This window comes from Paramormyrops kingsleyae, chromosome 2 (assembly GCF_048594095.1).
Source record: "Paramormyrops kingsleyae isolate MSU_618 chromosome 2, PKINGS_0.4, whole genome shotgun sequence".
Taxonomy (NCBI): domain Eukaryota; kingdom Metazoa; phylum Chordata; class Actinopteri; order Osteoglossiformes; family Mormyridae; genus Paramormyrops; species Paramormyrops kingsleyae.
This window is the reverse complement of record NC_132798.1, coordinates 20288363-20345718: the sequence shown is the minus strand read 5'-3', so window position 1 is coordinate 20345718 and position 57356 is coordinate 20288363. Positions and strand designations below refer to the sequence as shown.

Here is a 57356-nt window from a genome sequence, read left to right as displayed (position 1 = left end):
AGACAAACAGCGACGTCAATGACCGGACTGGGGAAACATACTTAAATACACAGAGCTAATGAAACACAACCAGAAACAGCTGATGACACAGGGATTCCACCCGAGGTAGCGAGGGGGCGGTGGCACACGGGAGGATCGGCACGAGCAGGGCATGACATCAGTAACGTGCAGATTCACAACAAAACATCAGGAACACGCTCTAAATCCATTATATCCGTTTTATCTGCATAATGACAGAAGAGCGTTAAAAAGCAAAACACTAAAATATAACTATTTGTTCATGTTCATTTTTGACCACGGCTATTTCTGATGGCCCTGGTTGTCACATCACTTAGCTATTACCGTGGTAAATGTCTATAGACCGAGCTGGAGATCCCGGCATTGTTGCACCTCAGCATGAGCCCCACAGCAGGCTGAGGCATCATAAAGGCACTGAGCGGCTGGGTTTCCCTGGCAAAGGAGAACCAGGACCTGTGGAGGTAGGAGATGAAGATGCTGAAGGAGCTGAAGCTCCACCGTGACCAGCTCGCTCTCTGAATCAGGTACCTCAGTAGAGGCACACACCATCAGTTAGAGACATGCTCACTATACAGTATCATTAAAATACTCCCATACAACACACACATGCTCCAAACGGATATTTCTCACTCACACACACACCTCACAGAAAGCTCTCACTCACACTCACACACACCTCACAGAAAGCGATCAGTCACAGACACACAGGCCACACAGAAAGCTCTCACTCACTAGGGTGACCACCTAATCCATGTCAGGAGGGACACTATGAGGTACAACAGGATTTGTAAACTACCATTTCATACATTTCAATTAAAAGGACCAGGATTTCACTTAAGCACTGGGTTCTTGCCGTATGCTGATTGGTCAGTCTCCTATAATCATGCATATGTGTCAGTAATGTTAATGCGAAACAGCCGGATGAGTCTTTCAATCTAGGAACTAACCAAACATTTTAGCAGAGCACAGAACCCTTTCAGCTTTAAAGTAGTTCGTAAAAGCTGAAGTAGCTCATAGTGTCCCTCCTGACATGGATTACTGTAGGTGGTCACCCTATCACTCACACACACACCTCACAGAAAGCTCTCACTCACAAAAAGCTCTCACTCACACACACACCTCACAGAAAGTGATCAGTCACAGACACACAGGCCACACAGAAAGCTCTCACTCACAGACACACAAACACTGCATAAACACACACTGAGACCAAGCAGAAACTCTACATACTGTACCCTCACACTCACAGTTAGAATGGATATAAACTCACCCCTCAGTTAATATTATACATTTTCATGAAAAGGTTTAACATATGGTTTGGACTTTCTTGTGTTCTGTTTACGTACGCTTTTCCATTGGAAGGGAACCACTGACCCCCCGTAATCCCCCAGCAGTCTGTGCAGTCTCTCCATTTGCTTACTGGCCTGACACAAATTCATTATGTAAAGTAGCCCCACTTGGGGTTGAAGGGGCAGGTCTGATTGATGCCTCTGCTGATTGCTATTGAGATGTTTCTCCTCCTAATCAGTCCTCACCTTGGGGCTTTTAGGAATCCATTGTACTGTCGTAACATTTTCAATATTACACCTGGATTTCCACTAATTGATTTGATCTTCCTGGCCATGTTACACAACGAGTAATGAGTGTATTTGTGTGGTTGTTTATTTCACATTTTATTTTCCAAATCTGAGGATGCAATAAATGAATAAATGAATAAATGTTACATGTTATGAAGGACTTTTCAAGACACCAAAAGTGCTTTAAACAACCAATGGGGAGCCACTTCAACCATGACCGCTTTGTAGCCCCCACCTGGATGATGAGCTGGCAGCTATTCTGTGCCAGTACACTCACCACACAGTAGCTAAGGTGGTGAAGGGCCAGGAAAGAATTCAGCAATTAGATATAAAGGATAATTAGGAGACCAGATTTGATAGGGCCACAGCGGGCAATTTTATCCAGGACGTCAGGGTACCACCCCTGCTCTTTCGGAAGATGCCCAGGGATCTTTTATGACCCCAGAGAGTCGGGACCTCAGTTTTACATCTGAAGGACGGTACCATCTTTATAGCACAGTGTCCCTTTCATTGCACTGGGGCATTGGGATCCACACAGACCACAGGATGGGCTTCCCTGCTGGCCACAGTGTCCCTGTCAATGCACTGGGGCATTGGGATCCACACAGACCACAGGATGGGCTTCCCTGCTGGCCACAGTGTCCCTTTCACTGCACTGGGGCATTGGGATCCACGCAGACCACAAGATGGGCTTCCCTGCTGGCCACAGTGTCCCTGTCAATGCACTGGGGCATTGGGATCCACACAGACCAGAGGATGGGCTTCCCTGTTGGCCACAGTGTCCCTTTCACTGCACTGGGGCATTGGGATCCATACAGACCACAGGATGGGCTTCCCTGCTGGCCACACCAACACCTCTTCCAGCAATGAAGCTATGTTTTTACGGTGTTGCATTTTAATACCATAATTGCTGGTAGGGGTTAGTGTCACACCATGGGAGGTGTGTGAAGCAGAGCATTTATGCTCAGTCAAGTGCATGACCATCCTGTGCAGTCCATGGGATGTCAAAAGTAGTGCGGCAAGGCATGAGCAACCTGTCCTTCAAGGTGTGTCCCCATCCCCAGGCAGTGCCATCACAGCCCAAGAGCGAGCTTTCCATTTATCTTCATAATTGGGTGAATGATGATTAAATTATATGATGGCATTGATGCTGAAGTCAAAACTAACACCTTCTGAAGAATGTAGACTTCATGAAAAAATGCACAGGTAGCTTTTCTGCAGATTAGCATCTCATTGTCATCTGAAAGGGGTCACTGTGCTCCCATATTCTAAAAATCAAGCGGCTGGTTCCTGTTCCTCCGTCTTCGGGTGGTGAGATTTGCAGGGGAGAACGTGGCTGCAAACCACAGGCTGCGAGTCCTGTGTGTGCATAGCGGACTCGCATATAATGGAATTTCGCTTATAACAGACAAACAATTTGGTCCCCAGGACCTCTTTTAGCTGCAGTTTTGTTTGGCTATAACGGACATGCAGGCTCCGCCTACAAGGCGTGTGGCGTGCCGGTGATACATACACAGAATTATTAATAGTCACGCTGTATAAATAGACATGGCGTAACAGCAGGCAGCACTGATTGGTCTGTGTGGCTGTCCATCACCAGGCACGCTGCGTGTCGGCAGGCGATGCTCACAGCTGCTGGGATGCAGTAAGCAATGAGGTCAAGGTTACTACTGTAACGTACATGTATAACCACTTATAGGCCATATATACTTCCAACAGTCAGGTACAGTTAGATTACTACATGTAAAATATAATAATATATACCACAAGTGTGTCTGCTGGGGTGTGGCATGAGTAAATGGTGTCCTGAAGTTGTGTTCTAGACATACAGCAACTCTGGATATAACAGATTTTGGATATAACAGCACCCTTAAAGTCCGTTATAACGGGATTGTACTATATGAACAATTTTATAATAATCTGTGACAATCAAAAAAGTAAAAATGCTAAAAGTGTCATATTTGTTTGGTTACTTGTGATTAGGGCTGGGTAGGGGTTAAGGTTGTCATTTTTGGGATTAGAATCCCCATAAAGATAAGATATGACCACAAACATGTGTGTGTGTGTGTGTGTATGCGTGTGTGTGCGTGTGTGTATGCATTTGTGCTTGCGTGCGTGCATGTGCGTTTGTGTGTGTGCATGTGAGTTTGTATGTGTGCATGTGCATTTGTGCGTGTGTGTGCATGCGTGTGTGCATTTGTGCATGTCTGTGTGTATGTGCATTTGTGCGTGCGTGCTTGTGCGTTTGTGTGTGTGTGCATTTGTGCGTGTGTGTGCATGCGTGTGTGTGCGTGCTAGTGTGCATGTGCGTTTGTGTGTGTGTACATGTGTGTGTGTGCGCATGTTCATTTGTGTGCACGGCTCATAATTGATGTTCTGGAGTTGTTTTTAGTCTTTGCTTTCCTGGAATATGCTGCCCTGAGTGGGTTATATAATTTTCCTTTATTTCATGCCTGTGTGTCTTTAAGGACGTCCTCCCCTTTACCCACCTTAGCATGGACAGCTTATAAAGCTTAGATTGCACATTCTGCAGGTCTGCGCAGACAGTAAAAGCTCAGATGATTGTTTTATGGAGTGAATTTTGTCTTGAAGAAGCTGAAGCAGCTACTCAGCCTGCACGGGCTGAAGGTCCCTTCTATATAAGGCCAAAGTTGCTAGTTGATTTAACGAGATATGGAGTTTAGTCAATGTTGGAGTAAAGGACTAAAAGTGCAATACTTGGTTCGGGGCAATATTTAGTGCAACGATGGTGGTGTGAAAGTCACCTGTTTGGTCCTCTGATGCTCTAGGGTGTCCAGGCTAAAAGGGCAATCAAAGGCTCTCTTGAAGGTTCCAGTAAAAGCCAATTCTGAGGACTGAGAAGGTGCTTTGGAGGAGATGTTTCCAAACTTGTGCTGTGTAATTCTTTTGAGGATATTTATTCTTATCTTTTGTTTCATGTTTGGGGAATACGGTAACAACAATCAGTAGGTAATCAATCAATCAATCAGACTTTATATAACACTTTTCCTTCAAACACAATGCAACACAATGTGCTTTCCATAATAAGAAAACACTATCAACCCACCCGTACTGCCACCCTCACCCAAACCATGTAAATATTCAGCATGAGATCGAGAACAGGAGCAGCCAAGCTCCTCATTGCAGCCTGCAAATCCAAGGCGAGGGCATTAGGGGGCCACATGCCTGGGGGGGTGTCATTAAGCGAGGCCTGCTTTCTGGAATGAGTGCTGACTGAGTGCTGCACTTAAAGTGACCACAACTAACAGGGAATTTCTCAAAGAATTTGAGATGAGATTGTAGTTTTGCTGTAGTCCTTGGATTAACCACAAGGGGGTGACATTGTGCAATCTGTTTTGCCCATGTATGGTAGATGGGGGTGGGGCTCTGGGGACAGTCAGGAAAATCCGAGAAGGATCAGAAAGCGATACAGAGAGACAAAGATGCAAATGGGATGTTGGGATGGAACTGGACGACATACAGAGCTGAAGAGAGGAGATAGATAGATAGATAGATAGATAGATAGATAGATAGATAGATAGATAGATAGATAGATAGATAGATAGATGGATAGATACATAGATAGATAGATAGATAAATAGATATACAGTAGTTCAGAACAAATAGACATTGCATGGAGCTCTCTGGTGAGACAGGCAGTTGTGTGTCCACATCACCCTGCCCTCCTCTGTACATCCACATCGCCCTGCCCTCCTCTGTGCGCCCACATCGCCCTGCCCTCCTCTGTGCGCCCACAGTGCCCTGCCCTCCTCTGTGCGCTCACATCACCCTGCCCTCCTCTGTGCGCCCACATCGCCCTGCCCTCCTCTGTGCGCTCACATCACCCTGCCCTCCTCTGTGCGACATCGCCCTGCCCTCCTCTGTGCGCTCACATCGCCCTGCCCTCCTCTGTGCGACATCGCCCTGCCCTCCTCTGTGCGCTCACATCGCCCTGCCCTCCTCTGTGCGACATCGCCCTGCCCTCCTCTGTGCGCTCACATCGCCCTGCCCTCCTCTGTGCGACATCGCCCTGCCCTCCTCTGTGCGCTCACATCGCCCTGCCCTCCTCTGTGCGCCCACAGTGCCCTGCCCTCCTCTGTGCGTCCACTTCGTCCTGCCCTCCTCTGTGCGTCCACTTCGCCCTGCCCTCCTCTGTGCGCCCACAGTGCCCTGCCCTCCTCTGTGCGCCCACATCGCCCTGCCCTCCTCTGTGCGACATCGCCCTGCCCTCCTCTGTGCGCCCACAGCGTCCTGCCCTCCTCCGTGCGCCCACAGCTCCCTGCCCTCCTCTGTGCGCCCACATCGCCCTGCCCTCCTCTGTGCGCTCACAGCGCCTTACCCTTGTCTGTGTGACCACAATACTCAAACTCACGCCAAGACCACCACCCGCCCGCTCCCCAGAGGGGCATGCGGAGCCAGTGGAGGCAGACTTTCTCCATGGGAAACTGGCGTTCCATAAATCCGATGCGCTCTCTGCTCTTAGCGGGATTTCTGCTCAGGGTTAAGTCCCCGCCGCTCTTCTCCGGCAATAGGCCATCCGCTTTACTGCCCTGTGACTTTTCACACCCAGTTAGTCATCAGAACCCTGAAATCTTAGCAAGGAACAGATGGGAATCACATGGTAGAGTGGTGACCAATCACAGGTCAGGGCAGCCTGGCTGGGGAGTTTGCAGGCGATTACTTGTTAACTGATGAGATTAAGGAATTACTCACTAGTGATTAATGTGGTGGCTCCACCTCTGATGAATGATGTATTTCCATCTGATTCACAGACCCACAGAAAAACACGAATGGTCTCTTTTAGATATGACCGATTACTAAAGTACGCCAGACAGTATTTTGTGTGTGTGTGTGTGTCTGTGTGCATGTGTGTCGCTGTGTTCGCTTTTTCAACACGAGATGACTGACAGTCCACCACACTCAAATGACCTCATATCTGGGTGTGAGGCCGGGAAGAAGGGTAACAGTGACAGCAAGGGCCTGATGTGACATTTTCGGCGGCTGCGGAGCTTGTCTGTCTCTGATGTAGTGGGATACAAAAACCAATATGGACAAAAAAAAAAGGATGTCTGTCTCTGGAGAAACACCACCGGTAATTAAATTTTGGTTCCCATATTCTCACCTAACACTGACAGGCTGCACTTACTGTACCAAACACCCCAATTTCAATGGAAATTCAGTAACTTTGTGTGACGGTGTTTTTTAATGAATACTGAGATATGACATTTCCATCAGAGCATTTTGGACGTATGAATCATTTGTTCCTAGTGATTCTCAGTTGATGTAATAAAGGAGGAGACGTGATCTTTCCTTTACCTCATTAGTGAGTCAGAATCTGTCTGTGGCAAGTTACAGCCTTCATGGTGACACAGAACTCAAGGCACATCCCACCTCACCGACGCCATGCTGGGTTGACCCAGGCCGAGCTGAACAAAACCCTCACAGCGTGCATTGCCACTTCTAGAAAGAGCTGACTTCACGTCTTGGAAAATGCTCCTCCTCTCCAGTCCCTCTCCATGCGCCATGCAGCAGTGTAGGAGGATATGGGACTTGGAATTGCAACTCATCCGCTAGGGAGGATATGGGGCTCGAAACCATGAGCCATCTGCTAGGGAGGACACGGGGCTCAGAATCGCGATCCATCTGCTAGGGAGGACACTGGGCTTGAAACTGCGACCCACCTGCTAGGGAGGACACGTTGCTTGAGATCACGACCCATCCAATCGGGAGGACACGGAACTAGGAATCGCGACTCATCTGCTAGAGAGGACACGTTGCTTGAGATCGCAACCCATCTGATCGGGAGGACATGGGACTCAGAAACAGGACCCATCCTCATTGTTTTCTCAGTGATTAAATCCTTTAAATCTTCTTGACCTCTTATCCTGAAGGCGGAAGGGGTTGTGGTTCTGCAGCCTGTCCCAGGCAGCATAAAGCACAAAGCATGGTGGGGAACACCCAGGAAAGGGTGCCAGTCCATCACAGGACACGAGGCAGGGGACGCCCTGGACGGGATGCCAGTCCATCAGAGGGGACACCCCAAACGGGATGCCAGTTCAATTAAATAATAAATAATAATCATTTCTGTTTACAGTACGATGCTTTTTCTGTTTACAGTAAGCATGAAGTAAGTAGGAAGTAAGATGAGACACAGTGACCTCGCAGGGGCGTGACGGCTCAGACAGACAGGCAGCTTTTACAGGTCCCCAAGAAGAAGACCTTTTCCTTAACATCGATGCAGGCCATGGTGCGCGGCTTGCCCTTAACATCGATGCAGGCCATGGTGTACTCAAAGCTTGGCCCTGGCCTGTGTGTACAGTATGTCTGTCGCACAGGAGAGCATGATAGGGTACACAAAACAAGGCATTCTGATGCACCTCTACTCATATTTGTACAAATGATAAATAAAGCTACATTTCATTAATGGATTTTTTACACTAATGGCGACTGCTTGGATTAAGCTTTTCCTGCAGAATAAATCATATTAATCAGCAGAAGTTGACGGTGCGCACAAGCTGTAATGCGGCACTCTAAAAAAAACAAGACTGACAATTGACAGAATATATAACTGTGATCTTTTCCACGCTGAGCTTTTGACCGCTCCTCTGGCATGAGTAAGTCCGCTGGATGTATCACATTAGTCTTTGTTTCTGAGTGAGGAGCCACTTGGTGTCATGAAGGAAGAGTACAGCCTTCAGACCGAGGACAGTATGCAGTTCGTTCAGGGCCCAAGAAACCTGAAGCTGTTTCTGCTTCTGCATTTCATTAAGCACAGTTGATGTTTTTATATATATATCCCAGGACGGCTGCCTCCAATGCTCTTATCCTGGATGCAGCAGCAATGTGATGAGCTGACAAATTAGCACTAGCATTCGTGAAGTTATTCTCAAAGCACTAAGTGCCGTCAATGTAAAGCCAGCGAAAGGTGGCAGGAACCATGAGAGGATTTTCCGAAGGTGAGCATAGAAGAAGCCATCTGTGAGCCAACAGTGAAAACTCAGTGATATTCATTTGCTAATTTGGAATATTCAATAATTCCACTTATTTACATTAATTTGTGCACAGACTGATTGTCCCAGGAACAGTAACAAGATGCAATTCCATAAACAAACACGCGTAATTAGATTTCTCTCTGCTCTCTTCTGTAAGAGTAGCAGTGTTTCCTTGTACTTCCATGTCTTAGGGTTCGAATCCCAGCTTCCTTCCTGTGTGTGCAGACTGCATGTTCGCCCGCTGTTACGTGGCTTTCCTCTGCATACACCAAAAACACACAGCTGGCTAACAGGCAGCTCTGAGTAACCCTTGACTTATGATTGTGTGTATGATTTGTATACGACTGCGTGTACGACTGCGTGTACAATCGTGTGCATGACTGCAGGTTGTCACACTGTTACACGGCTTTCCTCAGCACACACCAGATGCCCAGTCAGGCTAACTGGCAGCTCTGTGTGACTCTAGGTGTATGCATGTAACTGCATGTATGATTGTATGTACGATTGCTTGCATGATTGAGTGCATGACTGTACGTCTTCCTGCTGTTACATGGCTTTCCTCAGCTGGCAGCTCTGCATCACCTTGGGTGTATGATTGTATATACTGTACGATTGTGGGTATCAGGCTGATTAACTTCTCTGTGGGCCCCAGGCCATCATGACAACTAATGAGAATGAAAGACTACGCAGCGTCAATACTCCTCCAATCAAACCTGCCAGAGGCCACCTTGACGAATTCACATTTCCGTGATGTGGATTTTATCGGCCATGTGAATCTTTTATTATTAAATCCTTTTTTTTAAAAAAAAAAAAAAAAGATCACAATAATTAGTAAAGAAAGACAACAGCACAAGGTTTTACTCTAAATGATGAAGAAGACAGTTAACAGGAAGGGTACCAGTATGTGAGTCTAAAAGCAAGTGGATCTTGTGATATTGGTTTAATTATGTTAAACTGTGAGAAAGGTGTCTTCATAAATGTTAAATGGTGAGATAGGTCTCATTTCACTGGTTAAAGTAAGATTAGCCTCATTAGGTGGGTGATTCCCGTTTTATGCCACATATTCATGTCCTCGTGTTTAACTGGCTCTTATTCTTTTATAAAATTTGACAAATCTTTATAACAGACCTATTTTATTATGTGTTTAGGTGTTTTTTTTTAATAATAAGATAAATTATTATTTTTATCTTTTTACATCTCTTTAAAGCACCATTTCTCTGGAATATGCGCTCATTTTAGTATGTCCCAAATGCAATGTATTCAACTTCCTCAGTAAATATAAACTATAAAATTATAAAAACCAAAACTTATTCTTTATTATTTTGATAGATTAGGGTATACTACCTTTAGAGAAAGAAACAAATCTGGTGAAACTTTTTTTTTTGTAATTATATAATATATTATGTGTCCCCACATTCGTTTTCTACCCTGTGAACCTCTAGTTTTTATTATTATTATTTTATGAGTGTATTTCTTAATTATTTATGTTACTACAGTGGTATTATTATTATTATTATTATTAGTTGTAGTAGTAGTATTGTTGTTGTGAATCTGAATCTACTTGTTAAGAGGCCTACTCAGTTCCACCCTGTTATATTATATTCCACCCTGTTAGGCAATGATTTAAAAAAATATTCTAATCACAGCAGTAAGTATATTTGTATATTGTTTTGTTAAATTAGGTACATATAATGCATCTATATATACTTTTATTTCTAATTAATAAAATTCCTCATACAAGACAACAAAATGGGGACAAAAAATGCACAGATTCCATTATTCTGACATTGTGCTCTTCATAAAATTAAAACTGTTAATGCTACAAGAATGAAACTTTTATCATAGCATTGTATCCCAGAAAAGTTCAGTATTGTTTGACTTGTACATTATTTAAACTCTGTGATTTCCATGTACATGTCCCTAACAGGGTGGAAAACGTCTGGAGAAATATATACAATAAACATCCCATAATTATAATATTTTCAACCCCTGAGCCAGCTTTTCTGATTACTTTAAAACCACGATTACTTCCCAAGCACGTGCGCATAAAAGCGTGCCGTGTGCAACAATCACGTAAGAACAGCTTGCAAAGCTACATATTTCAATGCAGCAGGAAAGAGAATTATTTTGGTAAAATATGAAAAATTGTAAATTACAATAACTGCAAAGAGCAACAAAGCTAGAAAGGCATGCTGCAGCAGATCGCTGACAGCAAAAATGCATACATAGAGTTTGAGTGTCATTAAGATAATTGTCTTAATTTTCAAACATGTGCTTTTCATAATTATTCCTAGTGTCTCATTCATATTCATACCCTTTTTTATTATTCAGTAATAAATGAACGTCACTTTTCAAAACCCGTTCAATATTTTTTTATCCATCACACACATGCACACACGCACAGACTCACAGGCGCACACGCACACGCACACGCACACACATATATTTGCATTCATGTATTTGTGGGGACCATCCATTAATTTCTATTGGCAAAACCCTAATCCCAACAATGACAACTTTAACCCCTAACCAGCCCTAACTTTAACCATAAGTAACCAAACAAAATACAAGACTTTTGGCATTTTTAGTTTTTTGATTCCAGTCACAGATTTACATAGAAAAAATTACATCTCTATATTTCTATACAGCTCAATCAGCAGCGTTTGTTTTGCGACGGAAAAAAACACTGCTCTCATTTTACACGCTTTCTGACTCATTTGATCGATCTATCGTTCATCCATTCATTTGGACTTCTTAAATATCTCGGGTGCGCACACTAAGTGAGACTCTGCAAGCCTGTCTTGTATGAGCCTTGATTAGTGAAAGCTGAACTGTTAGTGGAATAACATGAGGCTAAGTTTAGAGATGGAGCTAGTTTGAGTCCGACTTTTTCAGGAAAGTCTGGCATTTCATGGAATAGCCCCTAGGCCTCACTACACACAGTAAACAGTGAGATAGGCCTCATTAGCTATGAAAAACAGTGTGATAGGCCTCACTATCCATGGTGAACAGTGAATAAAGTCAATAGCTTTAATAAACTGATATAGGCCTCATTAGCTATGGTAAACAGTGGGATAGGCCTCATTGGCTATGGTAAACAGTGGGATAGGCCTCATTGGCTATGGTAAACAGTGGGATAGGCCTCATTGGCTATGGTAAACACTCCAGTGCCTGTGACTCAGAGGAGTTTGATGCTCTGCTAGTGTTTTATTGCCAGATATTTTGACAATGCCCTAATACGTGGAATACGTGGTGAACTTTTTCCCAGAACCTGGAAATTTTGATAGAAGTAGTGGGGCAAAAAAATTGAGCAGATGGAATTATTTTTGTATCTCAATTACATTAAATGCATCAATGAATACCTGCCTTTGAATATTTGACTGATAACCGATACATTTATGTCTAATATTGTTGTGGCCAGTGGCAAAAAAATCCACCGCTTAATAGCAGTGAGATAGGCCTCATTGGCTATGGTAAACAATGAGATAGGCCTCATTAGCTACGGTAAGCAGTGAAGCTGCTTAGAGTACCGATGTTGAGCCATGAGGTAGGCCTCACTAGGCACAATAAACAGTTAAAACTCAATCTGATAGTTCAGAAACTATAGCTGGAGCATCACTGGGGGGTTCTCTGCCTTTACCGCCCCCATCAGATGTGTGTGAGCTCAGAAAAATACCTCTGTCTGATAAAGCCAGATTGCCTTTTTTCCCCCAAGTGGAAGCTGCTCATTTTCTTCTGCTTAGTGCCAAGTGACTCAGCGATCCCACGCAGAAAGGCCCATGAGTGAATCAGTGTCAGGGCTGTCTCAGTCATCCCTGGCTGTCTCAGTCATCCCCGGCTGTCTCAGTCATCCCCGGCTGTCTCAGGCACGCCGGCAGAGATGGGTGACGGTGAATGGTCACGGGGCCTCCTTTGCTGGCTGATATGTTTGGGGGGGATAACCCCATCGCCCCACCCAGCCTCTGCTTAATTAATCGCTCTTAAGCTTGTGGTCTCTTTTGCATGACACAGAGCCCCAGTACAGGTTTGGATATGACACAGTGGTCGGTTACTCAGCCCCTTGCCTTATTCTCCCCCAGGGGGTGGTGAAATGCAGTTGCAGAAATGCTTCTGGGGTGGAGGAGGGGCCTGAGTCACATGGGCACAGAGCATCACTGAGCTGACACAGTGGCTGCTGGCCATTGGCTGGGGTGTGAGGGGGTCAGGTGCTTGGGGGAGGGGGGGGGGTCTTTTAGTTCTGAAACGTTTTAAATGATTAAGGCTGTGATGCATATTAAGTGATGGCTGATGGTCCAAGTCGAAACAAAGGTTGCATTTCCACCACACCAGGTACCATACTTTCAATTCTTTCCATTTTCCACTGACTTCTGGTCGAGTACCAGTACCAAAAGTTCCAGTAGTTAAAGCACCAGAACAGCTGGGGAACTATTATGGTACTTTGGGGTGGGACTTGCAAATGCTTTCTTTGATGACTGTTTATGCCAAATAGCCTGATTCTGAAACACAATGCAACAGCCGTCTTGAAAAAAGTCATGAACTCAGAAACCAACAATAAACAAAGTAAAAATAATAATAATAATAATGGATGTGTGCACAAATTAAGAGACTCAAGATTTAAATTGTGATCTGGTTGGAAGAACAGATACGACAAGATCAGGATGACATAACAAGAAGTAAAAAAGTATTTTGTTGTAATAAATACTGGGGTGCTTTTAAAACAAGAAAGGAGTTCGACATCAATTTATCACAAACCTGTCTAAGAGCAATTTAAACAGCAAGGTTGAAAATGATTATAATTGTCTCAGAGAATGCATGCAGCGCAAAAACCGTGGAGGCAAACTTGAAAATGACTTTAAACTATAATTGCAAAGCTTTTGTGCCGTTTCCTATGACTAAGTAAAAATGCTATAATGTCCAGACGGTATAAAGGTAAGAAAAACTCTGATCTGATCATGGTCTTGCAGTGTGAGAATTGCATGTGCATGACATGTGATGTTGGTATTAATATCGCAATTGTCCAGGCGTATAATATACTACTGCTATTTTTCAAATTCAGTACAAAATACTCCGCCCTGCGTTGTGAAGTCATTGGGTGCCCGTACCAGTTTTTACTAAAGTGGAAAACCAACACCTTGAAGTACCGAAAGTACAGTACCTGGTGCGGTGGAAAAGCGCTCTAAGGTGGTCCTGGTTGGCATCGTGAGGTCACAAGGTCAAGTCTCTGGAGGGCTGGAGACCCCTTCCTGGATACGGGGTCCTCTCCGTGACGTGAACCTCCCGCTGCCAGACGCACGGCCCGGAAAAGGCTGTCAGTATGCTGGTCCTTCCTTACTCATGCTTCCCGCTGCATAATGTGACATCACAGCTATCTGTCTGCCTGCTTTCCTTCCCCAACAGCTGGAGACCAGGCAGCCAATGGAGACAGGAGGGGTGAATCCTTAAAATACCCCCTATGCAGTGTGACGGGGGCGGCTGGCACTTATCTGTCGCTCCCTGGCGCTCTTCCGGGGGACGTGCGGTCACGTGCCAGGAGGTGACATCAGACCCAGGAGTGTCTGTACGGACGCAGGGAAACTCCATGCTGAGGTCCGCCTCCCCCGCCCCCCCACCCCTTAATACATTTAACATGAACGGATCCTACCGGGGCTCTGACAATAAATGACTCTGGCTTACCGATGGTCCAAATCAGCCCAATATGAGACTTTTTCGGATACTGTGGAGGTCTGTATATCAGCTCTGAATATTTCTTCACCCCAAGGAATGGAATTTGATTTATGTGTATTCGGAGCTGCTTGCCAGCGGTGGCGGGGGGGGGGAATTGACAGCATCGATGATGAGAACTAGGAGGGGGGCGCATTCCCTCCCAGGTGGACAGTTCCTGAGAGTCGCCCACATGCCGCACGCACTGCTGGGAACGCGCGGGGCTATTTTGCTCATGTTGCCAGGGCGCAATATTCTTATGCTGAGACGGCACTGCGTTCCCCTTTACCATGGAGACTTTGGGGGCGATGTTCGTACACCTCCACAGCCCCCGCCCCTGCCCCCATCCAGATTAAAACCTCAAACACAGAAAGCAGATGTAGGGTAGGTGAAACTGATGCTGTGAATTGCAGGCTGGACAGACTCTGCAGGCCACATGTACTTTCAGATAAAGCCGGTTTTGTCCGGTTTGGTTAAGTGCCTAGCGGCCGTCTACAAGCATTGGCATAGACGTTGAGCTGGGAGCCTCTCTCAGTAAGCGCCAGACTTGTGGATAAATGTTGGATAGGAACACAGAGAGTCCGGACGATATAGAGGCAGCAGTACACAGGACAGCCCAGACATACTCAGGAAGGGCATGAATCAAAGCCCCAACCGTAGAGGAGTGAGAGTGCAGGCTACCCCCCCCCCCACGCTGCCCCTTCGGCCTAAAAGCTCCTGTCCAAGGTCAGCTGTCAGATTAATCAGTTAGGGAGCAGCTAAACGCCATTGCCAGGGTCTCACCCTGTGCTTTAACAGCCTTGACCTGTATGTCCGCAGCTTCCAGGGAGCCCGTAAGCCCAGGCTGAACTCTGCGTTCTCCAGCTCTGTCCCTCTGCCTGGGGACGCTGTTCCCCCAGCATGGAGGGGACACCCAGGACTCGGCACCATTGAGCCCTCACACATGGTTAAACTCATCAGAGTGTGTCTGACATACAAGGTGACGCTAGGACAGATCTCACTTAGATGTTAAAAGGGCACTTTAGATGTTTGGCAGATACTCATATCAAAAGGCATTTAGTCACCTAACAATCCATCCATCCATCCATCCAAGCAGTAGGGTCTTGCAGGGTGTCCATCATATCCATCCATCCATCCATCTTCTACCACTTTTCCGCGTCAGGTTACGGGGGCAGCAGTCTAAGCAGGGAATCCCAGACTTCCCTCTCCCCGACCACTTTGTCCAGCTCCTCCGGGGGAATTCCGAGGCTTTCCCAGGCCAGCCGAGAGACATAGTCCCTCCAGCGTGTCCTGGGTCTTCCCCGGGGCCTCCTCCCAGTGGGACATGCCCGGAACACCTCACCAGGGAGGCGTCCAGGAGGCATCCTGACCAGATGCCCGAGCCACCTCATCTGGCTCCTCTCAATGCGGAGGAGCAGCGGCCCTACTCTGAGTCCCTCCCGAATGACCGAGCTCCTCACCCTATCTCTAAGGGAGAGCCCAGCCATGTCCCTAGAGCTAGCCGAGAATCGGACCACTGAGGTTCCCGCCGTCGGCCACTGCCCAACTCACACTGCACCTGTCCCCCTTGGCCCCTCGAGTGCGGACGCGGGTCACTGCCCGGACGCGGGTCACTGCCCGGATATGTTTTTACTCATTATAAGGGGTCTGATGAGCCACACTTCATCTGGTGCCTCACCCAGGACCTATTTGCCAAGGGTGACCAAACCAGGGGCATAAAGCCCCGGGCAACTTAGCTCCTGGGATCACTGGAACAGGCAAACCCCTCCACCACGATAAGGATTCGGCTCCAGGAAAGGTGTCCATTACATATTTTTGCTAAAAACAGCCCAGGAAAAGTACGTTTCTGTCCTTAACTAAGGCATTCACAGTAATTAATAGCATGCTATAATATTAAACATCGTGCACATGAAACTTCCAAGAATTAAAAAATTGGTGTTATATTCAATATTTATTTAAGTTTTTAGGGGAAAAGTGTTGACTAAGCAAAAACAAAATTGAAAAATATTTACTTTTCTGTTAAGGATATAAAAGAACTGTTTCTGACTTCTCTGTGAAATAAACCAGGAAGCTGTAGTATAGGAGAAATTGTAAGAGCAGCCAGTGTCATTTTTGAGACAGTTATTGGTAGAACAAAACATTATATGGGGTATAATAATTACAGTATCACTGCAGGTCTTTGTTAAACAATCAGAACTGTGCAGGGGCTGGGCTCATGCACAATAATATAGTATGTGACCTGGGGGGCGTTACTGTACATGATTTTGTGCTTTTTGAAAATTTAGCTTAGTTAACTTCTTGTTAGCATACATGCACACTGCACTGTGAATATAAACCCCCCTGATTGACACTGTCCTGTGGTCTAGACTGTAAGTTCTGTGCAAACCCTCCGTCCGTCACTCGCTGTCTGTATGTCACACCGCGGTCCTGGGGGAACGTTATTTCATGCTACTGTATACCAGTATGTGGAGGGTATGACAATAAGACCCACTTGATTTGTCTTGACTTGAAATGGAAGCCCATTCCAGCCCAGCTGGTGGTCAGTAGAGATTCTGGATCTTTCCCTTAAAGAGGCTCCAGCACCAACCCATGTGACCCACCCCCCCCCCCCAAGCCCACAGGCATCATCCAGTCCCGCTAATCAAATTAGCTAATTAATCTGGGCCGCCTGAGCAGCGCTCGGCGTGCCTTGGCTCCTTGGGCTGGAAGGCAGGTCGCCTGTTACTAACGGCAGTGCTGTTACGTTAATCGCTTCCCTGCACACCTGAGGCAGGCTTCCCTTTTAATTAATGACTCTCTGTCCGCTTTCTACTCTGCAAGCCCTCCGCTGACTTCTGAGCACTAAAGGTCACCTCGCTCCTTTAATCCTCTTTTTGATACCTTTATTCTATCATTCCATCGACAGGTTTTCCAGACGGTTCTCTGAGTAATGATTGGCTCCCGTGCTACAGCAGAATCCCCGGTGTGGGGGGAGATGGTCATGGGTTTATTTTGCTTAAGTAATGATGTGGATTATCTGTCACGCCGAGTGTCTGGTGTAAATCAGGCACTAATTAAAACAGATTCTAAAAGTAGGAGGCCCCTGTGGTCCAGGGCCTGGGACCCCAAGCGTCACTGATGACGTCTGCAACCCCCCCCCCCTACCCCCCCCCCCCGCCTCAGCAGAGCAGCAGCTAAACCCGGCCGTCTCATCTCTGGCTCGTGGCCTGCAGCATGTAAAGGAGGCCGCAGGTCTGGTGCGGAGCCGGTGGGGGGCACACACAGTGCCTGCCAGGCATCTGGATATGTGGGCGGGGGGGCAGATGCTGGCAAATCCAAACTGGCAAAATTAGGGCAGAAACCAGCGAGAAAAACTTCAAGACAGCAGCTTTCTGTGTGATTCGCAGGCAGCAACCGCCTGGAAGCATCCTCACCCCCCACCCGTCTAGATAGCAGAGGTCCTTTGTCTCCTCATACCTGCCACCCCCCCCGATTGTGAGAGACAGCAGTCAGTCCATAACACACTGACACCCAAGAATGTTTCATAAAATCCACAGCTGTGATGCCAGTCAAAGGGTGTTTTAATACTTACGTGCCAAGTCAGACACCGAGATGGAGACTCTTAGACACGTACACCCATATGTGTGCACACGTACTGCGCACATGTACCGCGCACACGTACCGCGCACACGTACCGCGCACACGTACCGCACACACCTACCGCACACACGTACCACGCACACGTACCACGCACACACATGTATGCCTATATGTGTACACACATACCAGAAACACATACCACACACACATATCTTACACAAGTGCCATGCACACGAAACGATGAAACATTGGAAGCGGTCCCCATAACGTCAAAATAAAAGGGTGTTTTTACATTTTGGGGGATGTTTGGTAATATAATATTTGTAATATAGACACACACACACAGAATGTACAGAAAGCACAATGTGCAGATGCGGCTGTGGACACGTTCGGTTTTACAGAGCGCCGTCTGGGGCTTGTGTTGGTGTGTGAAACCGCTGCAGTGTGTATGTGATGTCACTGCTGGGTTGGCAGAGTGATGTCACTGCTGGGCCGCTGAGCAAGGCCCTTAGCCCCCAGTTACTCCAGGAACTGGCTGACCCTGCTGTCTGAGTTTGGGTAAAAGCTCCTGCTACAAATGTTACATGTTACATGTTTGCCTGTGCATGTGGAAGCGGGGAGGGAAGTGATGGTGTAACACACCTTCTGACAAAGAGGGACGCCCTCCCTCCAGTGTCCCATGCCGCGCATTCTGCTGCCGGCGGAGCGAGAGAGAAGCCTTCAGAAATGCGTGTGCAGAGACGAGAAGAAGAGAGAAGACGGCAGGCGGTGGGCTGAGGGTGAAGGAACAGCCAAAAATAGAAAGTCCTCAGTGAGGCAGGGGGATGATCCAGTTAAACATGCATCTTATCCAGTAACCTGCTGTCACGTTACCTTACTCGCCCACCCCCCAGTCATACCCGTGATGCTCTTTGTCCTCAAATGCATCTCTCCTGTCAGCCCGGTGGCCCATTCCCCACATTGGAAAGACAGAGAGAGACAGAGACAGACAGACAGAGAGAGAGACAAAGAGAAAGAGAGACAGACCCAGAGAGACAGAGAGAGAGAGAGAGAGAGAGAGAGAGATGGGTCTGCAAGATGGGACATTCAAGCTAGGAACATTTTTGGGAGACAATGCACCTTACTGACAGCATGGACAGTAATAAGCAAGGCAGAGGTCCTGCTTTTTGCTGTTTCACCACCAGATAAGAGAAATAAATTATATACACCTGGAAGTCTTCCGGAGTCTCTTTTGAGTTGCATAACTAGGCTGCACAGCTTAATTAGAGATAATGCCTCTGATGACTTTACAATGCGTATCAATATAGTCTGGTTCAGCCTCTCTCTCTTTTGGACCGTTTGCCAGGTCAGTGCAGCTGGGTTGCCTGATGCGTTTTCCCCTGAGAAAGATCCGGAATGATCCCGTCTTAAATAAACTGTATCTTAACACAGGGTGCCAGGCTGGGTTCCCAGCTGTATTTATATGGTGGACAAAAGCCACACTGCGGTAACCGAGAACTGGGGGGCGCAGTGTGGGCCTCAGTGGCTCAGGGCACTGTGGCTGTGATCAGAAGGTTGCCATTTCAAATCCCAGCATCAGCAGAGTGATGTCACCCTCGAGCCCCAGAGCCGGGCCCCTAACCCTTCACTGCTCCAGGGACCCTGCTTTCTCATTGGATAAAAGCTTCCAATAAATAAGATGTAAACAACTGAACAACTCACCTGACAAAGAGCTTTGCTCTGTAGGAAAGGGCGCCAGCCTAGAGTGGACCCCCCCCAAGTGACGGAATTCTGCAGTTGCTAAGCAGGTTGCTAAGCAGTAAGCGCTCTCTGCTCCTGCTGCTCGCGGGCAGGATGGGATGCGTGTGACAGTGTGACCCCCCCCCCCCTTAATTTGTGCACGTTTCTGCCCAGCGTGTCCTATCATAGCCGCTATATGACTTTCACCTGCCTCCATTAAAACTCCAAGGCTCAGACCTCTGTGTGTCTTCTGTGGTGGGGGGGCAATATTTCTTCCCTGGCATCACTTGCCAGACCCTTGGTGACCTTTTGACCTTTGGGACTACAATGTTCTTGATATTATTTTGTCTTTTTTTTAAGTAAAGAAAATATTAACACCCCCTATATGTAGTGGGGGTCAGGAACTGAAATTCAATTCACTGTGCCACTGTGCCCCCCCAGCAATAATCCAAAGAAACCCATCAAAATGTGTAATTACATCTTTGTTCAGCATCACACAGCCCTGTGTGGAGAAATCCTCTCCTTGCAGGAAAGCTTAATGATTTTACTGAAAAGCTTAATGATTTTACTAAACACGAGGGAATTGAAGAACTTTTACATTTACTCCTTCCCTGGGAAATCCAATTAGGGGACAAAAACAGCCCCCCCCCCCTCCTTCAGCAGCACACATCAGCTCCTGTGGATTTTCTGAGCGGGAGGAAGGGATTTGCCAGATCGATGGTGTCCGGTGTCCATCGCAGGACTTAAGAACCTTTGAGGAGCCTTTGATGGAGACCGGCACCTGTCCATTAGTGGACCTGTAAGCCAGCACCAAGAACTTGAACTTGATATGAGCACCGATAGGGAGTCAGTGAAGGGAGCCCAGGAGGGGTGTGACCTGAGAACGCTTGGGCTGATTGGATATCAGACATGCTGCCACTTTTGAATCATCAGCAGTGGACTGATAGTCTGACAGCAGCAGAGAGATGCAGCAGTCAAGTCGAGGGGTAACGAGTACCTGGACTAGAAGCTGAACTGCTTACTGAGACAGAAAGGGCCTGATGTTCCTGATGTTATGGAGGGTAAATCTGATGTTATGTGCTCAGAAGAGGACAGCGGCCCGCCTGCCGTCACCCCGAGGTTCCTAGCAGACCTTGATGGAGACAGTGTGCATGAGCCAAGGTGAAGAGTGATGTCCGGGTGGATGGTAGGGCTGGCAGGGATGACAAGAAGCTTGGTCCTGGACGGGATAAGCTGGAGGTGATGGTCCCTCATTTAGGCTGCAGTGTCAGCCAGCATGCAGAGGTCCAGGCAGAGACTGTGGGGCATCAGTATAGTCAAAGTCTACTGATTTAATATATTCACTGGTCTGAGTCTTGTGTTAAGATAGGGGTGCAGTTAAGTTTAGGGGCTTTGGGCCCATGGGAATTCATATTGGGTCATGAGGGTATAGATGTTAGGTCACATGTTAAGTCACATGGGTATTGATGTTAGGTCACATGGGTATTGATGTTAGGTCACATGTTAGGTCACATGGGTATTGATGTTAAGTCACATGTTAGGCTACATGGGTATTGATGTTAGGTCACATGTTAGGTCACATGGGTATTGATGTTAGGTCACATGTTAGGTCACATGGATATTGATGTTAGGTCACATGTTAGGTCACATGGGTATTGATGTTAGGTCACATGTTAGGTTACATGAGTATTGATGTTAGGTCACATGGGTATTGATGTTAGGTCACATGTTAGGTCACATGGGTATTGATGTTAGGTCACATGTTAGGTTACATGAGTATTGATGTTAGGTCACATGGGTATTGATGTTAGGTCACATGTTAGGTCACATGGGTATTGATGTTAGGTCACATGTTAGGTTACATGAGTATTGATGTTAGGTCACATGGGTATTGATGTTAGGTCACATGTTAGGTCACATGGGTATTGATGTTAGGTCACATGGGTATTGATGTTAGGTCACATGTTAGGTAACATGGGTATTGATGTTAGGTCACATGTTAGGTCACATGGGTATTGATGTTAGGTCACATGTTAGGTTACATGGGTATTGATGTTAGGTCACATGTTAGGTCACATGGGTATTGATGTTAGGTCACATGGGTATTGATGTTAGGTCACATGTTAGGTCACATGGGTATTGATTTTAGGTCACATGTTAGGTTACATGGGTATTGATGTTAGGTCACATGTTAGGTCACATGGGTATTGATGTTAGGTCACATGTTAGGTCACATGGGTATTGATGTTAGGTCACATGTTAGGTCACATGGGTATTGATGTTAGGTCACATGTTAGGTTACATGGGTATTGATGTTAGGTCACATGTTGGCCCGCCTGTGTGCTGTGGGGGTTTGTCTTGCCTCGCACAATGCTGAGGTGATCCTTAAATAAAAAAGACATGCATGGTTTTGCACTATTTGTTTTGAGGCCAGGAGGCAGGATAGCATGGATGCAAGGGCCTCTCTCTCTTTCCTGTCCTGTATCATTAGTGCGTAGTCAGGGTGTAGCTATTTATACTGTGCTGGGTGTTTACTGCATCCTGCTGCACCTGTCCACATCTCCCTGTCATTTCCTACACTGTGGGTGCTCCCCTGTTGCCCCGGGGTCCTAGAGGCACCCGCATTCACGCTCCCATAACCTGCATGTGGATAGAATGACAATAAATATGACTAAATGCTGCTCTCATAAAAATTGTATTTGTGTTCCATGAATTTCCCTATATTCTGTCATGATGATTTTCTCAAAAACCTGTTTGTGTATTCCAGACATTGGCATTCTGTATTATCATCAGCATGTCTTTATCTGTAATTATTTGTAATATAAGCAACTAATTGGCATAATTTAAATACATAATCACCAAACATAATGAGACCTATGAAACTGGATGATAAACAAAACTGACACAGCATTTTAAATTGATGAAAAATATATATTCCAACCTTTCTGTTTTCCAATTTCACGCCACCTTAACTCAAGGTCTTGTTGAAGTTTGTTTTAAATATATGTTAAATTATGGCATTATAAATAATACACATTCATGTACACAGCATATTAAATAGAACTACAGAGTGGTTTTCAATGAATTTACTTTGTTCCTCAGTGTTCTAAGTCAAGCGGAGAACTTGTACAAACACAATTAACATGAAAATGTCATTCAAAGTGGTTATTTTGCAAAGGAAAACATGATCAATGGGAGCAGAATCAGTAAAGACCTGAAAATGTCTGTATGGGCTGTATAGGTCACAGCTGCATGGAGCTAAATACAAGCCTTTCGTTATATGGCTGCTCCTCTGTGGGAATTTAAAGCGGAATCCCAGCAGGCTCATTTCAAAGGTCCCCACAAACGAGACCATTCTAGAGGTGATATAGGAACAGGTTATGTTGTGAGTATTGGGGCTGCGCAGTGATGAGGTCATTACACTGGCATTTTAGAAATGGTGTCATGGATTAATCAGCTTAAAGAGCAAAGCAAAACATCAATAGAACATGCTGAATCTACAGAACCATCCACTGAACACTCAACAGAACATTCCAGAGAACATTGATGAAACAGGCTAAATCTACGGACCTTTCCACTGATCATTCAACAGAACATTCCAGAGAATATCTATAGAATAAGCTGAATCTGTGGAAACTTCCACCAAACATTCAACACAAGTTTACAGAGAACATCCATAGAGCAGGCTGAATCTGCAGACCCTTCCACCGAACATCCAACAGAAAATTCCCAGAGGAGGAAAGTTTAGGGCCAGAAAGTACTCAACTGGTTGGTTGAAACAAAACCTTGGTCTGGATTTGTGCTTTATAGACCTGAACTTTCAACCTCTGAACATTCAAGAGAACATCCATTGCACAGGCTGAATTTGCAGACCCATTCACCAAACATTCTACGGAACATTCCAAACAACATCCATAAAACAGACTAAATCAGTGAAATCTTCCACTGAACATTCATCAGAACATTTACAGGACATTCACAGAACAGACTGAATCCACAGGACATTAACAGGACAGCCTGCACCCACAGAACATTCCAGTAATGAGACAGTATTGTGCTGAATTAGCAGCACATAAGTTGCTACATCTGCGACCTCAAGGGGGCTTCAACTTGGGAAGGGCTGTGACTATCAACCTTTGCTTGAGATTTTAACACTTGAATATGGTCATTTCCAGAGCAGTAACAGTCCAACAGGAGGAAGTTCAACACTCTGATTTACCTCCTAAAAATCTGGCCATTACATTTCCAGTCGTTAATTTGGCAGATGCTAAATAGAGACTCTCAGGACAGGCCAGCTCAGGCTCTGCATCACTTAAAATAACACGACAATGCGAGGAACATCACAGGAGAAGCCATATTGCATTTCTTCAATAAGAACCACTCTGTTAATGCCAGTTCTGATGCAGCCTATGCTGTATGTCCTTGCTTTTAATCAATCCAAGGTGTGCCGTTGTATGTCTCCTTCAAAAACGCGGCAGAAATCCGGTGCGGAGGGTTCCAGTGCTGGAACAAATTTAATGGCCATTTGATGGTCGTTTAATAGACAGCCGCGAGGTAACCTCCAGACTAATGACACTTGCTTTGCAGGTTTCACCAGATTACTCATAAAAGCTATTATATATATCTTAGTAAAGGAAGGCCATCTGTCACTTCCAGCAACCCCCTCTATGGCCGGGGGTGATGCAGATGTAGGGTGAGAGAGCTTGTTTACTCAGGACATGTGATCTTCTCCTGGGTGTCAAAGAACAGTCAGCTGAGAGTGAGTCATGTGACTGCAAGACCAGCGTATTTCCAAAATTTGTAATTTTTCATGAGCTAAACTTGGGCGTTAGCAGGTAGAAACAGCAGCCAGTGATGAAGAGGGCAGGGGTGAGCAGGAATGGCGAGTATCCAGTCAATGCTGGACTGTAGGGTCACTGCTCTTCTTGTGCCAAGTGATATAATGGACCACATTAGCAGGCTGGCTGATGAGGCTGTATGATGGGTCCATGTGCCATCTGCAGAAGATCCTCCACATACAGGCATATACATGAACACACTCTGACACACATAGATCCTCCACATACAGGCATATACATGAACACACTCTGACACACAAAGATCCTCCACATACATGTACACACATGCACTCTCTGACACACAAGGATCCTCTACATACATGCACACGCATGCACACACTCTGACACAAAAATCCTCCACATACATGCACACGCATGCAGGGGAATGCCACACAGATCCTCCACATACACGCACATGCATGAACACACTCTGACACACAAAGATTCTCCACATACACACACACACACACTATGAGACACACAGATCCAGGTCCGTGAAGAGGTGCTACCCTACTCGACAATCAGCCTTTGAGTAAGTATCAGTGTCCATTTACATCTATGCTTTCTGAATGATTGAAAGAATTACATTAATTAACCACATTTTTAGGAGTCCCTCATGAAAATGATCTTTGGTTCAGCATCAAATATTTGATTATGTAATGCCCTGATACACAATGAATATTTCTTAAGAAAAAGCCATTTAAACTGAGACATTGTTGGGTTCCTTTGGTGCCTGTGGTATGAGCCACTAGGATAGCAATCACTTCGTGAACACTGCTCTTGCCTGGGGAGTTGCCCACCTCCCTGGGGGGGATTCTTCCATCCCGCTGTGCTGCATCCTCTTGGTGTCTGCATGAGAATCACAGAGTGCCCCCACCGGGTGATGCCAGAGAAACAGCCTGGAAACTCATGGATGCAAAGCAGGAATCTTTCTGGATGCAGCTCTGTCACCTGACAGGGAGACCTTGTGACAGGAATGACGAGACAGGGGAACGCCACATGGCACTCGGTTCTGTCACCTGACAGGGAGACCTTGTGACAGGGATGACGAGACAGAGGAACGCCACATGGCACTCGGTTCTGTCACCTGACAGGGAGAACTTGTGAAAGGGACGACGAGACAGGGGAACGCCACACGGCACACGGCTCTGTCACCTGACAGGGAGACCTTGTGACAGGGATGACGAGACAGGGGAACGCCACACGGCACACGGCTCTGTCACCTGACAGGGAGACCTTGTGACAGGGATGACGAGACAGGGGAACGCCACACGGCACTCGGTTCTGTCACCTGACAGGGAGACCTTGTGACAGGGACGACGAGACAGGGGAACGCCACACGGCACACGGCTCTGTCACCGGACAGGGAGACCTTGTGACAGGGATGACGAGACAGGGGAATGCCACACGGCACACGGCTCTGTCACCTGACAGGGAGACCTTGTGACAGGGATGACGAGACAGGGGAACGCCACACGGTTCTGTCACCGGACAGGGAGACCTTATGACGGTGATAAAAGAGCAGGGGAACGGCACACATGATTTTCTCTATCGTATGCCGATGCTGCTCTCCTCCATGTCTTTTTCTTCATGACTACACAATTTCCTTTTTCTGTAAAAGTTTGAAAATAAAAGCTGAATCATTACAGTCAAGATGAAAGATGAAAAATAACCCCCCGTACAGTATCTCATACTGAGCCCCGTGAGACTCCCCATTGTTAATTATCAAGTCACTTTCCCAAATAAAGGTTTTGCTGAGCTCTCTAGCCCATTTCCCTGTCAATTTTCATGCATCATTGTGCTGATTGACAGCAGCTGCAAAGGATGATGGGAGAGCTGCCAGGCTCTGGGAATAGAGCACAGACACACACTCACACAAGCCCAGCCCTCCAGCTCTCTGCCCATTTGCTAAAACAAATGATGATTCTCAAGTGGTTCGACCCAGGGGTGGCCATGCGCCTGTGCTAAAAAGGTCCAACCTGTTCAAAGGTCAACCTGGGGCACCTACTACAGCGAGCTATTTACACCTCTGCCAGACTTTCTTTTCACACTTGCACATTGTACCATGTAATCATGTTGTCAAGGTTATGACCTCCGACCTGCAAGATGTCCGAAGAAGCAAGACTAGTCATGGATCACCAGGAGGTAACAATCACTGGGAGTGTGCAGCGCACTGTCACTTTAAGGGCATAGTGTTTTGTCACATGAATATTCATGCACGGCTGGGATTTTTAAAGGAGGGAGGTGGAATCATGGGGGATAATGACAGCTAAGGTTTCTCAAATCACTAGTCAGTTGTATGACACCTGGCTCAATGTGCTGCTGGTGATTTTTTTCATGCCATGTGAAATTGCTGTTATTCGTATGGTAGAAGCTTGCTGGTGTTTTTGTACATCTACATGTATTACAGCTATGAGGAAGAATGTGGCCAAGTGCCCAGGAGTGCCCTCTAGAGTCAGGTGAGGAGAAGACATCCCTCCACTTTTTGCCGTGGGGGGTGGGGGTGTGTGTGGTCCCTCCATAAATTATCACGATGGGGGAGGGGTAGAGTTTACTAATGATTACCATGCTATTCTTCATTCCGATTACGTGTTTCTGTTACATTATAAGTAGCTTTATCTGGAGAACCATCAGTCACAGTTTTTATTTTTGCTAACAAGGACATATTTAGGGAAGCGTTTAAAGACTGCAGCGATTCATGTCTGGATGCCTGCTCTCCTTCGTTCTGGTTCCTCAATCCACTCACATGTGAGACACAAACACGCAAACACGGACACACTACTCCCATTAAAATAATGCTCATTCTTTCAGCTGTGCCGATAGCAAGCTGACACGTCCTCCCACTTCCGCGCGACGCCTCATCACTCCTCTCCTCTCTTCAGTTGGACATGTTACACGGCTTCTTCATCTTACAGTTCCCTTTCCAGATTCACGCCGTCCAAAATAAACTAGTATAATTTGTGTCTTGCGCATACTCCAGGCTTGGACGGCATATTGGGAAGTTTGGGAATTTTGTTTTTTTTTCTCCCCCAACCCCAGCATTACATAGCCTCTCTCTCTCTCTCTCTCTCCTCTCTCTCTCTCTCTCAATATATATATATATATTTTTTTTTTTCTTTGGGGGGGGGGACTTGTTCTTCAATCTCTGCCTAATTCCAGGTCGACCACAGAAGATGCATAAGGATTTTTTTCATAATTGGTGGCCAACCAGTTGATTGCAATCAGCAACATATACCCAAGGAGGAACCCCTCCAGTCTGTGGCAAAATATACCAAGCAAAATAATTATACCAATTAAGGTATGCCCTCCCCTGCCCCCAAATCCCCAAATCATCTTCCTACAACCCAGAAATTGGGGCGCTGTGTGAAATGTAAATAAAAACAGAATGCCGTGATTTACTAGTCATATAAACCCATAGTTAATTGAAAATAGAACAATGACAACATATCAGATGCTAAAACTGAGAAATTTTATTGTTTTATGACAAATATAAGCTCAATTTGAATTTGATGTCAGCAACATGTTTCGAAAAGTTGGGACAGGGGCATGTTTACCACTGTGTTGCATCACCTCTTCTTTTAACAACACTCTGTAAATGTTTGGGAACTGAGGAGACCAGATGCTGGAGTTCTGAAAGTGAAATGTTCTCTTGCCTGATGTAGGATTTCAACTGCTCAACAGTTTGGGGTCTCTCCTTTGTCGTATTTTTTGTTTCCTGATGCACCAAAAGACCACAGGACAGTTTTCCATTTTGCCCGAGTCCTTCTTAAATGAGCTGAGGCCCAGAGAAGTCGGTGGTGTTTCTGGATCATGTTTACATATGGATTCTTCTTTGCATGGCAACTGACCTGTTACCAACTAACTAAATTAATTATAAGATATTCAACCATGTGTTTTGCTTTAGTACAGTCTTTTGTTGCCCCGGCCCAACGTTTTTGAAACGCGTTGCTGGCATTAAATTCAAATTGAGCATGTATTTGACATAAAGCAAAATTTCTCATTTTCAACATTTGATATTTTGTCTTTGTTCTGTTTTCAGTTAAATATGGGTTTATAATATTTGCAAATTATTGCATTTTACTTTTATTTACATTTTACACAATGTCCCAACTGGGTTGTAAGTAGAGGTGAGTAATTCAGGTTCCAAGAATAAAAGTCTAGACCTGGATTTTGTTTCAACCAACCAGTTGAGTACTCAGTGATTGTGACTCTTTATGTTTTTTTTTTGTTTCTTTATGTTGAAACAAAATACCGGTCTGAACCTTTACTCTCGGGACCTGAATTACCCAAATCTGATTTTAAGTAAAGCTGGACGAAATATTCTGCAAGTACCCAGACAGTTTCTTTGACACAGCCCTAACAATTTTTTTGCAATTACCTCCTGCTGTCAGCCACCATAAATACATAAACTTCTTTCTCGTCACGTAAAACATTTACCTTTAGGATGCCTTCATAAGTATTTCAAATTTATAATTATTATATTATTATATTTTGACTTAATTGTGCGGCTCGAATTCTACCTGCCGAAATTCGGGAAGTACTTTTCCTACGTGTACTAATGCAGCATTCCCCGGACATCTAGCTTACCGGTGCACCTTAACCCATCCTATGCGCTGTCCTAGTCCTCTACGACAATGCAGTTAGTATGGCGCGTGTTTACAAACAAGCTGCCACAAAAGTTGTCACGTGGGCACACTTGTCGCCGTACTCCGTCACCTCTTCCATGGACAGCATGTAGCTCTACTGACCCATTTCTCTAACAAACGTCTCCGTTTGAAAACTCACCTGCCCTCACCTTAATAATGCAATCGCTCCGTTGGTCGAAGGGGGAGGGGCTGCAGTGGAGCTCCTATTAAGGTTGCCGTTTCCTTCCTGTTCACTGTCCCCCCCCCCTCTTTCACATCAATGAGGGGAGGAGAAAAGCGAAGCCGAAGGGACGGCTGCTCTTTGGCGATGTGCGCATCCCAGTGTGTGTGTGTGTTTTTTTTTCCTTCCTCGATCTTCATTGACTTCATCGCATTTACTAGCGGTCCGGATGGGGGGGTGGGGTGGTGATGGTGGGACAGCTCTCCGCTCGGTCTCCAATCCCCTACCTCTACCTGTCCCTTTGACATCGCGTACAAATTAGCCCTGCCTCCTGACACTTGTTGTTTCTCCTCCGGTCGTACGACGGAGGTGGCCGATGATCCTTCTCTTCTACACCTCCTCCCGATCTCCGCTCCTGGAATGAGCAGCTCCAGCCCCAGCGCCGTTTCCACTCCAGCATGGGAACCGCTGTGTCCAAACGGAAGAACCTGAGGACCGACGCGATATCCTCCGTGGCAGCCAAAGTTCGGTCAGTCTCCAGCCGGGGCTGCGTACCGCGGATCGCCTGGGTGCTGTTGCGGGGGTCTTAGGCACTGGCATACTGACAGCAGCAGCGACCCACTTTAGCGCAGGAAGGCTGCATGCGCTCCCCCGGATCGTGTAAAACCCTGCGGAGGCGATGCGGAGAAGCCGCCTAGTCCGCGCTTAAAGCGCCGTGCGGCTTGTATGCGTTTGCGGCGGGAACGCTCGTGCGTTTGACAGCAGGGCGAGCTGCAGTGTGCTGACCCCTCTACCCGTGAAACAACACCATCCAGAGTGAGTTAGGAGACTAAAAAGCTCTCAAGCATTACACCTATCCTAATTCAGTACAGTAGTGTTACGCTTGCGATGCTCGTGAGACTATTTTAGGGTTTTATTTTTATTAATTTTTATTTTGTTATATTTTTCCGATTAAGAATGACCTATGTATGGCGCTGACGCTATATGTGTTTTTGAGCATATACAATCATTCGGCATAATTTAATTTGCTACATCTTTTGGCTTATTAAGGTGATTTAAACTGTTTCGTTGGCTTGGCACCCCGAAAACTTGCTTATTTGCGTGCACATGCAATATTAAGAGACGCAGGGCAATAAAAAAGATGCATGTCCTTTTCCATTGATCGTAACCATTGCTGACCCCTGGGAACAAAGTAATATTTTAAGAGACCGCTTGCTTCGTTTATTACCTCCTTCACGCGCATCGGGTGTAATCTGGGGAAGAGACACAGGTCATGAGCGTTCGACTGTTGGTATTTATTTATATTTTGTATTTGATTATTAAAACTAGGCCTGCACAACTTCGTGATTCGTATCGTAAAAAGCATACATTACCCATAACATAGACGTATTCCTTTATAGGGCGCAGAGTGTAGAGTAGTGTAAATTTGATAAGTGTAATCGTGTCTACGGTGCACGAAAGTTAAAATTCCCAGCAAAGTATTACAACGGCCCCTTTAAGTGAGAGGCCCCTTCCAGCGCTAATACAGAGATAGAATATGCATAGAAAGCCTGGATTGATGGCAATTGTACTGCAATACAACCACATGGTGTTTAGAAACACCACGTGACGCGTGTGTAAAATATAATATACACACATATAAAATTGGTTTCCAGCGTGTTCCATGGATCTCACTGAAAGCTGGTGACACCTCCGTATTTTCATTATTTCTAGCTTTCTTGCCAAACACCTGGTGTTCCTAAACACCATTTGCAGTGAGCTGCCGCTTTCATGTAACACTGTATTCTGCCAAATGCAAACTTACGGGAATAGCTTTAAAGGCAGAGTCCTGTGTGGAAAATGGAAGTGGTTCTTATATCCAATTGGTTTAAACAGTTGATGTTAATGTGGGACAGTGTTAAGATCTTTAATAAACACGTTGGGTGTGTGTTGTGTTCATGAGGGGAATGTTCAATTAAGATTTAGGTGGGCCACGTCAATAATTTCCCCCTGAGATCAATAAAGTCTATCTTATCTTATCTTATCTTATCTTATCTTATCTTATCTTCCCGAAGTAGTCTTAACAAAGTAGGCCCTAAATGATGAATGCAAATCTGTCTATCTTGATGTTGTAGCTGTAAATCTCATTAAACATCTTTATATATAAAATATAGGCTACTCACCGTTAAACTGATGTTGAAAACCGGCGTTCGCACCCAGTCACAGGTATAATTGAAAGTTTATCTTCCTTTTCTAGTTTTTGTGTCTTGGCTGTTTTATTTCTGTTGTAATGCAATTGCCGTGTGCCGTTGATCGACTGATTTATGATTTTTTAGACGGTCCCTATGCGTCGTAGAGAAAGAAGCTTTTAATTAAAGATCTACACATCGTCATATACTCTGTTCGGGACATGCCTGCATCGCCTCGTGTTCACCATCGTGCCGGATTATGGTGTGCAGGACGGAGGGGGTGCTTAAGGAGTCCATCCGATCCCGTAAAAAAAGGACCTGCATCCAGAAAACATCAGAGATGCATTTAGCCATTTGATCGTGTGTGTGACAATAATGGGTGTCACAAAACTCTTTAATACATAAAAGGTGTTGTCAGTGTTGTTTGTTTGGTGCTCTCGGCAGTGATAGGAGTGACAAAATACTTATTAATCATTAATGTTAGCGAGTTCTTAGATAATGTCGCAGACACCAATATGTTTATATATTTATGGCATGCCAGCTGTGTTTGAAAATGACATGTATTGCTTTCAGTTGAATAATCGCATGCAAAAAGTAGGTTACAAAAATAAAATAAAGATGCCTTTCGGATTTCACCGGAACATTTTACATTTCGGACAATTTATTATTAGTGGCCTAAATGTATTTTACCCGTGACTGGATTTGCTTCCTCGACACACTTGGGAATAACTTGCTTGCACAGAGCAATTTTCCCTTTTGTGTCGCAGTGTAGGCTAATAGTGCTTTCGTATAACTATTCATTGAGAACAACTAAATATCTATCGATACATTAATCAGTTTTAGTTGACTGAGTCTCTGTGTTAATTTGAGTTACAGTTCTGGTAGTGGAGCGTTGGAAGGAAGCAGAACAATTAGGTTAGCCTAGGCAAATAGCAGTTTTCAGGGGAAAACTGTTTGTATTGTCGGTCACACACTGCGAGTAAAATTTCAGCGACGACACCATGGACCTGCAATCTGCAATTCCCTGCAGATCATTTATTTCCCTAACTAATACACCCTCTGCTGGCCATGCACCTTATTACCGTTTCTCTCTGAATCAGGCTTCATCTGATCACTTAGTCAGAGACTGTATCAAACCATCAACCTTATTTTTTCGCCTGCAAAATTAAGAAGGTGGTCCAGATGTGACTGTGCGCTTATTTCTCATGTTAAGATATGCGCGTTTAACATAAACACGCGGCTATATGTATCATGTCTCGGTGGATGTGGTTGTGGGCATCTGAGCATAATGTGACATAAAAACCAGCGTAAAGAACATCGTGGAGAGGAGCAGGACGTGCCTGTGCTGTGGACAGCGTGTGCTTGAACGCAGTACAGCAGAGTAGCCGGAGAGCGGCCGTCGGCTGAAGCTGGCAGACGGGCGGCCAGTGGAGACTGGCGCTTTATAAACAGAGCTGACTAGAAACATCATGAATATGAATGTCGTATTATTTTTTTCCTAGCGGTTTTCCATGAAGCACCTGCTCTATTTTAGATTTTAGTAATTACGCCTATTTATTATTTCATTTTATTAATATCGTTATTTCGTTACTTGTACATTAAATATGTGTCGAATAAAACATGTAGGGCTAAAACATATTTAAAAAAAAAAAAACAAGCAAATAGGAATGATTAATCTACTGTATTTCGCGTTCTGTAAATTCTCCAGCGCTGTATAAATGCTGGTTTGTTTAACATGTTAATTAGGTATCGAGTGGACGTGTGGGTGTCTGTGCAAAGCGTGCAGTTCTAACCTTAGACAATGCTACAGTGTGATGCCTTCTATAGTATCCCACAGATCTGACTCGCAGAGGTGTTTTGCTTGATTTCCACACGATGGTAACCGAGATTATTAATGGTAGGCTAATAATCCATTTAATAGCCGTATGAGATCTTAGTGCGAATGGTAGTAAATCAGTAAAACACGGAGTAATATAGATCGCTGAAACAGAGTTGCCATCTGCACATTTACGGTTCATATTCGTAGCTCCTTTCCAGTCGCCTGTCATCTTGATGTTTATATGAGGTAATTGTGTGTTAACAGGACTATCTGAAGTCAGGCACTGGATTAGGGTGTGAGGAGAGGAAGCGTATATCACTACAATCCTACCATGGCCCTCACCTCAAACACAACATAGTTCTTCACAGGGGTAAATACAGAGGCGGGGCCAAAGGGGTACTTGCCCCAGTTAAAACCTGTTTGGCCCCTGGAGTGCCCCCTCCACTGGAACTCACTGGCAAATGATAAAATTAGGGGTGCCCTCCCACCTAAAATCCCCTAGAATCGGCCCTGGTACTTCTGTAGCTGTTCTTGGCAAACAAGAAGTCTGCTGTCCATCTTGAGCTCAGGAAGTGTGTCAACTGAAGTGCAGTAAGTCTATGGCAATAATGGTGGGGTGCATGAGGGGGGGGGGGCAGGCAGGGGTTGCAATGCATGCTGGGGGATTCCAGATAGGGTGGGGCTTGACAAGGTGAAGATTCTGGGGTCTTAAAGATGACGTCCGTGATACCTGTTCTGACTGTGAGTGATTCTGACTGTGAGTGACTCTGACTGTGAGTGATTCTGACTGTGAGTGATTCTGACTGTGAGTGATTCTGACTGTGAGTGACTCTGACTGTGAGTGATTCTGACTGTGAGTGATTCTGACTGTGAGTGATTCTGACTGTGAGTGACTCTGACTGTGAGTGATTCTGACTGTGAGTGACTCTGACTGTGAGTGATTCTGACTGTGAGTGACTCTGACTGTGAGTGACTCTGACTGTGAGTGATTCTGACTGTCACAGCACTGCACCCACAGTCCAGCAAACCAGGAACTCTGATCTCCTAACTGATAATAGTAATGAATGTAGTTACTCCGAGAGAAATTAAAGAGAAACTTCTGCCATTCATAGCTATACGCAGGACATGAGTGATGTCACCATAGCAGTACCATGGCCGGGCCCTGTTACAGACCACTGCTCATGCTTTCCGGTTGAGGAGTAACGGCAGGGCGGTTCATCGCGAACCCCGGTTCAGCTCGGCCCGTCAGGTGTGACCCACAAGGCTGCGACCGCGCCCCCCTTTACAATCCGGAATATCGCCGGGATGTAAAACAGCAACTTTCGTTATTTTTATGGCAGGAGTTAGTCATCAGGAAATGTGCAAACAGGCTCTCATAAATAAGTAACACCTCTGTACAGGGCCTAACTGAGAAAGCGCAGATAAGTTTAGGCACAGGCCGTGCGACACCTACGAGCCGAGCATGCAGCGTCGCCGCGACTCGTCACAGCGAACCCAAGTGGCTCCTTCACACTCCACTACTGGGTTGTCATACCAGGTAAAAACCCGCTTCTGCGACGTGACTTGTCCCTTTGGTAGCCAGGTCCTGGGAGTGGGCTGCTGCGGGGGCGGACTTCACAAGCCCCCTCCCCCCCCCCTCGGAATACGCGGAGCATCTTCCTTCTGCTTTCGAGGGCCACTCATCTCTGCAATTGGGAAGCTCAGGCATCATTACAGCTAATAAGCTAATTAAAATCTGAAGGATAATGAGTTACTACTAACCACACAGTGAGTTCGACCAGGGCTAATGGCTTTGCTGGGCTGCCATTGGCTGCGGGTGGCGGAAGGAGACCCAGATTGGCTGTGCCGCACACCTCTCACGTTTCACATCACTTGGGCTCTGGAAAGGGGCTGAACAGGTTCATCGTCGTCATTCCCAGGCTGGGCCCCCATAACTTACAACTCCTTTTGACCCCCCCCACCTGGGCCTCAGGCCCCAGACAGCTTTCCTGGTCATCCCCTGGAGATGATAGACCTGGAGCTGAACATCCATCACGGGAGGCTTTAAAAGACAATAACGGGGGCGGGGGGGGGGGGGGTTATGGGTGTTGTGCCGAAATACACTGACTTTTATAGGACGTGGGGTTTTTATACTCAGGAGTGTGGCACAGCCAGCAAAGCCTTGTGGGGGCACAAGGACAGGCCCCCCTACCCTCCGCCACCCCGCCGCTCAGCCAGATGGGGCACGGTGCTGAGAAGAGGCTTTTCTGGAATTCTTGGTTGGGGATGTGAGCCGCAGGGTAGAGACGGTGTTACGGGACTTTGTCTCTGTCTCTCCCTAATTCTCCTGCTCCCTCCCCCCCCTGAAAGCTCTCAGAGGGATCAGACAGGGATGAGCTGTAATCACCCTGATTACAGGATAACCCCCCCATGATGAAACAGAGGGTGGGGGCGGCTCAGACGTCAAGTGATCACGCCGTCGACACGGCAGCGAGGCATTGGGGTGGAGAGACACACCCCCTCCTTGTCACGATGGGTGATTGCATGGACACCCACCCGTCTGGATGTCATCGGGTGGTGCAGCATGATGTTCCCTGGGGGTACAGCTGTTTGTGCATTTCCCCCACTGGCCTGTAGGGAGCACACTCAGAGGTGGTACCACAGGGTTGAGGGGGCTGGTGGTAAATGCTAGCTGTTGGACTTACCCCCAAGCCTATGGGACTGCATGTTGAACCCAGGGACATACAGTACGGGACTCGGGGGAGGGGAGGATTCAGCTCAGTAACTAGGGCAGAAATGACAGCAATACATCATGTTTCATCAATGGTGTAATAATGGTGTCTGTATCATTGGCGCTTAGCAACCCAGGAGTGTTGTGAGCGTCGTCAGGCGGTGGATGGGATTCGGGCGTTTCCATTCAGAATAGGCTAAAATTCTGCCAATTTAGGTGCACCGGAGAGGCAGGGAGGCGAGACAGAGTTGTGTGGGTTTCCAAAAGCGGTGATGGGAACCAGAGGGCGTCTGGGAGGAGGGAGAGTGGGAACGAGACGCAAAAATGACAGCCCAGTATGCTGCAGTGGGTGATGCTAGAATGTGTTATTGTGTATGTGGGGGTCATGCGACTGTCCTGTTTCCCTGATCTTGATATATCTGTGCTGCTGCTTTTTGGGCTGTAGCACCAGCACGGGGTCAGTCTGTTTCTGAGCCAGCCATCTATTCAACAACTTCCTGATTTTCAGGGTGCCCCCCCCCTCCAAAAACTGGCCTGTATGGTTATGATCTTGCTAATACCCCCCCCCCCCCCCCCGTGGTTCCGCCCATCTGAGATGAATATTTGGGGCTGCTCCACAGTCCTATCAAGCCTGTCGTCTTTCTGTGGTGTCTGTTCAGTCCACGGGTGTGTCAGCATTTCAGCCTGGACTCGAGAAAACAGGAAAGAAAGGAAGAAAGAAGTGAGAGACAGAGGAGAGAGAAGCGGGTGAGATGTGGGCTGGAGAGACACAGATGGAAAAGAGGAGGGTGGGAGAGAGAGAGACAGACAGAAGAGGGGAGGGTGAGATAGACAGGCAGGAGAGAGACGGATAGTAGAGAAGTAGTAGGGAGAGAGACAGAGGGAGTGAGATGTAGAGAGAGAGATGGGAGAGAGAGACAAATGAGAGACAAGTTGGTGGGAGACAGACAGGGCGAGGGGGTCACAGGGAAGAGAGATGGGAGAGAAGGACAGATGGGAGAGACAGATGGGAGAGAGGCAGGCAGGTGGGAGAGAGACAGGGCAGAGAGAGGTAGGTGGGAGAGACAGGCAGTAGGGGGACACAGGGAGGAGACAGATGGGGGAGAGGTGGGTGGAGGGGCCAAGCCGGAAGGTTCGGGACGTGCATGCCCAGAAAACTGCACAAGGACCCAACGGGTAGACAGAAGTCCACAAGCCGAGGGAGGAACATTTACCGGAACATTCTCCTTTTCTGCCTGGATGAAGTACCTTTAAATGGGTCTAACTATGACGCCTGTGGATGCTGCAAAGGCACTATATATCGTTTTCAGCTCAGAGCTTGATTATTTGTGTAATTGTGGAGGCACAGTCATTCCATAAAATCACAGACCCTCCCCCCACCATCTTTTCATCTCTTCAGGCTGTTTATATGTTTGTAGTTTTTAATCAGAGGTCTTGGCGTCTTCACCGTGTACCAGGTTTTTCCGCACCAATCACAGCCAGACCCTGGAATGTGAGCTGAGGGGGGAGCCGCGGGGGTGCTGGGGTGGGGGTGCCAGAGGGGGGTGCTAGGGGGGGAGGTGCCAGGGGGAGTGTTGGGGGAGGAGGCCAGGGAAGGTCGGGTGCCAGGGGGGTTCCAGGGTCTTTCAGAGAGGACCTGTGTGTTTTCTGTGTTTTTCTGTGCTTCAGCCATGATGATCTTCCTTAGTGATGCTAGAGTTGCGCCCCCCCCCCCCACCCCGGGCGGTGTGAGGGGTTTTTGGCCTACGCCCAACTTCCAGCCGACTTCCAAAGTTGCACATGATTAGCGAACACACTTAATCACGAAAGTCTTTGTGGTGTGCTGATGGCATTCTGCTAATGACACCTTCAGCCCCCGCGCGCCCCCAGCACCCAACCGACGGTCACGCATGCATCTGCACGGCTGGGCTGCGTGGGCAGGTGTGAGCTACACCTCGAAACGCGTGCATCTTCCTAGGACAACTGGGGGAATGCTGACTCTGGCGAGTACAGCCCATTACATCTGCATGGCCATTTCACTCTGAGGCACGGGGAGGCAGGGCACCTGTGATCGGAAGGTTGCCGGCTCAAATCCCAGAGTCAGCAGAGTGATGTCACCGTTGGGCCCCTGAAAAAGGCCCTTAGACCCTAACTGCTCCAGGCACTGTCTGACTCTCAAACCTGTGTGTTGGTTTGCTTTTCATAAATGTGCCCCGGAGGGCCGGCTCCACCCCACCCCCACACTCACAGCGAGGCCCCCTGTAGACCTGCGTCATCCACACCAAAGTGGAGCTGGAGCAGCGCCTGAATTCTAAAAGACGACGGAAAAGCAGGTCACCCTAACCTAACGGCCGGGAAAACAGGGTACACATCCACAGAAAACCTGCCAAGCTCCCTACCAAAGATATAATGAGCTAACTAATTCATTTATATAATAAGAGCAAATTGCTACTCTGGGTCATCTATGCACATGCCCTGAGTCTCAGGTATGGTGGCAGCTTTTGCTTTTAGGGTCAGGGCTCGGCCTGCTTCCAGGATCTCCACCTGTCAGCCAATGGTCTCTTGAATGGTCATCAGGGGACAGGTTGAAACAATCAGAAAGAGCCATTCATTGTGGAATTACGACCTCAGCAGGCGACAGACATGACCTCTCCATCAACTGCAATTGCCGGGTGTGGAATTCGACTTCCCTAACTGCACCACACTGACACCCCCTCCCCTCGCCCCCCATCATGCCCCTGCAGTGCTTGCCCTGGCCCTTCTCCAAACGGGACCTTACTCCCTCAAGCCTGGATCTTCTTCTTAGAAGAAGCCTCAAGCATGATGACCAACGCAGTGATGCGTAGTAGACATAGTAGGAGATGGATGAAGGCTGGCAGGGCAGGTCCCACATGAGGACATGTGGAGTGTCTTTCCCCAGGGATCAGAGCACCACAGGGCAGTCAGCCCAAGAGCACGGGGCAGTCAGGTGGAAGCAAGGGGCAATCAGCTGGGGGCAGGGGGCAATCAGCTGAGAGTATGGGGCAATCAGTTGGGGGCATGGGGCAGTCAGCTGAGAGCACGGGGCAATCAGCTGGGAGCACGGGGCAATCAGCTGGGAGCATGGGGCAATCAGTTGGGGGCACGGGGCTATCAGCTGGGAGCACGGGGCAGTCAGCTGAGAGCACGGGGCAATCAGATGGGAGCACGGGGCAATCAGCTGGGAGCATGGGGCAATCAGTTGGGGGCACGGGGCTATCAGCTGGAAGCACGGGGCAGTCAGCTGATAGCACGGGGCTATCAGCTGGGAGCACGGGGCAGTCAGCTGAGAGTACGGGGCAATCAGCTGAGAGCACGGGGCAAGCATCTGAGAGAACGGGGCAATCAGATGGGAGCACGGGACAGTCAGAACTGTACAGAGCCCCCCCCCCCCCCAGCACACCCTCTCAGGGAATAAAAGATCAATCAGCATTACAATTTCACAATCTGAACCCTTTAATTTGTCCAGGCTGTAATGGTAGATTTCAATTTCCAAGCCACTGGTTTGATTCGATATTGCTGATAGGAATATGCACGGTTTAACAATTTGTGTTAGCTCAGTATGTAGTTACACTGGAAAAAAAAGCTGGCAGATATCTCCCATAAGTCTGTTGGACTTTCCTCTGAAAGCTCTCCGTAGGTGCTGTCAGGTGGCCAAACCTGACATCACCAGCAGCCTTGTACGAGTAATGCTCCTCTCCAGCCTTCCTGTCTGCCTTTGGCCTGCTCTGCCCATACGCTGTCAGACCTGTGTCCTGCTCAGTTCATTTCCTGTAGACCTTCAGTTAATGGGCTGCTTTCAGTCACTGGGCCTTGGGCCCACTTGGCCCATTCTTAGTCCTGATACCAGTGGCCTAAATGACCCATTTTCTGCCTCCATACCTCTGGCCCACCCTCACTCAGCAGACCTTTGGCCCACTTGGATCATTCTCAGTCGCTGGACATCCGACATACTTGGACAAATCTTTCATTGAACCATTGGCCTGCTTGAACCCCTCTAAGTCTCTGACCTCTTCCTACCACCTGACCTTTACCCTACTTTGACCTCGTCCTTTCACCTGACCTTTGCCCTACTTGGACCTCTTCCTGTGACTTGACCTATGGCTTCCTTCGACCACTTCCTGTCACTTGATGTTTGACCTACTCTGATATCTTAGTGGTCACCTGACCTTTGGCTTGTTCCTTGGCCAGATCACAGGCAGCTGCAGGCTCCCCTGCTCAATACTGTCGATTTCACTCACAACCACAGAGGCAGATGGGAGTGCGACTGGCAAACCCATTCTCAAGTAATTTTCTCCTTGTTGTACCATGTTTCCCGGTAAATGGGAGACTGGTCTCTCTGTTTCTTAGGATCCAGGTCCTGGTGGGTCACCCCACAAAGGTACAGTGCAGTTCTGATTACTGCCATTATGGTCATTATGGTATGTCACTTGTTTGCCAAAGCTCAGAACTAATGGATTTTCTAAGACAGGGGGGCTTGGAAACCGGGGGGGAGGGCAGTGAGGGGTGACAGGAAACTGGCTCTGGATGGCAGACACTGGAGCATGATGGGATATGTGAAAATGAAAGAATTCCAATGCACCTCTGCATGTCCTTGTGCAAAGGGAAAATAAAGCCTTATAAAAAACATTATTTTTGTAACTGTAAATTAAAACACCGCCAATCAAAGTTTCTTTTAATGTTTAGTTTAAGCTCTATCAGTGCCACATACAAAAGAAAAAAATGTACAGAATTGAAGTTAATTGCAGAAAAATATTAAATAAATGAGCCTCTGTCTATATAATGAAAACAGGCTGAATAGTTAGCTTAAATAGACTGGGAATTGCCACCTTTTACACTACAGCTGAACAAACCCGAGGCACTACAAGTATTGAAGTATCAAGGAATTTTTTCTGAAAGTTGCTGTTAAAGTCCCGACTAATGATCTGCATGGCTGACTGTGTAGCCTTGACCTTTCTGGCCACGTGTAGTCTTGACCTTTCTGTCCACATGTAGTCTTGACCTTTCTGTCCACGTGTAGTGTTGACTGTTCTGTCCATGTGTAGTCTTGACCTTTCTGTCCATGTGTAGCCTTGACCTTTCTGTCCATGTATAGTCTTGATCTTTCTGTCCATGTGTAGCTTTGACCTTTCTGCCCATGTATAGTCTTGACCTTTCTGTCCATGTGTAGTTTTGACCTTTCTGTCCATGTGTAGCTTTGACGTTTCTGCCCATGTATAGTCTTCACCGTTCTATCCATGTGTAGCTGGATCTTTCTGTCAATGTGTAGCCTTGCCTTTCTGTCCATGTATAGTCTTGACCTTTCTGTCCATGTGTAGTCTTGACCGTTCTGTCCGTGTGTAGCTGGATCTTTCAATCAATATGTAGCCTTGACCTTTCTCTCCATGTATAGTCTTGACCTTTCTCTCCATGTATAGTCTTGACCTTTCTCTCCACGTATAGTCTTGACCTTTCTGTCCATGTGTAGTCTTGACCGTTCGGTCCATGTGTAGCTGTACCTTTCTTTTCCTTTCATCCCAGATCACCTCCATGAGGTTCATGTCAGTTGACCAGGTCGTCACTTTCAACTTTCTTTCATCTTCATTATTCTTCAAATAGTTCTGACAGAGTATTTACAGTGAGAACATTGCTTGGAGTTTAACAAAAAGTCTAAAAACTTTACGTTAGGACACTGTGCCTGTCATTGAAAGGTTCCTGTATCAAATCCACACAGTGATTTTACCGTTGGCCCTTGAGTGCGGCCCTTAAACCCTCAAGTTGCTTGAGGGATTGTTCGATCCAGCTTTCAGTTATATGCCGCTTTGGATAAATAACAATGTCAGCTAAATACATTTAATGAAATCCACAATAATGGAAATTTTTGGAAAGCATCTGCCTGTGATTCTCAGTTTGCCTTTAGCTATATGGAGCGGCTCTGTGATTCCTGCATGCCCCCATGGGCACCCCCAAGCCCCCTGGCATAGCAGTAAATGGTGGTAATATTTCCAGGAGCTCGCAAACAGCCCAGTGCTGTCACTGCCACTGTCACAGGGGACTCTCACTGCCACTGCTACTGCCACAGGGGACTCTCACTGCTACTGCCACAGGGGACTCTCACTGCGCTGGAAGGGATCGGCTTAGCAGGCTGCTCTCTATCCATTTTAACTTGTTTGTTCCTTTATTTAGTCCTACATGTCATAGATAGATAGATAGATAGAAACAGATAGACACAGATAGATAGATAGATAGATAGATAGATAGATAGATAGATAGAAAGAAAGAAAGAAAGAAAGAAAGAAAGAAAGAAAGAAAGAAAGAATGAGATTAGTGGTATCCCAAAATGAAATGGGGGGTTCACTGATAGGCGTATTAGGGATAAGGGTGCCCAGGAAATCCAATGAAGACAGAACGTGGTGCTCCACTAAATGAGGCAATGTTTACTGAGATGTGGGTTTGAGGACAAGTGTAATGGGGCGCAAGATCAGTGAGCCGGCCTTCTGATGAAAATGTTCTCTCTATCCCCCTTAGAGCAGCCAGAGCATTTGGAGAGTACCTCTCTCACAGCAACCCAGAGAACCACAACGGATCAGGTCAGACTGCCGATCCCCCTCCCTTAGTCTCTCCTCCAATCCCTCCTTCCCCTCCACCTCCACTCTGTGACTATTAGCCCTCGTTATCTGCCCCTGACCCTCCCTAATCTCCTCTTTCATCTAAGACCTCAGTCTCGCTTTCATCTCTAAAGATCTGCAATCTTCTCCCATTTCCAGACCACCTGCTGTCCGACACTTTAGTGGTCCAAGACTCGGAATCGCCTGACGCGGCCTGTCCCCACGGCAACAGTCTCCACCCTCAGCCGCGCCCCTCCCAGGTAGTGCAGCCCAGCCCAGAGAAAGAGGAGCAGCCAGGCAACTCGCAACTGAACGCGTCCCTGCGGCGCCCCCTACCACTAGATCGAAGCTTCTCCATCGAGGAGCAGCAAGAGAAGCGGCCCGAGGGCACTGTCCAGTCGCCCCGTGTATACACCATCACTGGCGAAGGAGGCATGTTGGGAGATCGAGGCAGTGAGGAGAGCCTGGAGCTGGAAGTACTGAAGGGGAGCCAAGAGGCGGGGCCCCCTTCAAGCCAAACCCCAGCTCTGGCTAACGCTGCCCTCCAGCAGGGGCGTGGCCACCATCGACCCACCCACAACCGGCCCACCCATCACCGCAGCCACCACCATCACCACGGCAACCAGCCATCGCAGCCCCTGCAGAGCTCGGGGAGCGACCACAACATCCGTGAGTGGGCAGTCCGCAGGGCGGGGTCCCGGGAGGAGCAGAGCCCTGACTGCGAGGCCTGCTGCCGCCCGCCATCCCACAGCCAGCGCTCGTTGGACTTGGACAGCTGCCCACGAGATGGGGGCCGGCAGCGCCGCAAGCTGGAGAGGATGTACAGCGAGGACCGCGTGTCCGCCGAGGACAGAGGTGGGTGGGGGGGCCTTTGGCGGGGCAGGTAGTGCCATCAGCTGGGGAGGATGTACAGCGTGGACCTCATGTCCGCCGAGGACAGGGGAACATGGCCATGTGCTCCTTACTGCTACTCCTCCGTCTTGGTGGCAGATTTGATCTTTTCTCCTCAGGGTGGCGTCTCACTTTTCTCTTCCCTGTCTCCAGAGGACACAGTGAACAGCTGGTTCCCCAAGGAGAACATGTTCAACTTCCAGACGGCGACCACCACCATGCAGGCGTGAGTCCTGGACCACAGCGGGCCAGATCTTGTACTCTCACCAAGCTGTGCTGCTCCCTGGTCAAGTGTCACATTCTTTTGGGTTTTTTTTATGACACTTCCTGCTTTTTCCAAAGCAGAGGGCGGAAGTGTCCATTGGAGTAGAGAGGTAGCAGGAGGATAACTGCCGTGCTGCCCCCTAGGGGCAAGCAGGCAGTGCCCCCAAGGCATTTGCATACCGATGGCAGGCCCATTTTTCTCCTCACACACTGCTGACTGCTTAATTATCACCTTCTCCTGAAAGCCTTCATTACACTCCTGCACACCCTAGCCCCCTGAGGATCTCGCTTTCTGCCTTTGACAGCACCCCTCGGTCTGGAGTTCACCTCATGTCCCTCAAACTCGCTTCTTCATCACTCATCCCTTTTTGTCCCGGCCTTCCTCGTGCCTGCCCTCCCTCCCCATTCCACGGGCATTGCCATATTTGGTCTGTAAGGGTGGGCACATGATGTGTCTGTGTGGCACTGCCCACCCCCTGCCCTCTTGTAACCACTCCCCCATCCAATGTGACTATGCCCCCTGCTTAACCATAGTCACGCTCTTGCCTATATGACAATGCCCCCTGTACACCCATAACCACGCCCCTGCCCCATGTGGCCATGAACCTCTGTTCACCCATAACCACTTCCTGCCCCATTCTCTCCTCATGTGGACATCTTCACTTTAGCCAGTCAGAGATGGCTGTTTCCTCTCTGAGATGCCTGACTTGTGTTCTCTTTCTGCTTCTCTCCTGCTGCTGCCCCTAAGGATATCGTAAGTACCACTTTTTATCATTTCACAAATACTGCAGATACCCATAAACCCTTGCTGCATCCTTCCTTCCTCCCATCAGCAACACCCCACCCCCGCAGCATAAGATGAGTGTTTGAAGTTACTGAGGGCCGTAGTTACTCCATAACTGTTGGACCAGCAGCAGAGTCAGTTGTATCATACTAACCCAGTTATGGATTTTTCTAGACAACTGCTTAAAGAGGCTGTTTAATAAGTGGATGGGAATCCTTCCTGTGTTAGACATGATACTTGAATCAGTGTTGATTCACAGTCTCCATGCATGTCTTATTAACTGTTTATCCCAGATAAATTAATTAATGTGACAGGTGAAGGTTGTGGGTTCAAGACCCAGGGTGTAATCTGACCTATTCTGTCACCCAGCAGCATAAACTGGTTTAATGGGACCTTCAGCTTAAGCACCAAACAGGAGGGTGATCTGAGCTGCATGTGGTCTGTCTTTGGTTCAGCACTCATGCTCACACACACATTCACAGTCACATGCATATTCACACACTCACTCAGTCACACGCTGACATGCAGGGTCACACTCACTCTCATGCTCACACTCATACTCACGCCTGTCCTCTGATGTGTCCCATCCACTCAGGGCCTCTAATGTCATCCTCAGCTCCACCCCCCAGCAACCCCCCCCCCCCCCCACCACCATTAACAAAGTAACAACCCCTAGCAGGGCATCCTGGTGTCACTGACCAAAAGAGGAGAGACAGAGAGTGGTTGGCGACGGCATGCACAGAAAGGCAGTGTGTCCTGTTAGAACCCTCACCCCTGACATTTCACGCAGTCACAGCCAAGGCGTCTGCACCCCACGCTGGGGGCTTGAGAATCTCGGGTGACTCCTTAAGGGTGGATTGTGGCGTAAATCAATCTCCAGCATTATTTGACAAGCAGGCTACTGGAGAGTGCTGCACATCAATCATCGAGTCGCACTTTATGGCGGCGTGTTACTGCCTTAATAAGCAAGCCTCACGGCCAATAAATCAGCGGCCGATGTGCGTAGCTCGATGCCCCGGTGCTGTGTGAAGTCACCAGGCCTGGGCTCCGCCACTTAGCCCCCGCTTGGATGTGTGGCTGCATCCTTCAGGACTGGACCGGTAGGGAAGTGGACGTCTGTGCCTGGTTGCCCCGGAGACAGGTAGACTGTTGCCCTGGAGACAGATACACCGCTAGAGATAGACTGGTACCTGAAGGAATGTTGTAGGTTTCAACTGCGGGATATTTAGCTGGCCTCGTTACTTGTTCAAGGCAGATGTATGACTTTGTGGGGACAGGCAGGGGAAGGCTACCCTGGGTACAGAAACGACAAATACTCACGACTTCTATGCAGGTACAGACCGAAAGTCCTCAGGGAAATCAGTATTGCCATAACTGCTGGATGCTCAAGTCATGACTGTGCTCACTGCTCTGTATGTTGTATCCTTCCAAGCGAGGAGTGCTGCAGGCACACAAATGTGATACAAAACCATTCACAAAGTGCAGAGAGGCATTCACAGACTGCAAAGAAGCATTCACACACTGCATTTACAAACTGCAAAGAAGCATTTGCAGACTGCTTTCACAAACTGCAGAGAAGCATTTACAGACTGCAGAGAAGCATTCACAGACTGCAGAGAAGCATTTACAGACTGCATTCACAGACTGCAGAGAAGCATTTACAGACTGCATTCACAGACTACAGAGAAGCATTCACAGACTGTATTCATAGACTATGACCCAAATTAACCAAAATAAATACAGGAGTGCAGGAGGACAGACACCATGCCTATGCTGGGTAACTATTACTTTAAGTGGATGAGTGTATACAGCATAATTAATCCTAGATCATACATGGCACCAACCAAGGCGTCTCTAGTTATGGTGTCCCCTTTAAATGCCTTTGCACTGTGCCTTTAATGTCCTGAAAAACATAAAATAATATTTAGAACGGAGAAACATTCTCCAGTGAGCTGTTTCTAATATCTCAGCTGTTGTATCGCTTCCTAAACCAGCATAGAACTACATCGGTTTTATTAGAAAATGTTTCTTTTTTTAGCTGGCACTTTTATCCAAAGTGACATACAACCAAAGTAGGGTCAGCCAGTCCCTGGAACCCTGGGGCTTAGGGGCCCAACAGTGACATCACTCATCTAACCCTGGGATTTGAACCAGTGACCTTCCGATGACAAAAACAGCATCCTCGCTGCTGAGGCACACATTTGCCTTGTATAATTAGTGCTTCTAGTTCAATGTGGAATGAGTTTCTGTTTTTGCCGTAATGAAAAGCTTATAAAAATGTAGTATTTATAAGAGGAACACGATGTGAGCTGCCATCTGCACCAACAGCCTCGTCTGGTGTGCAGTAGAAACAACAAACGGTAAAGAGGAATCACTAGTTATTTCATCCTTTTGTGCCTCTCGCCTGTTTCTGATTCCCACTGTGATCTACTGGGGCTGGCTGCCCTTTCGGATGAAGCAGGAGGATCCTTCTACCTCTGAACACCGCCCTCCCGCCCTATAACCGCCATAAAATCATCTGACTTTGGGGGGGTGGGGGGAATTAGGAAACAGGTGCTGCTGTCTGAAAAGGGGAGGGGCTGAACTACCCACACGCAGAGATGCATGAATACCTGTAAAAGGCAAGATGGCAGATAGAAAGGTGTGCAGTGATGGTGTAACCTCAGGAAGCCGGGGTCTGGGGTGTTTGTGTGTGTGTGTGTGAGCGGGTTTACCTATCCTTATGGGGACATAATGTCCACATAACATGATAAATATCCGTTTTTTTTCCCTTATGGGGACCGGTTTCCTGGTGACTGCTATGAAAAAACTAAAACTCTTGTATTTTGTTAGGTTATTTATGGTTAGGGCAGGGTAGGGGTTAAGGTTGTCATAGTTAGCGTTAGCATTTTTCCCATTGAAATGATTGAGCGGTCCCCATAAGGATATGTTTACCCTACATGTGTGTGTTTGTGTGTGTGTGTGTGGCAGCCGGGAGCACAGCGCCACCGAGGCGGGGGAGGCACTGCGTGTGTCTGTAAAGTGTGCAGTGCCAACCAGTCCCTCAAGGTCTACAAAAATCACCCCTGCTGCAGAACAAAAGGGCTTTGCCAGTGAGGAGGTCTGTGTGAGTGCACTCAGACAGAAGCACGACAGTGACTGAGAGGGAACACAGCTTTGGAGCTTTACATTCATAAAACAACCAGCTGAGGATGATCCTTCTGATCCGAGCTCACACGTCTGCTTTGGAATCCACTGTGGCCCTGTCACGATCAGACCCTGTCTTGTCCGTACTTTCCCTGTTTGGCCAGCAGGTGTCGCTGGCCATCATGTCCTTTTCTCTGTTTCCGTATGTTTAGCACCCTTCACAGTTCCTTGTGTTCCCTTAATCCATGGGCTGCTGCATGGCTGATTGGGCCGAGGAGGTTCCTAATCATTCTGGTTTTCAGGCTGGCCAGAAGCACATTTACCATCTTCATGAATTTCTGAATTTTTTGTACTTTTATTCTTGGTTATCTCTGTGTGTATCTAGCTTTATAGTATGAGTAATATTTCCTAGTGTTCGACTACCAAGTGTTTGGTTCATTGTCAGTGACCCTCACCTGTTCCTTGTCTAGCTCTTGTTACTTGTGTGCATATATCTGTCTGCCCGTTCCCTGTTCGTCTGCCAGCTTACAAAGGCGCTGAAGTGTGTTTGCCTGTTTTCAGTGTTTGTTAGGTCTGTGTTACCCTGCTCTTCTGTTTCAGTCCCAGTTAGTTCTAGTGTTGTTTACCTGCCTTTGTTTCAATTTCTTGTGGTCTTTTTAGTTTTGTCTGCTTGATGTTTGTTTTGATAATAAAGTTCCCCTTTATCTGAAAAGCAGTATTTTGGGAAAAAATGTAACAGCTGTGGAGGAAACATCAGGCTGGAAAAGAAGAACATTGTGCTGTGTAACTTCAAATGCTCATCTTTAGCATGCAGAACCACACCCGTAAATGCTGAGCCATGGTCAGAGGATTCTGGGTCACAGCTTGTTACATCTGTGCATGCCACTCCTTTTAGTTTTCTGTCCCTCTAACTGTCTCCCCGTCCCCCTCAGAAACTTCCGGAAGCACCTGAGGATGGTGGGCAGCCGGAGGATGAAAGTTCAGAGTGAGTCACTCGGCGCGAGAGGCTCTCAAAGTGCCCGCTCCACTGTGTTCACCTCCATCGACATGCCTGTGATGTGTTTGCCGTGTGCATGCGCACATCTGTCAGCGTGTTCACACGTATCAATGTACAAGCACAAGGAAATGATCCAACGAGTCAACAAGCCAGCCACCTGAAACGATTACGCTCCGTTTACTATGTTAATGACCTTAGTCTTCGCTCATTTTCCCTGGCATTAGTCCCAAAAAAGTAACGGGAACTAAAATATTAGGAGATTAGGTGTTGCCGCCTTGTCTGTGCTGTTGTCCGGTTTCTTGTAGTGGGCAGTGTGTAAATACAGGTGCTGTGATGTCACTGGTGGGTGTGGCATATGTTTGATGAGGAGGCCTCTGGATAAAGGTGTCAGAGCCCCACCCACCCGCTTTGTCAGGGCAACCAAGGCCAAGGCCAGGGGAACGAGGAGGTGCGACCCTGTCCGGGAGGGGGGAGCAGACAAACGTGTGCGTGATCGTGTGGAAGGAGCCCTGTGTGACGCTCTCTTCACTCACCCCCACCCCCACCCCCGACTCCTCTGCCAGCATTCACCGACCGCAGAGCGAAGAGCTTCAGCCGCTCCTGGAGTGACCCCACCCCCATCAAGCCCGACTCTCTGCACGACTCCAGAGACAGTGAGTCCACACGCACGCAGCACACAGTCAGGCACGCACACATGCAGGGACGCACACAGTGACATCACAGTGACATCACCTTCACGGCTCACCTGCAGTCACATGATACATGCACAGTCCATTCTGTGGAAAGTGCGGGAGCAGATGTCATAAAAATTGAAATTAAATTTCACTCTTTAGCACAATTTTGTGTCGCTCAGCCCGACTGCAGCAGCTAAATGCAGCATTTCTGTGTTGGTCCATTGCGAGACTGAATCATTATCTCAGCAGGACATTCTCTTGGGATGGATACATCATGCTTTTTAGTCATGCCTTTATTTACGTGTCCGTGTTTGTGTGTCCACGTTTGCATGTCCGTATTCACGTGTTCATGGTTGTGTGTCTGTGTTTGCGTGTCTGTCCCATTTCTGGTACGCCGCTTCATCTTCATCCTATCCCCTCAGTACCGTGTGCCACCCATCCTGGACCCTGTGCCCACTGCCCGCTCGGTCAATCATGGCTCACAGCACCTCCCTGAATCTCTCCCCCTTCCCCTCCCTTTCTGTAGAAGAGTGCCCTTCACCTTTCTATTCCCTTAATCCATGATTTTGCCCCCCCCCCCCCCCCCCAAGGCGGGGACCTGCAGTCTTCCTCAGGGGCTTTGAACGAAGAGATCTGTGAAGACCTGGACTGGGAGCAGGAGAGGGAGGTGGAGAGGGCAGACTGCCAGGGAGATGACTTCATCCCCCCAAAAATAATGGTGAGGAAGCACTCCTGTACTCTAGTGCAAGCAGCTGTGAGGGACCTTCTGCTGGCCCATCGGGGTGACCAGCTGTGAGGGACCTTCTGCTGGCCCATATAGCTCCAACATAACATAACATCGTAACGTAAGGATAGCACACTCCGACAGCATAAACATCTTACTTCTTAAAGCACCTTCGCGTAGCGTGTACTGTCTCAATTCAATGCCTCTCCTAGACATGCAGTTGGCACCTGAGCTGTGACAGTGACAGTGACAGGGCTATACTGACGACGCGTCAGCACCAATGGCGTGGCTGTGGGTGTCCGCATTGCGCTTTCCAGTCATAGTCCATGGATGGCTTGATGGTGAACCTGCTCTCGCTCTCTCTCCCATCCTTAGCTGATCTCCTCCAAGGTCCCAAAGGCAGAGTACATCCCAAACATCATCCGGCGGGGTGACTCATCCATCATCCCCATCCTCTACGTGAGTATCTGCTTAGCCCCCCCCCCCCCCCACACCCACTCCTAAGTCTGGATCAGTTTCTGAGAACAGCAGCAAATTAGCGGACTCACCTACCCTTTTCTCTTTAGGACCATGAGCATGCCACGTTCGATGACATTCTGGGTGAGTACAGCCACACAAGACTTTTTCTGTGTCTTGATTTTGCAAGTTTTGTGTACATCAAGAGAACAGGGCCGACAGGGAGCACTCCATAGGCCAGTCAGCTTTCAGCTAGGGCCAGTGCCCCTGTGGCCCCACCCCTGTACACACCCCTGTAGGGTATAATTTCATAATTTGTGCATGGTGGATCCATAAATATTATATCTCTTGTACTAACAAAGATGAAAACTGTGTTGCTGGAATGTTGCTCCTCAGTTGGACTCATTTTCCCATAATGCATAGCACACCTCCAATTATGGCTACTGTGTACAGGTGTGATTCTATCCCTCTCGCTTTCTCTCTCCACAGAGGAGATAGACAAGAAGCTGACTGCTTACCGGCGAGGCTGCAAGATCTGGAAGATGCTAATCTTCTGTCAGGTGAGAGATGAGAGTGCAGAAGTCTGGAGGCATACCAGCTGATAAGGAGTCATGAAAAGGAAGTCGTTTCCGTATCAATAACGCTGTCGGAGCTGAAGAGGCGGCTTATTCTGTGCTGTGGAGCAGCATACTGTCATTTCTTAGAAAAAAATGGCATTACATTAAATATTTTAACAATGACATAGATTTTTTTGCTTCACCAAAAATTCACTATACCGCCATCTGTGAATTATGAAGGGCAGATCCCAGAACATAGTGACCGTCGGCAGGAACACACCAACAGCAGAAGCATCTGGGCACTCACTTTAGCCGGAGAGGATTAGCAGCTCCAACTGACATTTATCAAATGAAAATATGTTCAGAGTTCAGGATCTCTGTTGGTAGGCTTGAGCGGTAACTAAAACGTGATTTCTTAAATCACATCTGAACATATCTCAGAAAGAGGGTTGCGACGATAGGCACTATATACAGAGCTAAAAATGAGCTTTTCCCTAATGAGGAATGTGCAGAATCCCCGGCAGAGATGGCGGGGGATGGGCGCGGGAATCTGCCCAATGTGGGGGGGGGAGGCCGAGGGCTATAGGACCTGTTCTGCAGTAAATGGCACGCAGCTGTACTTCAGCAAAAGTGTGTGAGTGTGATCTCCCTGGATTAAGAAGCAAAGCACTCCACTCAGTGGTGTGAGGCGTTCACTCTCAGTGTGCTCACTAGTGTGCTTACATGTGTCACATAGGCAGTTTAGTAAGCAGCTATGTAATTAGTGGAAGGTATTACATTTATACCACAAGTTACAGATTATTTCATGCCTCTGTTAGCTTGGTTTTAACATTAATAAAGAGGTACTGTCTTCTGAATTCTCACGTGTTTTCCTATTTTTCCTATTTTTGTTCTGTGAAGTTCTTGTCCTGTATGTCTTGTAAGTTTTGTCTTACAAAATACAAACATTTCTGGTGTGTTTGTACAATAAAGAGCCTGAATTCCATCAATCCATTAACAGGGGCATTTCCACAGGGAAATGTGCAGTTTCGAGTTTTAAAACACTATTTTATACACATATCAGTGCATTTATTTATTTCATTGTGTCGGTGGATAAATTGGAAACATGTTTTGGGTGCAGCCGGGTAACTTCCCGCTGATTCCTTTGCTGGGTATTACCATGACAAAATCATCTCAGCTTCGAGGTGGGAGTCGTGATTCGCTGCAGGGGCAGGCGAATGTCGTAATACACTGAGATGCTTTCAGTAATGTCAGAGTTTTTTCCCTCCTGACTGTGGAGACAGGAGCGTGCCATTTTGGTTCCTCTCTTCCATTGTCTTCTGGCTTTTTCTGGTTTTCCTGCTTCCATGTACTAATAATGCATGTTTCCCAGTCCACTCCTCGGGGACCCGCTGACAGTTACCCGTTTTTGCTCCTTGGGAGCTTGCGGGTAGCAAAAAATGTGGACCATCTGTAGGTTCGTGAGGATCACTATATACTCTTCTTAAGTTGCTCTTGGGGCAACTGTCTTGTGAAAGGCACTATATACAAATAAATTGTATTGTGATGTTGCCTAGGGGGGGCCCGGGCATCTGTACCTGCTGAAGAACAAGGTCGCCACGTTCGCGAAGGTGGTAAAAGAGGAGGACATGATTAAGTGAGTGCGCCCTCTGCAGGCCACCCCTGGCAAATTGCATGCTTGCCCAGCACTCCGTGCCGCTGTAACGCACGCCGCCTGTCCGCCTGCAGCTTCTGGAGGCGCCTCAGCCGCATGATGAGCAAACTGAACCCGGAACCGAACCTGATCCACGTCATGGGCTGCTACGTCCTGGGCAACGCCAACGGAGAGAAGGTACCGCGGGCCAGCTGCCTGGTCAGTGCTGAGGCCCATCCAGATCCAATCAGAACTCTCTCCTGTGTTTCTGAGTTCCGAGCTGCCCCCAGCGGCAGAGCCCAGGCCTCCATACTCACAGCACATGCACGGCCCCCTCACGCTTATGCTGAAAGCTCAGCCTGTCAGTGGGGCCGACGTCAGCATACAGAGCTCAGCACCAAAGCTCAACTGGACTGTCTCACTGTCTACTTACAGCTTTTCCAGAACCTGAAGAATCTGATGAAGCCATATTCTGTGGAGTTTAAATCCCCGCTGGAGCTGTCAGCGCAGGGTGAGCAGCGGGCACACACACACACACACACACACGCATACACGCACGCACACGCACACACACATGGGGGCGATGGTGGTGCAGGAGGTAGTGCTACCGTTCGGCAACCGGAGGGTTGCAGGTTTGAGCCCCGGGTCCTCCTGACCCCATCAAAGTGCCCTTGAGCAAGATACTGAACCCCAAATTGCTCCCGGTGAGCTGGTTGGCGCCTTGCATGGCAGAGCCTCCACCACCGGTGTGTGAATGTGTGTGTGGATGGGTGAATGTGAGGCGTACATTGTAAAGCGCTTTGGTAAAAAGCGCTATATAAATGCAGTCCATTTACCATTTACATGCATGCACACACACACGCACACACACACGCACATGTAGGGTAAACATATCCTTATGGGGACCGCTCATTCATTTCAATGGGAAAAATGCTAACGCTAACGATGACAACCTTAACCCCTACCCTGCCCTAACCATAACCATAAGTAACCTAACAAAATACAAGAGTTTTTGCATTTTTAGTTTTTTCATAGCAGTCACCGATTTTTATAAAATAGAGTTTTATAAAAAAAATGGATACTTACTGTATCACGTTATGGGGACATTGTGTCGCTCACACACACACGCACGCACACACAGATGGGGAGGGGTTGTCATTTCTGCCCCCCTGTCTGTGTTCATAAAGTTTGCTGTCATTCATTTCATTTCATCAGTCATTTCATTGTTTTTTGTGAAGAAACAACGACTTCATGTCTCTCATTTTCTTGCTTTTTGTGGTGCTCCTCCAACATCATTGCTTCATGGTTGCATATAACGTAAAGGTAGCTTGCTAGTAGAGTCAGATTGTAGCTAGCTAGCTGGTTAGCAGCTAATTTAAGATTCAGTGTACTTATTGTATGTGGCCAGCAGAGGGCCCCCAAAGTACAGGGGCCCTCCCAAAAGCATGTTTTAATGGTAGACATGGATGCACAAAGATCGAGAGACGTTCACCTCAGGCACACAGACAACTTACCCACATGAACATGGCTAAGTTGGAGAACTATTGGCTACATTATTGCTGAAATGTTCTACTTACAGATTCTTTGCGTTAATTATGGAGGCATAGACCAGTGCATTAGCAATAAAAGTTACAGGGAAGAACTCTTCTTCCTAATTATATCACACAGTTTTTACTGCCAACAAGGACAGTCTAGCGTTTGTCAGGCCACAGTAAAGATGGAAGCACAATCTTACTTTGTCTCCCAAGTATAACTTTTATTTAAAGCAAGGGGAAACAGGAACTTTATTTACTGTCAGGGATTTGAACAGAGAACACAGACGCCCTGCTTTAGTCGCAAACAGATTCCTAAAACATGCCAACATTTACTCCAGCATTTACATAATATAATGATGCAAACAACACCTTGGCAGTGTTACTGTGGTAAAATAAACACCGCTCTAGTGTTACTGTGGTAAAAAAGGGGAAACCATATTAGCTGGAAACTTTAAGGGAATGACCCACATCTCATGTAGTCTAGCAACTGCTTTGCATTTTATTTATTGAGCAGATGCTTTTCTCCAAAGTGACATGAATTTTTGAGAAAGCAGGGTCAAACATCAATGGAGCAACCGGGGGTTAAGGGGCTTGCTTAGGGCCCACGGTGAAACCACTTTGCTGACACTAGGATTTGAACCAATGACCTTATGATCACAAACACAGCACTCTGCCGTGTCATGGACCTTATAAGCATGCTGCTACTGCTCCAGAGATCACGCTCACTGCCACCACGTCAACAAACGTCAGAGAGAAGATACGGAAAAAGTTACTGGACAGTTTGGAAGTAAAATGTAACCTTGGGGGGGCGCAGATCTTGTGGGACAGGATCAATGACATTAGTGGGCTTTATGTGATCTGATCTGACCCCTCCCCATTGCTGTCTCCCCAGGCAAGGAGATGATTGAGACTTACTTCGACTTCCGCCTCTTCCGCCTATGGAAAGCCCGCCAGCACTCCAAGCTGCTAGATTATGATGACCTCATGTGACCCACTCGTCCAGCACTTATTGGTCCCACTTTAAAACCGTCCCACTTAGCCGGGACGCCGTGAAACAGAGCCCCCGGCAACGACGAAGCTGGGGGGGATAAGAGGCGAGAAGGGGAGTGCCCATTAGCTAGCCCCTCCCCCTTTTAGAACTCTCGGCCAATGAAGCCACAGCCTCGCTCAATGTGAGGCGGGAGGTGTGGAAATGGGCCCTGGAGGTGCCTCGGCAACGTTTCGGGGGTGGAGACCCCAGGAGAGCCAGGCAGCAGGAAAGCAAGTCCGCTGGGTTGGAAACGGACAACAGTCTAGGAGCATCGCTCTCCGCATACGCTTGATTCTTCCTCAAAGAGACGGCAAAGACTGCAGTCTTTAGGCCGATTATTTGTATGGACTTTTTCAAGGAGGAAGACCACTGAAATGTATACATACCTTAAAAACATACAGTATATCAATAGTTATATGACTATTCTGTATTTAAGCTGTTTGGTTTTATAGTCTTACTGTAACGGTATTAGTCACAGACTCCTTTGAAAATCTCAGGTTGACCAAACCTTTTCTTGATCGTGCCCAATGTGAGCTCCGGGTTCGAGATGCAGAGCAACCAAGCCAATCTGAGAGTCCGGCCTAGGGGAGTCAGGCCTAGAGGAGTTGTTTTGGTGTGCGTGTGTGTGTGTCTGTGTGTGTGTGTACATATATGCATTTCCTGGTTTCTCAGCACTCTGATTGCAGTTTGAGCAGATTTCCAGTAGGATTTAAACATGCTTCCCAGTGCTTTGACTGGGGCCTGATGTGTCTTGATGATTTTCCATTATTTTTCTGCATATTAGCCAAACCCATTCTTACTAATGGGTGATTCACGTCATGTCCTTTAGAGAATGTGGCAGTAGCAGAAGCACCCCCAGGGTTACGGGGGTGGCGTTGTAGTGATAGCTATATAGTCATTTTGTCATGCATGTGTTTTATGCCAGTTTTGGGTCAGAATTCCTAACAGGGGACAATTGGTAGAGTTGGAAAAAATAAATACAGAGTCGCCTTAAGCTTGGTCCTCAGAGCTCCGTAGTGTTATTAATCTGCGTCTAACCTAATCTTTCAAAATGGCTAAGGGAGTGTTTGGGTTGGATGAGGCTTCAAAACCCACGATTGGTGAACTTATGGACGATGTTCTCTGTCTGCTAGTTTGCTCCTAGGCTGTGAAGCCTCTTGTTCCCTGGTTGTTTTTTTGCTTCAGTGTCTCAGACTGTACTGGGTGAATATCAGGTTTCCTTTGCCCTTATCACCAAGCCTGCTTTCTCACACTGACTCATAGCTGTCTGCATGCCACAGGCCCCAGTATTAAGCACCCGGTGACCCATTAGCCCATAGCATCATAGCGCTGTGGCGATCGTCACTTCGACTGAACTCCAACTTCGACTTAAACTTTGCTGCCCAAAAAGTCACCAATTAAGATTTAAAAAGGGGCTTGTCTGCTGGCTAACATACTGTAGCCTCACAGCTTTGCCTCGGAATGTTCGGGAACTTGGCATGTTCTTCAGGTACTATACCGTTTCCTTCCACAGTTCAAAAACATGCAGTTAGCCCAACTGGTAATTCTAGATTGCCCATAGCATGTAAATATGTCTACCTAGTGATGGACTGGCCTGACATCCAGGGTGTTCCCTGTGCATTGTGGGATTGATCCCACGCTCAGTGCAGCCCTGTGCTACGTAAGCATTTACGCAAGACGACGAGGCTTTGCTTTAAGTTCAGTAAACTAATTAGCAATTTTACATAACAGAATGATTCAGATCTACAGAAAACAGGATTAATATGAACAATGAGGGCTGGTGAGAGGTCATCATGCAGGGATCTTCTGGATGTGGCTCAGCTCATTGCGATTGGAGCTCTGATTGCCTTCAGCTTTTGACTCTGTGTGTGTGTGTGGGGGGGGGGGGTGTCTGACTGTTCACTTTAGGTTCATATTCAGATGTGCATGCAAAGAGGCTGCCTGACACTTAGGTTAGAATAAGTTGGAAGTAGTTTATAGCATAGTTTAGAAAAGGCAGCCTTGTCACCTCGAAAGCATCAATTTTTAAGAAACTAGTATGAAAAATGTCAATGTGTTTGTGCCCTGTCCCGTGTAAGTAGACACAGTAAAGTTAATGTTAAGGTTTCACTTTGAAACAGAGCCTCAGTGTAAGTCCGCTAATCCACAGCCAATGGTGGGTACGGCGGGTACGAT

General features: G+C 47.3%; 1 protein-coding gene across 2 annotated transcripts; it reads left to right on the top strand.

Annotated features, from left to right (window-relative positions):
• Window positions 1-29333: 29333 nt before the first annotated feature.
• On the top strand, window positions 29334-57063 carry LOC111858659 (NMDA receptor synaptonuclear signaling and neuronal migration factor). 2 transcript variants are annotated; one of them, XM_023840599.2, is made up of 15 exons: window positions 29334-29758; window positions 42431-42492; window positions 42670-43365; window positions 43555-43627; window positions 44414-44419; window positions 48508-48560; window positions 49136-49225; window positions 49837-49964; window positions 50346-50429; window positions 50537-50570; window positions 50916-50986; window positions 52540-52619; window positions 52712-52814; window positions 53052-53127; window positions 55044-57063. In XM_023840599.2, the coding sequence occupies exons 1-15, from the start codon at window positions 29688-29690 to the stop codon at window positions 55139-55141; spliced, it is 1725 nt and encodes a 574-aa protein (XP_023696367.1). In that variant the 5' UTR covers window positions 29334-29687; the 3' UTR covers window positions 55142-57063. The 2 variants fall into 2 exon arrangements, with proteins under 2 accessions (XP_023696367.1, XP_023696368.1); XM_023840600.2 differs by lacking the exon at window positions 49136-49225.
• The last annotated feature ends 293 nt before the right edge of the window (window positions 57064-57356 follow it).

What these genes read in the sequence shown, in the direction of transcription:
- LOC111858659 (XM_023840599.2), top strand. Translation starts at nt 29,688, where the DNA reads ATGGGAACCGCTGTGTCCAAACGGAAGAACCTGAGGACCGACGCGATA. An exon ending in CGTGTCCGCCGAGGACAGAG is followed by an intron (nt 43,366 to 43,554) that starts GTGGGTGGGGGG and finishes CCCTGTCTCCAG; the next exon opens with AGGACACAGTGAACAGCTGG. An exon ending in CACGTTCGATGACATTCTGG is followed by an intron (nt 50,571 to 50,915) that starts GTGAGTACAGCC and finishes CTCTCTCCACAG; the next exon opens with AGGAGATAGACAAGAAGCTG.